Below are 72,089 nucleotides of genomic sequence, written 5' to 3' on the forward strand. Positions count from 1 at the left end.
CAGACACCACTGGGATGGTTTGCTGGCAGCCCCTTTCCCACAGAGGTTGGCCATAGAGTGTACTCTCCTTCCTAATGTGCCTGCAGAAATCACTTCTTCACTTTTCTTCAGGCAAAGCAAAGAAAAACAAAGCATTCTGCAAAGAAACTCCTAGAGGTGCTGCCTATTGGTTCTTCAGAAACAGGGAGGCTGAGGTGTTGGGTTTTTGGGGGTCAGGAGCTACTCAGCTCCAAGAATTAGGGGACAGGAAAATTTCAATGTGGGAGGACAAAAAGCAAGAATGAAAAACATAAAACCAACATTTATGTATCTACAATGTGAAAATTTAATGTTTTACTCAATTTAATCCTTAAAAAATCTACAAGGTGAATATTGTAACCCATATTTTCAAGTTGAGGAAACAGAGGCTCACTAGGGTAAATATTACATCGTGGAGGATGTGGCTTAGATTTGCAGAAACACAGGGCTTCCTAATACTGAATCTCCAAACTCAACACAGCTGGGAAATAGCTGGCCCCCAGGTGGGATGAAGCCTTGGAAGGGACACAGGAAAGAGCAGAACAAACTTTCTTTCTTTTTCTTTCTTTCTTCTTTCTTTTCTTTCTTTCTTTCTTTCTTTCTTTCTTTCTTTCTTATTTCGTTCTTTCTTTCTCTTTCTTTCTTTCTTTCTTTCGTTCTTTCTTTCTCTCTTTCTTTCTTTCTTCCTTCCTTCCTTCCTTCCTTCCTTCCTCCCTCCCTTCCTCCCTTTCTCTCTCTCTCCCTCTCTCTCTCTCCCTCCCTCCCTCCCTCTTTCTGTCTCTCCCTCCCTCTTTCTGTCTCTCTCTCTCTCTTTCTTTCTTTCTTTCTTTCTTTCTTCTCCTGGGGCAATCTGGATCCAGAGAAGCTGAGATACATACAAGTATGTCTGGTCCCTCTCCAAACTCACCAGACATACATCTGGAGTCTATGAAAGGACAAAATTGACTCTAATTGGGGGGCCCTCCACAGGGAACTAAGCACAAGAAATGGAACCCAAGCATCCCTCTTCCCTACAGTATTTTCTAGGTTTTTGTTCTCTTGGCCTGTGGGACTCTAACCAGCCTGTGGACAACCAGGGAGCTACTGTGTTTCACTGGGATGGAGATGAGCAGGCTGCCCCACAGTCCCTCTCACTTTTGGGTGGGGGGGGGGGGTTGCTCACCCAGTAATAAACACGAGTGCATTTTTCTAATCTCCCTGAGCCTGAGGGTGGGCAATGTAGATTTAGCCCCTAGAAGACTTGGAAATGATTAAGAACAGTATGGGAATCAAATTAGATGCAAAACCATGCTATACTCAAGGCTGAAAAATTTGCCCTATTTCTTGTCCCAGATTACTGTATTAAAATGTAGGTTTTATCACTACTCAGTTATGGTGAGGACAACAGGTCAGGAGACGACCCTCACTGAAAAGATGGCTTTTTACTCACAGTTCTCTAGAGAAGGGGCATGCCACATGGGGAAGCACCAGGGTGGCTGGAAGGCAGAAAAATTGAGGGGAAAGCATTTACCTTTATTGTGATTTCTGTAGGACACCATTCTGCGTGGCATGGGCCCAGCTCCCACTGGGAGATGCACAGGACCCATGCCCATGGATAGGTTCTCCTGTGGGGAATCAGGCCTGCAATGTACCTAGGCCGCTATGAGTCTTGCTTTTTGGTAGCATTCCCTCACCCTGAATTGAGGACATTTACTGCAAAATAACTTCCTAAAATCCATGCTAAACCTTCCAAGGATGAGTGTAACTGGTCCTACCTCTTTTGCCTTTTCATTTGCAAATATCCTTCTTCTGTGATGTGATTAGCAACATTGGCTCCTTTGTTTTCTGTAAAAGGTAACCACCTAAATTGAACCTGGGCATAGTAAATGAGGATCATCATATAATGTCTCCTGAAAAGAAATAAAGGCAGGTCACCCAAGGCTTTTCTCCCCTTGAGAGAAGAGACATGCTGTTCCTTTTCCTCCACTGGACTTGGTAGTCTGTGTGAATGTCTCGTTTCATCCATAATGACGTGGACACTGTGGGCCAGTGTCTGCATCAGGTTTCAGTGGAAGGAATAGACAGGTATGGAAAGCAGGCTCAGAGTTGACTAGTGTGAATGATTTTCAGGGGGCTCTGAGGTATTCTGGGGGCTCTGAGGTATACAGGCTGTCCAGAGGTGTCTGGTGCCAGGCTTAGGGCAGGTGGATAGTGGTGGGGAGTGTGAGAGCTCCATAAAGGAGGAGGTTGAGGTGAGGTCCTCTGGACTGCCTGATTTGCATTTGAAAAGCATGCCCTAGGAAGTGGATAGCTCTAGGAGAGGCAGGCCCTTCAGAGTCAGCAAAGACTGGATGTGAAAATATTAGGAACATGTGGTTAACACAATTATGCCCAGTTTGTCTGACACAGTTTGCCAGAGGTTCTGCAACAAAATTAAATGGCCAAAAATAAAGAGGAACAAAATAGATAGAATCCTAATTTTATTTTATTTTTGTAAGGGGAATCGCAAACATCTTTTATTAATCTCTGTCATGCCAATCAAGCAGGCTCCATGCATCTGTTCAGCACTAACTATGGAAGGTTAGTGCTACAGACAAATGTAACCTTGCATTCGTAGACTTGGCAGTATCCAAAAGGATGTAAAAAGAATACTCTGTAGCCCAAATTTGATTTTTTAAAATATATTTTATTGATTATGCTATTACAGTGGTCCACTTCCCCTCTTCACTCCCCTCCACCCTGCACACCCTCTCCCACCCACATTCCTCTCCCTTAGTTCATGTCCATGGGTCACACATATAAGTTCTTTAGCTTCTACATTTCCCATACTATTCTTACCCTCCCCCTGTCTATTTTCTACCTACCATCTATGCTACTTCTTCTCTGCCTTTTCCCCCTCTCTCCTCCTGCCACTCCCCTGTTGATAACCCTCCATGTGATCTCCATTTCTGTGGTTCTGTTCCTGTTCTGGTTGTTTGCTTAGTTTGTTTTTGTCTGTTTTAGGTGTGGTTGTTAATAATTTTGAGTTTGCTGTTATTTTACTGTACATGTTTTTATCTTCTTTTTCTTAGATAAGTCCCTTTAACATTTCCTGTGATAGGGGCTTGGTGATGATGAACTTCTTTAACTTGACCTTACCTGAGAAGCACTTTATCTACCCTTCCATTCTAAATGAAAGCTTTGCTGGATAGAGCAAGCTTGGATGTAGGTGCTTGCCTTTCATGATTTGGAGTACTTCTTTCCAGCCCCTTCTTGCCTGCAAGGTGTCTTTTGAGAAATCAGCTGACAGTCTTATGGGAACTCCTTTGTAGGTGACTGTCCCCTTATCTCTTGCTGCTTCTGGGATTTTCTCCTTCATTTTTACCTTGGCTAATGTAATGATGATGTGCCTTGGTGTGTTCCTCCTTGGGTCCAACTTCTTTGGGACTCAAAGAAGTCCCAAAGAAGCTTCCTGGACTTCCTGGAAGTCTATTTCCTTTGCCAGATGGGGGAAGTTCTCCTTTATTATTTGTTCAAATAACTTTCCCACTTGTTGTTCTTCCTCTTCCCCTTCTGGTACCCCTATAATTCAGATGTTGGAATGTTTCAAGGTGTCCTGGAGGTTCCTAAGCCTCTCCTCATTTTTTTGAATTCTTTTTCTCCATTGATTTCTGTTTGGTTGTTTCTTTCTTCCTTCTGGGCCACTCCATTGATTTGAGTCCCAGTTTCCTTCCCATCACTATTGGTTCCCTGTGCATTTTCCTTAATTTCACCTAGCATAGCCTTCAATTTTTCATCTAATTTGAGACCAAATTCAACCAATTCTGTGAGCATCCTGATCACCAGTGCTTTGACCTGTGCATCTGACAGGTTGGCTATCTCTTGGTGGCTTAGTTGTATTTGTTCTGAGGCTTTGATCTGTTCTTTCATTTGGGCCATTTTTTATTTATTTATTTTTTTGTCTCAGAGAGCCTGTTATGCAGGGAGGGGCAGAGCCTTAGGTGTTCACCAGGGTGGGGCAACCCAGTTGCTAGGTTGTGACACTGTGTGTGGGGGAGGGGTCTGAGAGGGAACAATGGTACTTGCTCGGCTCTGTGCCTCATTTCAGTCCCTTCTGCCACTTCCCCCTGGCAAACTGAGTCTCTCTGGTGCCAATTCCCGTGTGGATGAGCTTGTGCCCATTCTAGGACCCTGTGGGTGTCTCTAATGCACTCTCCTGTGAGGCTAGGATTCTCTCCCGGCACCTCAACCCCCACAGATGTTTTCAATTGGTGTTTTGAGGCTTTATTTCCCGGCACTGGGACCCTGGGTTGTGAGGTCTGTCTCACTCCCCGATTTTTCCTGGTTTATCTGTGCAAGAATGTGGGAGCACCCAGTCAGCCAGCCACCTTGCACACAGTTCCTCACTTCACAATCACTGCCTTGCTGGGTCTGCTCATTGCCACACCACACCCAGGGTCTGCTAGCTGCCACCTACATGCTCGGGATGCCTTGTGTGCCTGGTGCCACCACTTTTTGTGCCTCAAACCCTCTCCACCTGGCTGCCCAGCTGTGCCTTTCCTACCAGTCTGGATGAATGTGTCTATTTTAGCTGCTTGGTTGTCAGACTTCCATACAGTTCAATTTTTGTCTGTTCTGGTTATTTTGTTTCTAAATTGTTGTTGTCCTTATTTTGGTTAGGCAAGAAGGCACAGTGTGTCTACCTACACCTCCATCTTGGCTGGAAGTTCTAGTGATTCTTTTATTGGCAGTGAATACAAGAGAATTCATCCTGGTTTCATCTGTTCCACAAATATTTATTACATGCCCACTATATGGCAGGCATGATTCAAGGTACTGATGATACAGCCATGACAAAAACAACATCTCTGTCATCATGGAGCTCACATTCCAGTGGGAAAAGCAGATAAAAATGAAGCAAGCAAATATTTAATGTTCCTTATTTAATTAAGTTCCTTCCACCAAGTTGATGGAAGCTCAGTCCACTTGCTCTTGCCCTAACTCAGATTTTTGGCTGATCTTCTGATCATTAACCTGAACAACCAATGGAATCTTAGCTGATAGGAAGTTTTGAAGCCAAGGAATACAGAAGATGTTTCATACTGTCTGGTAAGGGGATTTTATAAGCTGAAGAAGAAATACCCTGTGTGTGGCACTTGCAGCAGCAGAGAAACCAGACAGAAACTGCAGCTTTGGAGTGCCCTCCTTTCTCAGAGTAGGGTGACTCAGTCTCACACAGGGGTCCCCAACCCTAATCAGGGATGACTTGGGAGGATACACAGAGTCTGGGAGACCCAGGCTACACACACACAGTGAGAAGCACATTCACAAGTGTAGCACCAACCTGGAAGTTTGCAGCTAGGAATTCAATCTCCTAAAAAAAGCAGGTTGTCACATCTGGGTCTGTCAGTGGCACCTGCAATCTGTAGCCAGCTGTGACCTTGAGAGACATTTTGCTTGTGGAGGAAGTGGTATGCATGGAGAACCAGACAGTGACTCAGTTCTATCATGTAGGTACAGCAAAGAGACTTTTTAAAAATATATTTTATTGATTATGCTATTACAGTTGTCTCATTTCCCCCTTCACTCCCCTCCACCCTGTACACCCTCTCCCACCCACTTCCCCCCACTTTACTTCATGTCCGTGTGTCATACTTATAAGTTCTTTAGCTTCTACATTTCCCGTACTATTCTTACCCTCCCCCTGTCTATTTTCTACCTACCATCTATGCTACTTATTCTCTGTACCTTTCCCCCCTCTTTCATCCTCCTAATCCCCTGTTGCTAACCCTCCATATGATCTCCACTTCTGTGGTTCTGTTCCTGTTCTAGTTGTTTGCTTAGTTTGTTTTGGTTTTGCTTTACGTGTGGTTGTTCATAATTGTGAGTTTGCTGTCCTTTTACTATCCATGTTTTTTTTTTAATCTTCTTTTCTTAGGTAAGTCCCTTTAACATTCCATATAATAAGGGTTTGGTGATGATGAACTCCTTTAACTTTATCTTATCTGAGAAGCACTTTATCTGCCCTTCCATTCTAAATGAAAGCTTTGCTGGATAAAGTAATCTGGGATATAGGTCTTTGTCTTTCATGACTTGGAATATTTCTTTCCAGCCCCTTCTCTTCTGTAAGGTCCCTTTTGAAAAATCAGCTGACAGTCTGATGGGAACTCCTTTGTAGGTTACTATGCCCTTATCTCTTGCTGCTTCTAGGATTCTCTCATTTGTTTTTACCTTGGCTAATGTAATTATGATGTGGCTTGGTGTGTTCCTCCTTGGGTCCAACTTCTTTGGGACTCTCTGAGCTTCCTGGACTTCCTGGAAGTCTATTTTCTTTGCCAGATGGGGGAAGTTCTCCTTTATTATTTGTTCAAATAACTTTCCCACTTGTTGTTCTTCCTCTTCCCCTTCTGATACACCTATAATTTGGATGTTGGAATGTTTAAAGATGTCCTGGAAGTTCCTAAGGCTGTTCTCATTTTTTTGAATTCTTATTTCTCCATTTTTTTCCTGTTTGATTGTTTCTTTCTTCCTTCTGGTCCACTCTATTGTTTTGAGTCCCAATTTCCTTCCCATCACTATTGGTTCCCTGTGCGTTTTCCTTCATTTCTTTTATGGTAACCTGCATTTGTTCATCTAATTTGCAGCCAAAATTGACCAATTCTATGAGCTTCCTGATCACCAGTGTTTTGAACTGTGCATCTGATAGGTTAGCTATTTCTTGGTTGCTCAAAAGGATGAGTTCTGGGGCACTGATTTGTTCTTCAGTTTGAGCCATCTCTCTCTCAGTCTCTTTTTTTTTTTTTTTTTTTGGTCTGGTCACTCTTGTTATGCATGAGGGGTGGAGCCTTAGATGTTCACCAGGGCTGGGCACCCCAGTCACTAGATTGTGATGTTTTATGTGAGGGCAGGGTCAAGATGGAACAATGGCTATAGCTCCGTTCTCTGTGGGACCTCAGTCCCTTCCTTGGGATCCTGGGTTGCATGCTCTGCCCTGCTCCACAATCGCCACCTCACTGGGTCTACCAGCTGTCACTTGCACACTCAGGGTCCACCCGCTGCGATCTTGCGCGCCCCAGATGCCTTAAGCACTCTCGTTTGCCTTATGTGCCCAATTCTCCCTGTTCTCCACACCACAACCCGCGCCCGACTGCTTGTCTCCACCCCTCCTACCGGTCTGGATGAACGGGTCTATTTCAACTTCTTGGCTGTCCAACCTCCATTCAGATAAATTATCTGTCAGTTCTGGGTGTTATTCTACCTCTAAATTGTTGTTGTTTCAATCTTGGTTGTGCATGGAAGTATGGTGCATCCACCTATGCCTCCATCTTGACCAGAAGTCCCTAGCCTACTAATTTCTTAGACCATGATCTCATTTCCAATAGACAGTGAGGATTGTCCTGTGTTTTTACACTGAATTTGTAGACTCCTAACCTTGCTCCAGATTCCAGGGTGAATTCCACCCGCCGATCTTAAGCTTCTGTTCCTGACCCCACTTCCAGTAGGGACTGGTTCTAGATCATTCGTGGTTTATAAAAGAATTAACTCAGAAACAGCCAAGTGGAATAGATGCATAAGAACACAAAGCTTCCACGTCCTCTCCCAGAATCTCCACGTGTTCACCAACTCCAAACCCCATCCTCCTGGGTTTTAATGGCATCTTCATTACAACTGATTAAACTCAATCTGCAACCCCCCTCTTCCCTCTCCCAGCAAAGAGACTTTTTAAAGTGGAGCTGAAATGTGGCAGGGTAAGGACCTTGCATGCAGCTGCTCTGCCAACAAAGAGACAAGATTGAAAGTTCAATTGAGGAGAGAAATCTAGCAGAATGGGAAAAGTGCTTCTCTTGGACCTATTCTGAACCTCTCTCAGCTGTGCCAATCTACACTGGATTTACAAGTTCTTTCCCACTGAGACCAGCTGGGCAGAGAGATCAGAGACTTGTGTAACACAGGGGGAGGCCAGAACAGACACCTTGTTCAATGGGTTGGGGAAGAAAACTGGTTTCCCCAGTCTCAAGTTTGCAAGAGGGCCCCTGCCCTGATCCCTGTCCCAGCACAAGCTAATCAGCTGCTGTGGATGCAACTGTGGAGAGGAACCTCCACAGAATGGGAAAATTGCTTTTTGACACATTCTGAACTTTTCTCAGCCACACCAAGCCATGCTGGATCTTCAAATCCATTCCTACTGATCCAGCAGGGCAGGGAGTTCAGAAAGCTGTGCAATTAGGAGTGTACTGGGCCCCTCCTAGTGCAGCTAGCAAGCAAGCGGGATGGGGGGAATACACAGAACAGAGAGGTCTGGACTGTGTCTCATGCAAATGTAGTGGGCTGGAATTTAGACAGGTAAGAGTTGAGCACCTGAGATTCTTTGCTGCCAGGCAGACCCCTCATGCCACCCACTGAGTATAAATCATTTCCACAAGGGAAAGAAAGAAAAACTCCAAAGGTGCTTTTCTGAACTTTTGTCAGCTAGCCTATCAAACCAAGCTGGTTCCCTGAGTCTTATTCCACTGAAACCATCTGGGCAAAGAGATCAGAATTGGTGCAACAAGGGGTATTCAGGGCCGTGCTTGGCCTCAACTCTTACACAGAGCTGTCATCAGTGCCAAGGAAGAAAGAGCTGACCCTTTTACACAGATTGGCCCTTCACATTAAATGGACAGCTAACTCATCAGAAACTATACATTACTGGAAATAATCTGGGACAGACCAAGACGTGTGGCACATGGGTGGCAGAACATACCCAACATCTTCTCTGAAGTCTGAACACAGCCTCCCCTGGGAGATCTAGGGACGTCATCCTCCGGATTACACCAGAAGCCCTCTCAGAAACGACAGTTCAGTGGAGAGGATAAGATTAACTGCAAGACTGCAAATAGAGGCAGGCAGACATAGTATCTGCAGTGCTTTCAGATGTTAGATGAGTTACCCCTGGGCCTTGTGCTGAAAAAGCCAGCAGTGCAGAGCAATGAGATCCATCCTGGATGCAGCCAAGCCTGAAGGAGACATCCATAGACTGTGGATCACTTATAGCCTCAAACAGGCTATCTAGGGCTAGATGAGCACAACATCTGACATTACTATAAATATACCCAGAAGGAGAGGCTAGCAGGCAAGCCCTAAACTCTACTGAAACCAATCCCTCCTCATTCTTTTTCATTACTTGCATATTATTTTTTTCTTTCACATAGCTTTTTAGCATTTGTCTTTTTCTTCAATTTTGTTCCTATTTTTTCACTATTTTTTATTTCAAATCTCATATCTTACTCTTCCCTTTTCTTAGTAGATTTTGGCTTTTCCCCTCACCTTCTTATTTTCATTTAAAATTTTATTTTTCCTTTTCTCTGCCTTGTTTATATTCCTTACTCTTGTTATTTCTCCTCCTTATATCCTCTCAAAATAATTTTTCTTTCCTTTAGCCATCTTATATTCTTTTTTCTTCCTTATAATATTCTTATTCTCTATTGATCTTTATTAATCTTTGACCATTTGTCCTTGATATTGTTGTTGTATTGTTTCTTTCAATTTTGTTCCAATTTTTACTATTTTCTAAAATTTCAGACCTCATATTTTGCTTTCCTACTTTCTTACTCCATTTTACCTTCTTCCTTCCCTTTCTTTTTTGCATTTTGAATTTTACTTTACAAGTTTCTTCACCCTGATACTGTTCCTAACTCTTACTGTTTCTTCTCCTTCTACCCATTCAAAATCATTTTTCTTTCCCTTAGCCATCTCATACTCTCTTTTCCTTTATTACAATATTGGTCTTCTCTTTCCACCTTTGGTGATCTTTGCTCATTTGTTGTTGATATTGCATTTCTTGTTGGGGGGTACTTTTGTTGGTATGGGTTTGTTTTTCCATGTTTCTTTGTTTTGTTCTGTCAGCACCTGTACAACAGCATACAAGATATGGTGAGAGAAAAGAGATGGCAGCAAGATAGGTAGGTGGGAGCAGAGTCCAATTCCCCCTGCTCACAAGTGGAACACTTAGCCGATCTTCTGAGGAACAACATGAACAGCAAACAGTATCCCAGAATATATGAAGGTTGGAGGCCAAAATTGTAGAGGACATTGAAAAATCAAATAGTAAGGAGATTGCTTTGGGACGATGAGGTCCCTGGGACCAGCACAGGAACCAGGATGGCTGCAGCCCCAGGCCTAGCACCTGTGGGGCCAGCAGCAGGATTCTTGGATGAGACCCAGGTCAACAGCTCCTTCCTCTGCCAAACAGGGAGGTTTGAGCAGCACAAGGATGGACCTGGATGCTTGAAGTCACTGAGAGGAATAAACACAAAAATGGCCCACACACAGGGGTGGTGTGCACCCACTGAGACTGTGGACACTAGCTGGGTCATTATCAGAGAAACTGGGGAGCTAGGTGACACCTGCAGAAGGGAGAAGTGTTGGGCCATGATGGACCCTGACCCGAATAGTCTCTGGTCTGGTTGGAAAGATAGGCTGTGTGAGAGACCAGGCACTTGTTTGGAGTGGCAGTCTTGAACAAGAGGAATTTTTTTTAAGGCTCTAAATGGCTGTTTAAGGAATTCTCCCACAGCAGAAGTCTCCCACAGCAGCTGCCCCCACTGCCCGAAGCTGCACCCCTGCAGCCTCCTCTGCAGCTCGCCCCTGACACTAGGACCCTGGTGGTGCCCTTACCTTACCCCAGCCCCAGCCCCAGCAGCAGAGAGTGCATGCCTGTGCCGCAACCCTGGGGGTGGCATGCACCAGATCCAGCTGTAGCCACAACTGTACCACCCACCCCTGCAGCAGCAGCAACAGAGGCTGCACACTCTTGCTTCCAACACCAGAAGCACATGCCTGCATCCACTGCCACAGTCATGACAACAGCCCCAACCTGTGGGACAGGACTGCCTTGCTAAGAGGAAGGCAAGGCACCCCCCGCCGAGGAGAGCAGCAGGGCTCAGGAAGTCAGCATTCCCAAGAAAAGTGGTGTGTGAGTTGCCCCTAACCGGTGCACCTCAAGGACAGCACAACAGGTAGGTGTACTGAAGGTGTAGGCCTGGTGCAGAAGGGCATTGGGGGCCCGGCAATGACCTGAGGAACTGGGCTTGAGGCTGCGTAACTGTGAAGACTGTGGCTCAGAACTGGCTCTCATCTGCACAAAACCACAGGAAGGGAGAAATGCAAAACCAATCCCCTCTCAGCCTGCTGCAGCCAGGAAGACCAGCAGATCTCACTTGGCTGATTTAAAGCCAGCAGGAGGCTTTTTTTATCTTCCTTTTTTTTTTCATTCTCTTTTTTCCCCCAACAGGGAGACAATAAAACCTAGAGCTGGGAAAGGGCCAGAGTAACACCAAAAGAGGGGTCATTCCAACAACTGAGACAGTGAGACAAATTTCACTTTGTTACTCTAGAGAACTTGCAAGTGATTGTTTATTTGTACTATTATTATTTTTACTTCTTTTTATTAGTATTTTATTATTTCTCTTCTTTCTGTTTAGTTGTCTTCATTTAATTTGTCAAAATGCATTGTTTCACTCATTTTCCTTATTCTCTCTTTCACAGTGTATTTTTAATTTTTCTTCTTTCACTTCACTTGTGTTCCAATAGCACACTACAATAGGTCGTGTACTTCCTATTCATGTTATTCAGATCACACAGATTCTGTCATATGATTGTTGCTCCATTATTATTGTAAATAATTGTTGTTCCATACAGTTGTAAATACTGCACAGCATCCCTCCTGGATCTTAGCTCATTTCACTGTCTTCCAGAATTTTATGACTGTTGTTGGATCTTTCTTTGGTGTATCCTTCCCTCCACCTGTTTAACTGAGGGTCACTCCACTCACCACATCTTGTATTCTGTTGTGCACATGCAGACAAGTTGTGTCTCAGCTGAGCCACAGCTTGAGTGAGAAAATAGAGTCTCACACACTATACCTATTTTCTATCATCTACTCTCACTATATCTCATAACTGGACCTCCCACAGGCTCACTGTTTTCTAGATCAAACTCACAATCTACCCACACCCCCAGCAAAGTCTTATCTTTTTTCTACCTTTTCTAAAAAGTCACTAGTTGGCTGAAATATCAAAGTTAACACTATACTTATCCAAAGGATCTCCTATTGCTTCTGTCCAGGTGGGTACTTTAAGTCCAATAGAATACATTCCTGCTCTCTTAATGCATTTTGCCTTCTCCCTCCAACTGATCACATAAAAGAGTAGGTGGGAGCTAGGAACACCAGTATACTCACTGGAACAGAGAACCCACCAACAAAGGAACCAACAACAGATTATAACAGAAGAAGGTTAATGAGGGAGTGGAAGCCACACCAACCTCCACCTGGGACTAATCTAGAAATACAACTAAACAGTGGAGAAATTACCCAGAACAAACAACTAAATAATATCGAGAGAGAAGTCTCAAAACCTTGGACATACAGAATAAACAACTTCAACATCCCAAAGAAGATAAATACACATACTTTTCAAATGCACATGGAACATTTTCAAAGATACAGCACATGATAGGACTCAAAACAAGCCTTGACAAATTCACAAAAATTTAAATCATATCAAGCATTTTCTTGGATCACAAGGGACTGAAGATAGAAACCAACCTCTAAGAAAAAACTCAGAAACACTCAAACTCATGGATATTGAATAGCATGCTATTAAACAATATTCGAATGAGTCAAGAAGGAGATCAAGGAAGATATCAAAAAGTTTCTGGAAACAAATGAAATGAACTCACAACTACTTAAAACTTATGGTACATAGCAAAGGTAGTCCTCAGAGATAAGTTCATATCAATACAGTCCTGCCTAAAAAAGATAAAAACATTTAATTAAACAACCTAACACTATACCTATAAGAACTCAAGGAACAATACAAAGACAGTCCAGAGCAAGTAGAAAGAAGGAAATAACCAAGATCAGAGCAGAAGTAAATGACATAGAGACTAAAAGTACAGTTCTAAAAATCAATAAATCCAGGAGCTGGTTCTTTGAAAAAATAAACAAAATCAACAAGCCTTTAAACTGACTCATCAAGAAAAAAGAGAAAGGACCCAAACAAACACAATCAGAAATGAAAGAGGAGAGACTACAATTGATCCCACAAAAATACAAGGATTATAAGAAATTACTATGAAGAACTGTATGCCAAGAAATTTGAAAACCTAGGTGAAATGGACAAATTTCTAGAAAAAATATAATCTTCCAAAACTCAATAAGAAGAAGCAGAAAGCCTGAACAAACCAAATAACAGCTGACAAATCAAAGCAGTAATCAAAAAACTCCCAACACACAAAAGCCCTGACCAGACAGTTTCACAGGACAATTCTACAAAGCAGTTAATAATGAACTAACCCCTATCCTTCAAAGACTATTCCAAAAAACTCAAGAAGATGGAAGACTCCCTAGCTCTCTTAATGAAGCCAGCATCATCCTAAACTCAAAACCAGATAAAGACATAAACCATGAAGAATACTTAGGCCAAAATGGCTAATGACACACATGCTAAAATCCTCACAAAAGATTAGCAAACTGCATCCAGAAATATGTTAAAAATATCATACAATATGACCAAGTGGGATTCTTCCCAGGGATGCCAAGGATGGTACAATATTCATAAAACAATAAATACAATACATCACATAAACAAAATGAAAGACAAAAGTCACATGATCATAGCAATAGATGCAGAAAAAGCATTTGAAAAAGTACAGCACCCATTTATGATAAAACACTCAGCAAAGTGGGAATAGAGGGAGCATTCCTCAACATAATAAAGGCCATATACAAGAGACCTGCAGCCAACATCATACTCAATGGGCAAAAACCTAGAACTTTCCCACTAAGATTAGGAGTAAGACAAGGATGTCTGCTTTCACCACTCCTATTCAACATAGTATTGGAAGTCTTAGCCACAGCAATCAGACAAGAAAAATAAATTAAAGGTATCCAAATTGAAAAGGAGGAAGCAAAATTGTCATTGTTTGCAGATGACATGATAGTGTACATAGAAAATCCTATAGGCTCCACCAAAAAACTACTTGACCTAATAAGTGAGATGCAAAGTTAACATTCAGAAATGAAAGGCATTTTTGTACACTGACACTGAAATATCAGAAACAGAAATCAGGGGGGGAAAATCCCATTTGATATAGCAAGAAGAAAAATAAAGTATCTAGGAATAAACATAACCAAGGTACTTCCTTATTAAAGTACCAATGACATATTTCACAGATACAGAACAAACATTTCAAAAATATATATGGAACCATAAACAACCCTGAATGGATGCAGCAATTTTAAGAAGAGCAAAGTAAGAAGCATCACAATACCTGATATCAAACTGTATTACAAGGCCACTGTAATCAGAAAAGCCTGGTACTGGCATAAGAACAGACACATGGACCAATGGAACAAAACACAGAGCACAGAAATAAACCCAAGTATCTATGGTCAATTTATGTTTAACAAAGGGGGGAAGAAGCATAAAATGAAATAAAAATAGCCTCTTCAACAAATGGTGTTGGGAGAGCTGGACAGCGTACATGCGAAAAAATAAAATTGGTCACCAGCTTACACCGTTCACAAAAATAAATTCAAAGTGTATAAAAGACTTAAATATGAGTCATGACACCATGAAAGTCCTAGAGGAAAACATAGGCAGGAAAATATCATACATTCCATGCAGCAATATGTCCCCTAGAGCAAGGAACATAAAGGAAACAACAAACAAATGGGACCTCATCAAATTAAAAGCTTCTGCATGGCTAAAGGAAACAGCATTAAAATAAAAAGAGAACCAACTATACGGGAAAACAGATTTGTCAATGATACACTGGACAAGAGTTTGATCTCCAAAATATATAAATAACTCACATGACTCCACTCCAGGAAAGCAAACAACACAATTAAAAAATGGGCAAAAGACTTGAGTAGACATTTCTTCAAGGAGGACATATAGAGGGCCTAGAGACATATAAAAAGATGCTCAACATTCCTAGCCATCAGAGAGATGCCAATTAAAACCACAATGAGATACCACTTCACACCAGTCTGAATGGCCATCATAAAGAAATCAACAAATAAGTGCTGGAAAGGATGTGGAGAAAAGGGGACCATAGTGCACCATCAGTGGAAATGCAGAGTGGTGCAGTCACTATGGAAAACTGTATGGAATTTCCTCAGAAAACTAAAAATGGAACTGCCTTTTGACCTGGCAATTCCACTGCTGGGATAATATCCTAAGAACCCTGAAACACCAATACAAAAGAACCTATGCACCCCAATGTTCATACCAGGACAATTTACAATAGCCAAGTGCTGGAAACAAGCTAAGTGTCCATCAGTAAATGAACAGATCAAAAATCTATGGTACATTTACATGATGGAATACTATGCAGCAGAAAGAAGAAAGGAGCTCCTACCCTTTGTGACAGCATGGATGGAACTGGAGAGCATTATGCTAAGTAAAATAAGTCAGGCAGTGAAGGACAAATACCATATGATTTCACCTTTAACTGGAACCCAATCAAGAAAACAAACAAGCCAGCAAAATATAACCAGAGACATTAAAATTAAGAACAATCTGACAGTAACCAGAGGGGAGGTCAGTGGGGATAATGAGGGGAAGGGTGGGAGTGTTTTCAGGATCAACTATAAGGGACACATGAACAAATCCAAGGGTTGTGGAAGCAAGGGTGGGGATGGCTGCCATGGCAGGGGGAGTGGTGGGCAGTAAATGCAGACAAATGTAATTGAACAATAAATTTTTTTTAAAAAAGGTATTATGGGGGCTTCAGACTCTTAGTCAGCCAGCCTGGGAGTAGAAGCCACCAATAAACGAGCCAATAACAATCAAAACCCAAATACAATAGGAGAACCCACACAAAATGCATAAAGGGCATCCCTGGAGCATCCAAGTCAAGAGATCAAGGAAAATGCACCACTTAGTCCCACAGGACTCCTATCACAACAGGTTATCCCATGAAGACAGGGAGTCAGAGAAGATCAATCTAATATGTAAAAACCAACAAATGAGTCACCTAAAATGGGAAAACAGCCTTCAATCAAGAAAAAATGGAGGAATCCTCAGAAAAAGAGCTAAGTGAAAAAAACACAAGTAATTTATTAGACATAGAGTTCAAAGTAAAAGTTATAAGGATGCTCAAGCTACTTAGTAGGATACATTATGTGTACCAAAGGAACTTAGTGGGAACTACATCAGCATGAAAAAAAACATAGAAACTATGAATAAGAACCAGATGGAAAGGAAGAATACAATATCTGAAATGAAGAGTACACTAGAAGGAATCAAAAGCAGGCTAGATGAAGCAGAGGATTGAATCAGCAAGGTGGGAGACGAGATAGAGATAAACACACAGTCAGAGCAACAAAATGAAAAAAAATTCAAAAAGAATGAGGATAGTTTAAAGCAGCTTAAGACAACATGAAATGTCACACTCACAGTGTAGGAATATCAGAAGTAGAAAAGGTGCAAGGAATAGAAAAACCTGTTTGAAAAAATAATAACATAAAACTTCTCTAACTTGGTGATGAAAAAAAGTCCTCAAGTCCAGGAAGCACAGAGGTTCCCAATCTAGATGAACCCCAAGAGGTTCACTTCAAGACATATTACAATCAAAATTGCAAAATTTAAAGACAAAGAACTGTAAAGGCAGCAAGGGAGAAACAGCTAGTAACATACAAGGGAACTCCAATAAGATATCAACTGATTTCTCGACAGAAACACTACAAACCAGAAAGAACTGGCACAAAATATTCCAACTAATTAAAAGTAAAGAACGCTAACCAAGGCTACTCTATCCAACAATGTGTTCATTTAAAATGAAAGGCTAACTAAAGAGCCTCCCAGACAAAAATAAAGGGTAAAAGAGTACATCTTCAACACTATCAGCATTGCAAGAGATGCTAAAGGGACTGTTTTAAGAAGAACAGAGAGGGGGGAGGGCAACACAGGTACAAAGAGATAAAATGGAAAAGAATAAGTACCTAGCAATAATAACCTTAAATGTAAGTTGTTTTAATGCTCCAATCAATAGACACAGAGTAGCTGGAGGATAAGAAAACACAACCTGCATATATGCTGTGTACAAGTCCCATCTCAGAACAAAAGTATACACAGACTGAAAGTGAAGGTTGGAAAAAATATTCTATGCAAATGGACATGAAGAAAATGCCAGGGTAGCAAGACTTATAACAGACAAAATATACTTCAAAAAAAAGGCCATAACAAGAGACAAAGGAGGTTACTACATAACACTTAAGGGAGTAGTCCAAAAGAGAATATAACCTTTATATGCACCCTATATAGGAGCACCTAAATATATAAAGAACATTTTGAGGGACTTTACGAAAAAGATCAATAGCAATACAGTCATTGTGGCAGATTTTAACACCTCACTGTCAATAATGGATAGATCTTCCAAACAAAAAACTCAACAGGCACATGACATTAAATGACACTCTAGATCAAATGGACTTAATAAAAGTTACAGAACATTTCACTCCAGAGAAGCAAAATATACATTCTTCTCAAATGGACATGGATCATTTTCAAAACAGACAACATGGTAGGGCACAAAACAAGCCATAACAAATTTAAGAAAATTGCAATCATGTCAAGCATCTACTAGGATCACAATGATTTGAAACTAAAACTAACCTCAAGAAAAAACTCTAAAACATTCAAATACATGAAGACTGAATAACATATTGTTAAATAATGATTGGGTTAACAATGAGATCAAGGAAGAAATCAAAAAGTATCTGGAAACAAATGAAAATGAACATACAATCCAAAACTTATGGAACACAGTCCTGAGAGGGAAATTATAGCAATATAGGCCTACATAAAGAAGATAGAAAAATCTGAAATAAACAACCTAACTCTACATCTAAGAGAACTAGAGGAACAACAACAAACAAAGCCCAGAGAAAATAGAAGGAAGGGAATAATCAAGATCAGAGCAGAATTAAATGACATAGAGACTAAACAACAATTCAAAAGATCAGTGAATTCAGGGTCTGGCTCTTTGAAAACATAAACAAAATTAAAAAAAAAAACTTTAATCAGACTCATCAAGATACCTTAATAAATAAAATCAAAAATGAAAGAGAAGTAACAACTGATACCACTGAAATACAAAGGATTGTAAGAAATTACTGTGAACAACTATATGTCAAGAAATTGGACAAACTGGGAGAAATACATAAGTTTCTAGAAACATATAATCTCCCTTAACTGAATCAGCAAGAAGCAGACACCTGAAAAGACTAATAACAACTAGAGAAATTGAAGCAGTAATCAAAAAACCCCTGGCACTCCAAAGCCCTAGACAAGATGGCTTCACAGGCAAATTTTACCAAACATTCAAAGAAGAACTAACACCTACACTTTTCAACTATTCAAAAAAATTCAAGAATAGGCAAGTGTCCCAAATTCTTCGTATGAGGCCAGTATTATTCTAATTCCAAAACCAGATAAAGACATAACAAAAAAAAGGAAATTACAGACCAATATCTCTGATGAACATAGATGCTAAAATCTTCAACATAATATTAGCAAACTGGATCCAGTAATACATTAAAAAGATTACATACCATGATCAAGTGTGATCTATTCCAGGAATCCAAGGATGGCATAATATTTGCAAATCAATAAACATAATAAATAACATAAACAAAATAAAGCACAAAAATCACATGATCATATTAATAGATGCTGAAAAAGCATTTCATAAAATCCAACACCCATGTATGATAAAAACACTCAGCAAAGTGGGCATACCTAAACATAATAAAGGCTGTATATAAAAAATCTACTGTCAACACCATACTCAGTGGGGAAAAACTAAAAGTATTTCCCTTAAGATCAGGAACATGGCAATGGTGTCCACTTTCCCCACTCTTATTCAGCTTAGTACTGGAAGATCTAGCCAGTGTTCAGACAAGAAGAAGAAATAAAAGGTATCCAAATTGGAAAGAAAGAAGTAAAACTGTCATTATTTTCAGGCACATGTTGTACACAATCTATAGTGTACAAAGAAAACCCTACAGACTCCACCAAAAAACTACTTGACATAATGAGTGAATTCACCAAAGTAACAGGATACAAAGTCAAAAATCGATGGCATTTTTTGTACACTAACAATGAACTATCAAAAAGAGAAACTAAGAAAAAATGGCATATACCATAGCAAAAACAAAATAATAAAGTAACTAGGAATAAATTTAGCCAAGGTTGCAAAAGACCTGTACTTGGAAAACTACAGAGCACTGAAGAAAGGAGTTGAGAAAGATACAAATAAAGGGAACCATGTACTGCATTCACGGATTAGAAGAATTAATATCATTAAAATGTCCATCCTACCCAAGGCAATCTATAGATGTAACATAAATCCTTTTAAAATACCAATAGCATATTTAACAGATCTAAAACAAATAACCCCCCAAAATTATGTGAAACAAAAACCCCCCAAATAGCCTCAGCAATCTTTAGAAAAAAGAACAAAGCTGGAGGGATCACAATACCTCATATAAAACTATACCACAAGGCCACTGTAATCAAAGCAGTCTGGTACTGACATAAAAACAGACATATAGATCAATTGAACAGAATACAGGGCCCAGAAATAAACCTATGTCTCTATGGTCAATTAATATTTGACAAAGGGAGTATGAGCATACCATGGAGTATAGGCAGTCTCTGCAATAAATGATGTTGGGAAAACTTGGCTGGTGCATGCAAAAAAAATAAAATGAAACTTGACCACCAATTTATACCACACACCAGAATAAACTCATAATGGATAAAAGATTAAAATATAAATCATGATACCATAAGAACCCTAGTGGAAAACATAGGCAGTAAAATTTCAGATACCTCATGTAGCAATATTTTTTCTAATATATCTCCTAGGGCAAAGGAAATAAAAGAAAAAATAAACAAAAAGGACTACATCAAGTTAAAAAGCTTCTGCAAAGATAAAAAACCATCATCAAAATGAAAAGGGTGCCAACTGTATGGGAGGACATATTTGCCAATGATACCTCTGACAAGGGCTTAATCTCCAAAATATTAAAGAACTCATATGGCTCAATACCAGGAAGACAACAAATCCAATTAAAAAATGGGTGAAGGACCTAAATAGACTTCTCTGAGAAGGACATACAGATGGCCCACTGACATATGAAAAAATGTTCAACATCACTAGCCATCAGAGAAATGCAACTTATAACCACAATGAAATATTACCTCACATCTGTCAGAATGGCCATCATTAATAAATCAACAAATAATGTATTGTCAAGGATGAAGAGAAAAGGGAACCCTAGTGCACTGTTGGTGGGAATACAGACTGGGGTAGCCACTATGCAAAACAGTACTGAACTGTGGCAGATCCTGGCCGGCAGGATCCGTGTATGTTATGGCTGCTCGTGAACAAATACACAGACAACAGAAGTCCTGTGGAGAAAAAGGGATGTCATGGCCACTCTCTGAGAGAGAGAGGGGATGAGAGGGCCAGAGGGCTCAGTCCCTGCCTGAACAAGCTTTTATTGCTTCTCTGGGTACATTACATGGAGGGTAGTCCTCATTTACAATGCACCAGTTCACTGCAGGGAATTACCTTTTATAAATAACAAAGGAAAGAATGTTGCTAACTACTTCAAAGAGAAGGATATTGCAGATCAGGGGGAAAAAAGGTTGAACTGGATATACTCCATACTTGGGAGGTTTAGCACAGACTTTAGGAAGTTGCAGTAAGTCCTTGCTGCCCCAATTCAGGGTGAGGGAATTTTAGCAAAAGCAAGTCTCATAGCAGTCTCGGTACAATGCAAGCCTGATTCCCCACAGGAAAACCTACCCATGGTGTGGTCCTGTGTGCCACTCGCTCCCCACTGGTTTTCCAACTGGAGGCTGAGCTACAATTCCATGCCATGTGAAGTGGTTCCCTACACTGAACTTCCTCAAAAAAATTAAAAATGGAACTACCTTTTTACCCAGAGATTTCATTGCTGGGAATATACTCTAAGAATCCTAAAACGCCAATTCAAAAAACTTATGCAACCCTATGTTCATAGCAGTACTATTTACAATAGCCAAGAGTTGGAAACAACCTAAGTGTCTATCTGTAGACGAGTGGATTAAAAACTGTGGTATATCTACACAGTAGAATACTACAAAGTAGAAAGAAAGAACTCCTACTTTTTGCAACAGCATGGGTGGAACTGGAGACTATTATGCTAAGTGAAATAAGTCAGTCAATGAAAGACAAATACCATATGATCTCACTTATAACAGGAAATCTAGTGAACAAAATAAACTAATCAGAAAAATAGAACCGGAGATACAGAATCATGGAATAGACTGACAGTGGCAAGAGGGGAGGGAAGAGGTGGGGACTATTTGAAAGAAGGTGAAGGTATTAGTCAAAGAACATATATGAAGGACCCATGGACATGGACAATGGTGTGGAGATTGCTTATGGAAGTGAAGCTGGATGAGGGGGACTAAGGGAGAAAAATTGGGACAACTGTAACAGCATAAACAATAATAAAAAAAGGTCTGGTGGTGATAAGAGCTAATAATACAAAACAGAGTGAGGGGGTATGAGGATGGAAAAAAGGTGCTATTTAGAAGGGTTTCTGGGAAGATCATATTGGAACAAATACTTGAATGGGTGAAGGAGTAAATCATGCTAATTTTCCTGCAATTTGATTTTTCTAATAGTTTAATTGGGAATTTTTTTGGTATATGAGAAAAGAGGTTCTGACTCTTTTTTCTTAATGTATATCTAATTATTTCAATATTGCCTTCCTTTCTCTTGATTTTCAGAAGCTTTGTTATGAGATTGAGTCTCTTTCTCAGTTCACTAATATGTTCTAACACGTATTTTTCTGACAGATTACTCTATTTTAATTGCTATTTTTGGGATCATCCTTTTAGAAAAATTCACCAGTTCTTGCTGATTCTCCTTCTTTAGCATTTCTAAACCATCTTTCTCAGTGTCAAACTGAATTCCATCTTCCTGAAGGGGCAAATTATGTCTTAACTGTCCTTGCATCTATATTTCCAGCAGAGCAGAGCCAAAATAGACTTTAATACATTTTTGTTAAATGATGAATAAGTGAATTTCAAATTCATTTAGATGTTTTTAACTCTCTTCAGGTCTGATGTTGCCTCACACTTTTAAACAGGTCACAAGTGCCAGAGGGTCACTCACCAACCCACATTTTCTCCTGTCATTCAGTTTTAAAATAAACTTCACATGAATACTTCAGTCATTTGCTATAAACCCACTATAAACATAGCAGCTTTGTTAAACAAATAAGGGAAAGAACAAGGTCCCTCAAAAAGGCACAGCCACTTTCATAAATAAGGATATCATTTGTACTTGAATTATTTTATTTCCTTTATTTTACTTGGATAGGATTGAAAATCCTGATGACTAGTCTTTAATGCAGTCAGACCATATGCTTTTCCAGTTCTGAGTTTATACTGTCTGTGTATCCACATTCCTCCCAAAAGCAAGAAGACCAGTGAAAGGGGAGCCAGCACAATCCCCCAGGAGAACGTGGCCACTGTAAAAAGAACAGAGTCATATCAGGGGTGAAACATTCTCTCACTACCAAATAGGATGGTGTAGTGCAGGTTTAGAGGGAAGAAAGCCATTGGAGTTTGTTTTTCTTAATAAATGTGCATTGATTTTCAGAATGTGTCCCTGACACCAAGATAGAGGACACTTGTTTATTGATTTATTGACACTATGAACACCAGACCATACAGGGCACTCCTCAAGAGAATGCTATTTGTGGCATTAGGGAAACAAGCAGAGTAGGACACTTCATCAAAAAGAAACAAGGCAGAGTGGAGGGCAGGTGTTGAGGGTCTAATTTTGTTTCACCCACTGAATAAATAGTGTGCAGTTAGATGTCATCTGGTTAGGTCTCAACCAGCCAACTGTGACATGGCCAGAGCACGGATGTCATGAGGTTTCAATAAAGTTACAGAAGAAAGAAAAATCAACTTTGAAAAATAAAGTTTCAGGCATCAAGATGATTGCTTGGAACCAGCTGTTTTATATTCTACTCCTTGGGCTTCCTTGTGTTGTGAAAATATAGGAAGTGACTAAGAATAAAAAGTTAACAAGTAAACACAAGAATATGAGTGTCATCAGACACATTGATGATGAGGCCGCAATTCCACATGCTGAAGCTACTGTTTATCATAGTCTGTCTAGGCATCCAGGAACCAACGCAATCTCAGATTATTTTCTCCATGTGATTCTTACCCCCTAAAATCCAACAAGGCTTTAAATGAGTGATGTTTTCATTTTCTGAGCACCTCTCCATCCTCTGCCATCAGTCATGGCCAGTTCAGCAACAAGAATAGGCTCACGTTATAGCAATATTTAAAGGTTCCCAGCATCAGGACCAGACAACCACAGGTTCCTTCAGGTTGCTAATCTAAACCACAGCAGTAGATTCTGCATTCTGTGGAATCCTCCATTTCCAAGTCTAAACTACCACCAACACTCTCACGGAAATGATCTGAAATATCAGCCTTTATGTATATGTCTGAGGATAATGGCACTCAAATTTTAATATAAAAGGGCCTGTTCAGTTGTGATTTTTGGTCTTACCCCAGGAGAATTTGACTGGGTAGCTCTGGGGTGAGCCCAGGGACCTATATTTTTAACAAGTGGCTCAAGTGAGCAAAGCTGTGGCATATAGACTTTTCTTTTTGGAGAAAAGTTATGTCATGTCATTCTCTGACTTCAGATTATCCAAATCCCCAACTTTCTAATTAGAAATGTGTCTGCAGCTGCTTCCCCAGCAAACATAGAGACTATGAAGCAATTTGTGTTTATCTGATTGCAGCAAACTGCTTGGAAGGCATGATGAGATTACAGCTGGGGATGACTTTGACTTGTTCCTTATTATCTGGGGCTGCCAACAGACAACATTACCTGTGTCTCCCTTTCCTGCTAAGTGCTAAACTAAGTAGTCAATTGGTCAGAATGATAATGTGGGTTTTTCTTTTCTTCTTTCTAAAAATATTTTCACTTTATTTCCTGTTAACTGATGACTTGAACCCTAAGCCTACCCAGAGCCTTGGATATCTCCCAGTCCCTGGCTCTTGGACGATAAAGTTTCTCAACTTCAGGATAAAAAATGTCCCACCTTTGTCAAGGGGTTGTAAGAGACAGCTAGTCCTGCTGAGAACCACAAGAGAACACAAGGTTTCTTAGAGTTTATTGCAGAACCACTTTATCTCTTTTCCAAAATTGTTTGCTATTTAAATTTTTTAAATATAATCTCCCAAAGCCAGTCTTCACCTTACAAAAAAAGCCATAAAATATTAGAGATTTGTTCTCAGTGCTCTATGGACAGGAAACATGAGGGACTTGGTAGGTGACCAGGTAGATCAGGAGATCAGGTAGCCTTGCCTGACATCCACAGAACATTCAACATGTTTTTTTCCTTCAAAGTCTCCAAAACACATACCTTCTTTGACTGTCGTATGTAGCATCTGAAAACTCAGTGTGTTACGAACAACACACTTAAAATCCATAGTCAAATCCTCTCTTATGACTGGATCAAAAATCAATGACACTTCAATGTAGTTCTCATTATTTTCTGAGTAGTCCCTGAGTGAGAAAATATTTACTTAAACATGGCATGTAAGTTCAAGCTTGTCTTTACAATGTAGACATTCAAGCATTCTCAGTGAGGAGGATCCATTGTGCTTACATTGGATTTAATATTGCTTACTTAATTGTGCTTACATTGTATATTGATTTCAAGATTAAGAATGTTAGGAGCACTTGCTATTATATTTGTTACTTATTTGGGAGAATTCAAAGCCTCTCTCTGAATGTAGGAGTGACACTGATGTCGGTTGCTGCTGTAGGACACTTGTTATAAAGAGAACTTACAGGAGCCAATTTTCTTTGAACAATGGAAACTTCATTTTTTAAAAGCCACTAATGTACAAAGAATCAGAAGTGGGAATAGAAATGTCTTATTTGGGGAAACTTGGCTGTATCACCCACAAATCATTTGCATACTGAAAGGTCCGGGAGATTCCAGGAATCTAGTTTTCAACAGTGTTCCCTCCTCTCATTTCTACTGCCAAGTCTCACTCTGGAAACTCAAGTTCAGAGTTGAGGGCTGCAGACAGTCTGGGGAGGATGACTCTAGTCAGCATAACTACCATTTGTAATGCTACAGGAATCTGAAGGTGATTAACTATCTACTAGTGTGAATTAAAATGTTGTTGCTGTGGATCCACAAGGACTTTTTTTTATCTATGGGAGAAAGATAGGCAGGCTCCTTTAGTAAATGGGTAGTGTGAGTAAGCTGAATGCTAATTATGAAATAAGAACTTGCAAGCAAACAATTGTGCTAACCAAACATAATTTTTATCCACTCAATTGCATCCAGAAAGATCTTTTTTGATAGGTCTTTCAAAAAAGTCAAAAATTTGGCAAGTCTAAGTTCAGGCTAATTCAGGGTATTGAAACTATAATTTTAAAATCTGTACTTTATGATTTGGAACATTGAATGGTCTCTTTTCCTTACACATAAATGGTTCCTATTTATAAGGTCTGACTGTGATACATTCAAAGTGAGAAAATATTTTCTAGAGATGAATGCTTATGAGAACAGAATTATTTCTTACTTTTAATATTAACCTTCCTTTGAGACTGTGGCAGCCCAGAGTTCCCTGAGAAACAGAAGGATCTCTCAGATACTGTGGCTAAGTTTCAGAATCTTTTTTAAGGGTTCATGAAAATTACACTCAAATTGCAGAGTGGGGAATGGAAATGTATTAACTTCAAAGTATTTTAATGGTAAAAATTGAGAAATAAATATTTTATTAACAAGCTGGAAAATGCAACCTCAATGCCAAGTAGCTGACTACAAGTCAACTCTTATATAGAAAGTCTGCTTCCCAAAAACAAATGGTAATTCTTACCAAAACTCAGTTTTTAAAACTCTAAAAGTCCAACAGTTTAGAATAAAAAATTATTTTGAATATGGTATGTGTGTCATATTGAGAGGTTGGATATTACATTATCTACTTTTTTTAAGTGTAAAGCATATGGAGGTCTCCCAACAGCTCTGCCCAAAAGATGCCTCTACGCTGACAAACATCTTCACCCACTTACAGACGCTGCCCCTCACTGACACGGCCGTCCTGGTAGGCACTGTCTATGTTGGTGTTGTTGGCCATCCACCACAGCATGGTGGTTGAGTGTGAGCCAGCTCCCAGAAACACCTTACATGGGATTGTCAGTCTTGACCCTGTGCACAGTAAGACATAGCACATCAAATGTCAGAACCTGGCTGGACACAAGAGTTTTCCCAGCTCCTCATCCATCAGCAGACCTGAGAAGTAGACCCTTACCCGTCTCCTCAAACACCTTTTGTCAGCCAATTCTGTTCTTGAGAGTAAACTTAGTTCCCTCAAAAAATTCCATTCACATAGATCATCAGTAACTACCAAGTGTCTCCAGTTCCTTCAACTGGCCTTCATGGAAAATAAAAACCCAGAGGCAAATGGCTTCTCCAAGGCCAATCAGCTCCTACAGGGCATTCTGAATTCAAGGGCCACCTTCTTTCACAATTTATACTGCCCATCCTACAAATCCAGATTAACATATGGATTCTTTCTCTTTGCCCATTGCTGGCTTCAGCCCTCCCATTTCCTCTGGGAACTCTCCTTCTGAGGTTATGTTCATTTAGAATTAACCCTTGAAAAGCCACTTTTAAAGTGGTATTTTATAGGAATGGTGCTTTCTACAGTTGCACAATGTAATGTGCACTGGATGCCTGAGACTCAGTCACTATAACTTACATGTTTTAAGTCACCAAAAGGAGAAGGAGGAGAAAATGAACAAATCTTTCCGACTTATTTCTTCCTTGTGGGTGCTATGCCTCCCTGTGCTGTGTCTTGTATGGCACCTCTCCCCGCCTCAAGCTCAGAATGCCAGCCTTTCTCCCTGCTTCACCACCCCAATGATCTGAAAATTTCTCAGCCAAAATCAGCCCATTAAATCTTGCTCATATGACTCTGCCACACACATCAGTGTCTTCCAAGCAAGGTGCAGGAAACTCAGCTCCCTCCACCTGGCTGAGAACACTGAGAAGTTCTCTATGGCCACCAGTTAAAATGTTAAACATAAGCCCAACACCAAACAAAAGAAATTGAGAGGGGCCAGGGGGATATGAAGGATGACAGGACTCTGCAGCTAGGGTTTAATAAATGAGCATAAACCTACAAAACCACTATATAAAAGCAAACACAGAAAAAGGTACAGGCTTCACAGACACACAGGCCTGAGTCCGAACCCCAGCCTGACCCAGGTGTAGCTTTTGACATTTTTTGTACCACTGTGATTCCCTGGACAGCTTTTCCTTCTGGAGAATGGCAGAAATAAAACATTTCTACAGCACTGATGCTGGGAATAAGGACAACACACCAAACACACTATTGCTCAGTAAGGAGGTGTATGCTGGCTCAGACTGCTTGCACCAAAATGGGGTGAAAAAAGGAAAACCCTGTCAATCACTTTCATTATCCCGCCAGCTGACCACCAATTTTGGCAATAGGAAATGGCCTCTGAGGGGCCAGCTTTGACTGGGTCAGCCTCGTTTTACAAATGCAGTCTTAGGGAAATGCTGAGCATCAGCCACATTGCAGTAAAGTGAATTATTTTAAATATACTGCAGGTACTGGCTCTGTCAGAGAATCATGCCATTCACCCTTTTCCACCATTAATCACTGCTCAAAATGTTCAGATTTTTTTACATTTAGATTTTTGTAAGTAGGGTTTTCATGGATTAAATATACCTGTTTCAAACAATGCTATTTCTAACAACGTTTGACACAGAGAAATGTTCTCTCACATTTGTCACTCCAGCCCCTCATCATGGGGTTTCAGGGTCTCTAGCCAGGCACACTGTACACAAAGGGACAGGTGTAGTCAGTAGACACAGGGGTCCCAGGGCCCCAGGCTTTGACATTGCAGGCACCCCTGGGGGCTGTACATCCTTGCAAGTCTTACCCAAAGAAGTCAGTATGGTCTGGTGGGGGGAGATAATCACAGGAATCGTCTCCTCTTCTTTTTCTGAGATAAATATACAGAAAAGAGATTCAATTAGGAAAGACTTCCTTTCAAGCTGAAATTCAGTTTCATTGTGTAGCTAATTAAGTTATTCCTGACACTATGGCCAGCCATTGTGGGATTTGACCTTTGTCTGGCAAAGGAAACAGGCTCTCTACAAAATTGAGCATCCTTGGTCAACGCCTTTCCCAGAAAAGAGATTACTAGAAGAATCTCTCTCTTACAAATACATTCCACTAACAGATGTTCTTCATTTTGTGATAAACAATTAACCATTTCCCTCCCTGTCTTCCTGAATGAATTCTTAAAAGTAATGTTCATAATGTTCACAGGATAGGTTTTACCCCATGGTCAACTTGCCCTAAAATATGCCCCTCCACCCCATCCTCACCTCCCCAAATGCCTGCCACAGAATACTGGAGAGTTACCTCAAAAAAAAAGAAACACATAGGTTTGGGGACCACATGTATGTAGTGCTAATACCATGTTGAGTGATAGATTGACTCAGGTTGGCCAATGAGACTTATTAATTGAGGAGATAATTCTTTAGGGAGGCAAAGGTGGATCTCCTAGGAATAAGAACCCAGAGCACCAAGAGGCAGGTCTCCCAGCAGCTTGAAGAAACTGAGCATCTGAATTGGAGTAAGAAGAACAGCTTGGGGGTGGAGAAAGGGCTGTCTATCTTACATCTACCTACTCCATCCACACTTCATCCACTAAGGGCATTTTGAAATCCTAACATGGGTAAACATTAGGCAGAATCACAGTAAAGTTCAAAGTGCAGGTGGCTTCCCAACTGTCACCAGGAACCTTTCCCTCCCCTCACAGTCACATGGCTGCAACTCACAGGCTTGGGTAACAGATAGGGGAGACAGAAGCTTCAGGGACTTATACACCAGTGGGTCATAGCATCACCTTGGGGATGTTCTTTGCTCCTCTAGCTCCTGTTTCTAGGTCAGTAGATCAGGGATGGGGTCTGAGATTTTGCATATTTAACCACTACCCAGGTAATGAGGCTGCTGTCCTCACTTCCAGAACTGCTAAAATAGTGTGATCATAATGCAGGATAATATGTAGGTTTACTGCCCTCTAGTGTTCCTGTGCAGTATCACATGAACAGTATACAACCCCTTCAAAGACAAAGGAGTCTCCTGTTCCCCTGTGGGGGAAGGAGTTGAGATGAATGAATGCTCACAAGACAGAAAAAGAAATATAATCTAGCAATTTGACTTCATGGGAGACATGATTTTCCCTTTAGCAAAACTGAATCTCTGGATTCAGTGAGAAAAAAAGTTAGTCTCTTCCCCTCATAGACCAAGTATTTAATCTTAATATATTTCCAACAGTCTCTGAAATGCCCTTAAAAGACTCTAATTGTGTAATTCTTTAGTATATAAAATAAATAAAAGCAGTTTATTCTCCAGGGCAGAGCTAAGGACTTAAACATTTTTTACCTTTGCCATCAAGCTTGATGTCCAGCATGTAGGAGGTATGGAGTAAATGTTAAACAAATATTAAGTACTAATCAATACTATTCACAATATTATTTTAAAGTAGAGCTCATTTAAACCAATAAGAGCACTCACTATTTGAAATCCTGCTTTCAAGAGCAATTAGATATGCTTTGGGGAACAAAACATGAGACAATTTCCACTAGATATGCCATTGCATAGCCTTCTAACTGAAAAATCCAATAAAAACCCAGTATCTTAGAGTTATACATAAAGTTATGGCAACCATGTTCTGATGGCTGGCCCAGGAGGTGCAAGCCTTCCAAAAGGATCTTCCAAGTGAACCATTGTTTGGTCCCCTCTAGTGGTGTGTTTTAGCCTCAGACTTGGAATCCAGGGATTTAGCTTTCCTCAAAATAACACCCTGCTTTCTACATTTCAAGGTGTCACACATATGTCTTATTAGTCCGATATTTTAAGATGGCTGACGTATTTGTTTTCCTTTCATACCAAAGACATTCAAGGAATTCTTTGTGAGCCATAATTTGTTCTTTGTATGCTTGTTATTCAACCAGGGTGGAGAGATACCTTGATGGCAAGCACTTACTGTTGATACGTAGTTTGATATTCCTAGTTATGTTGTATGACATGCCTTGGTGGGCAAACATCATGACACAGCTGTAATAGCCTGCGTCCTCCACAGACACGTTGTGTATGAGTAAGCGAGTAGTTCCCCTCACACTCAGAAACTTCTCGTTGTCTGGATCCAAAAGGACAGAATCCTTAGGGAAAATGTTTTTCAAAATTACACTGTATACTAATTTTTATCTCAAAAGCTATGAATAGTATCAATATTATCAATCAATGTTGAATTTGCAACCCAAGAATTGCCCTGTTATTTCTTTGCAAATGTTACACTTTGGACATAATTTTAACTCTGTTTTTAGGAGAGAGAACCTGTTGACATATAAAACAAAGTTGCTGGATTTGTTTAACCACAATGCTTAAAACACATTTGCTTAAGCACAATGGGGAAACAAAAGAAACTCTTCTTTGACAATGTAGACTTTTAAAAATACAAATATAATAATGGCCTAATAGCTGCCTATAGACTTCAGGAAACCCCCCCAGGGAAGAGTACTATTATATAGTTATGGTGACTTGGAAAACAATGTTCAAAAGTGATAATGTTGCTATAATTGCTTTAAAAATCATTTAAATTTAAGGAGTTGATAGAGATATAGACAAAGTTCTAGAAAAAAACTAAATGTGAGAAACGAGTTCACATTTTTCATATGGACAAAAGATATTGTGGGTTCTGCAGAATTCCAACACTTAGGAGCAAGGTCTCCAATAACACAGAAAAAGCTGAATGGGATTTTAAAGACATCCTAATGAGAACAGATTGTTCTCAGGAACAGTTCTTTCAAAGCCATGATGCTCAAAAGCTTGCAACGGTCAGGTGTAGCCTGAATCATTTCAGATTCTTACTCTGAATAGAAACATAGACATAACTAGAAGAGTTTGTTCACCATGTGGCTCATAAAATATTACTTTTCAATATATTTAAAATGAGAAATGTAAATGTTCCTATCACAAGTGGTCAAATATGAAAAAAGCCAAAAACGGCTAAGCACCACAGTTCTGCCAAGGCCCTCAGCCACCAGGGCTGCCCTGCTTGGCAGTGCTTGTGTGGAGCCTCCTGGGGTAGAATTTTGGCTTCACCAACTAGCTGCTGTGTGACCTTGGGCAAGTTCCTTACATTTGTGTATCTCTGTTTCCTAATCTGTAAAATACAGATATTAACAGTGTCTGCTTCACTGGGTTACATATTAGCAAGTTTAGGACAGAACTGTGTACAGTACAAGCTCAATAATGATTAGCTTTCTTAGTAAGGGAACAAATATTACAAAGTATATCATTGTGATATCCTGTCCACCCATACGTATCGAGCTCCATTTTATATGACAAGCCCTGTACTACGTGCTCCACACATAGTACTTCCACTTAGCGTTTCAAATAATTTGAGGCAGTAGGAATGACTAATTGCCACTTTGCAGAAGAAGCAGGTTCAAAGGATGAAATAACTTGGCCAATGCTACACAATTGCTGAATGAAAAAAAAGGGGTTGTAATCTCACACTGGTCAACTTCAGAACCTGTGCTCTTTTCTCCACAGGTACAACCTCTTACTTGTCCTATTTATACTCTTCCTAAACCAAAAAAGAATTAATTGCTTAATTGGACTGGCTACTTTATAGAAGCTGGCCACTTTCTTCTACTTCAAAAAAATCATTTAAAATTTTTCAGTATTCATTGATATCCTATGAAGTAATAAGACCAGTCAACTAGTTAAACCTATTCTTTTTTTCTGAAAAGGCACATTTTGAAAATTATGAAAAAATTATAGATAATGTTGATTGAGACTATACTAGAAAATTAGGTTTATATAGATTGAGTGCAGATTAAAGAATAATACATATATTTCTTAAGTAAAAGGAAGTTCCTCACTTCTCCCTTTACACTACAGAAATACCTTCAATGTTTTTGCTGATTAGCAAAGTAGTACAACTAGAAAAAAATATGTAACACTGACTTATAAAAACTAGAAAGTGAACCCTTTATCTTCAAAACATCTATTATTATTTCAGTGTATATACCTCCAGATTTTTAAATATATTAAACCATATTTTTATATAACTAGGAAATACAACATATAACCTTTAAAGCCTTTTAACTATAACAATATTGCATTTTTCTTCTATGTTAATATATATATAATAATCTCATCTTTCTAAATGCTATAGCTATGTGATATTTCATTGTTATTATGAGAGAAAATTAGTTTAATTCCTAACACTGAACATTTTTTTAAATTACCACTGAGGATATGCTTATTGATTTTAGAGAGAGGAAAGGAGATAGAGAAACATCTACAGTTGCCTCCTATATATACCCCAACTAGTGATTGAATCCACAACCTTTTGGTGTAAGGGGAGGATGCTCCAACCGAGTCACCACTAAGAGCAAACATTTTCCTGTTTCTAGCATCTTATTATAAACAATGATTCAGTAACTATGTTAGTAAATAATGTTATATATACTTGTCTCATTATTTCCATGTATGTTTTTTAAATGGACCTAATTCCTGATTAAAGGGTTAATTTCTATCAATGATTAAACAAATAACTCTACTTTCTAATATCAGTCTATTCTATATCAAGTAATTTTTTCTGTGAAGGGCCAGACAGTAAGTATTTTAAGCCTACAATCCACTTTAGGCCATTGCAATGTGAAAGCATGAAAACAAATGAGTGTTGCCATGTCCTAGTAAAACTTTATTTATGAACACTGAAATCTGAGCTTTATATCATTTCACATGTCATATAGTAGTATTCTTCTTCTAATTATTTTTAACCATTTAAAAAAGTAAAAATTAGCCTTTGCTTGCAAAACAGGTGGTGGATCAATTTGGCCCTACCTAGTCTACCTACGTGATCTGATGATAGTATTTATTCAACCAGGCAATTGAAGAAATTGTGTTTCTATTTACTCCTTTAACCCAAAAGTGATATGTGTATAAAGTTGTTAAATAAGCCAACAATTGTTTTCTAAATGTTAACAGACAAATAGAGTAAAAGTTATCTACTTCAGCTGTTATTTACTCTGGATTCATTTCATATTCTCATCTCACTATTGTTAGGATCCTTACCCAACCCACATAAGGATTAAAAGAACATATTTATCATGGCTCTTTTTTAACTAACTAGTTTAAAAAAACAAAATTATAAAAGCAAATGTTATTTTCAGAATGGACATTTTATATCATTCCTATGGGCAGTAAAATACATTTTATTAACTGCCAATTTTTAAAAATGTACCTTGTACCATTGAATCTTCATGTCAGTTTTGTTGCGGGTGAATTCACTCAGTTCAGGACAAACTAATGACCCAGAGGTTGAGAAGGTTAGAATTTGTGGATATGAGATGACAGGCAGGGAAACTTCTGTCTTCCCAAAAACCCTGAGCTCAATGGACATTTCATCACAGTAAGAAGTGTTTCTAATTTGAAAGAGAAAAGAAAAGCAATAAATGGCAAGGCAAATAAAAGTAAAACTAAATAAAATTAAAAACAATTTCCTACTCTCATTAAATTCTGCATTCTGCATTTTCTTAATTAGTACTGCAGCAATTCTGTCCATGATCCTTTTGAATGCTTAGGAGACAAAAGAAAGCACCACATCATAAATGTTATACAGAATGGTTATATCCTGTGTTTTTCCCAAAGGACCCTTTACAAGCCTGATTTCAACACCATCTGGGGCACTGAGAAATCCCCAAGGCCTAAACCCTTCCAGTTTCTGGGGCTCTTTGAGTAAATGCACCAACTTCTTGGTCCAGGGAACCATATACAAATGAAGAAATTGTTTTGTAAAAGCTACTGTCTCCATAGAAATAAAATTCCCTTTACTTCTTTGGGGAATCATTTAGTAACTGAAGTTTAATTTCAGAAAATTGATGAAAATTTTGTATAAAATCTATAAAAGATTTTTGCAATACTGCTTGGGGAAAATTAACTTGATAAGTTAGTTTAGATTTTAGCTTTGGGGTGTTGGGCTACCTATAATTTCAAAATCATATTTCTATCAAGATACTAGAAGTGGGTAAACAGTATAAGTAATGAAGGGAAGGACAAAGGAGATTAGTTAAAACTAATTTTTAAGTAGAAAACCATAAAATATATTATCTCACTAAGTTTCTAGCTATCTAAGAAGCATAGGACATCAACAGAGACAATGAGAAAGTATGTTGAGGGATGGGGAGACTAGCACTGCAAAAAGGAAAATAATCAGTGCCCAAAGAAGAAGCAAAATTTGGAACTTCTGGTCAAGGTGGAGGCATAAGTAGATACACTTGGCCTCCTCGTACAATCAAAAGAAGGATAACAACAAATTAAAAAAAAAAACACACAACTGCCAGAAAATTGAACTGTACGGAAGTCCAACAATCAAGGAGTTAAAGAAACATTCATCCAGACCAGTAGGAGGGGTGGAGACAAACAGTGGGGCAGAGAGGACCAGAAGCCAGGCAGCTGCTGGCAGACCAGGTAATCAAGGCAGCAGTTGGTGGAACAGATGGTCCCACATTCACTTGCAGATAAAAACCAGGAGCAACAACTGGGGAGTGAGTAATCCCAGCCCAAGACAGACTGTGCAACCCAGGGTTCCAGTGCTGGGGAAAATATAGCCTCATAACCTCTGGCTGTAAAAACCTGTGAGGGTTATGATGGTGGAAGAAACTGCCAGTCTCTCAGGAGAGTCTGCTGGAGGTGGCCAAAGAGTCCTAGAATGTACACAAGCCCATACACCCAGGAATTAGCACCAGGACAACACCTGGAAGGGTGCCATTCACTTGAAGGAAGCGGGGGAAGTGACTGAAAATGGAACGAGAGCAGAGCAAGCAACATTGTTCCCTCTCTGACCCCTCCACCACATCCAGCACCACAAGCAATGAAGTGTGTTGCCCTGCTCTGGCGAATACCCAAGGCTTTGCCCCTTACAATGTAACAGGTGTGCCAAGACAAAGAAATATTGTACAAGTGAAAGAGCAGATCAAAACTCAAATAAAAGAACTAAGCAATGAAGAGATAGCAACCTATCAAATGCAGACTTCAAAACACTAGTAATCAGAATGCTCACAGAAATGACTGAGTATTGTCACAAAATAAAGGAAGAAGTGAAAGCTATACAAAGTGAAATAAAGGAAAATCCACAGGAAACCAACAGTGAAGGAAAGGAAACCGTGCCTCAAATCAACCATTTGGAACAAATGGAAGAAATACACATTCAACCAGAAAAGAATAAACAAGAATTCCAAAAATGAGGAGTTGCTTAGGAACCTCTGGGACAACTTTAAACATACCAACATCTGAATCACAGGGGTGCCAGAAGGAGAAGAGGAAGAGCAACAAATTGAAAACTTATTTGAAAGTATAATGAGAGAAAACTTCCCCAATCTGAAGAAGGAAATAGATGTACAAGTCCAGGAAGATCAGAGAGTCCCAAACAAGTTGGACCCAAAGAGGAACACATCAAGACACATCATAATTAAAATACCAAAGGTTAAGATAAAGAGGGAATCTTAAAAGCAGCAATAGAAAAGGAGAGAGTTACCTTACCTACAAAGGAGTTCCCATCAGACTGTCAGCTGATTTCTCAAAAGAAACCTTGCAGGCAAGAAGGGGCTGGAAAGGAGTATTCCAAGTCATGAAAGGCAAAGACCTACATCGAAGATTGCTCTATCCAGCAAAGCTATCATTTAGAAGTGAAGGGCAGATAAAGTGCTTTCCAGATAAAGTCAAGTTAAAGGAGTTCATCATCAAACGAAGCCCTTATTATATGAAGTGTTAAAGGGACTTATCTAAGAAAAAGAAGAAAATCAAAACTATGAACAGTAAAATGACAACAAACACAACTATCAACAACTGAACCTAACAAAACACAGAAACAAAAAGAAAAAGCAAGCAAACAATTAGAACAGGAACAGAATCATAGAAATGGAGATCACGTGGAAGTTTATCAGCAGAGAGGAGGAAGGTGAAGAAGGGGGAAAAGGTACAGGGAATAAGAAGTATAATTGGTAGGTACAAAATAGACAGGGGGAAGTTAAGAATAGTATAGGAAATGGAGAAGCCAAAGAATTTATATGTACAACCCATGGACATGAACTAAGGGGGTATTGCTGGAGGGAATAGTGATACCCTATTGTCCATGGGGAAGAGGGTAACAAAGGGGAGAAAAAAGTGGGATAACTGTAATAGCATCATCAATAAAATATACTAAAAATATTTGAAAAATATCATTTGAAAGAAATATGTGATAAAATCTTACTATCTGAAAGTTAAAAGAATTCAAGTATATAAGACAATATTATATTACACTCATATTTGTTTTATAAATAGAAAAAAAGATGAACAGACATTTTATGCACAAAGAAATATAAAAAGTTAACTGTCACCTTGAAAAATGCAAGTTGGGAAAATATGAATGAAGACAAATCTATAGAACAATGTACATCTGTGAGTAATCTACCCAGCAGTTCTTCCAGGTAAGGAGGCAGGTGAGGAGCCAGTCCTGTGCTGGTGCTCTACATACTTTATTTCATTTATTCTCCAACACTATGAGTTAGGAATTATTATCATATCGTTTTTAGATGAGGAATAATAGGTATACATAAATTAAGTAATTTTCTCAGGCTTCATAGCTACTAAGATGTCAAACCAAGGTTAGAAACCCAGGATGGCCCTGAGAAAACCCTTAAATTAGGACAGTATCTCCAGAAACCAAGCTTACTAGACAGAAACAAAGAGACTAGACTCATTGAAAGTTATTCACATTATTGATCTGATAATTCCCCTTGAGGAAGATACTCCATGAAAATAACCCAATAGAGAGAGAGGTTGAGGAGTAATTTGATCTCCACTCATATTCCTCATGTAGTTTTGTATACCCTCAGCAAAAAGGTAATAGTCATTTATATTGTTCACTACATATATCCAGTTCTCCCAATCCTGAACACACAATGGGATTACATGTCCTAGCCCCACTGTGGGAGGGTGCAGTTATAAGACTTCAGTCACTGAGTCATATGTGTATCACTTCTACACCAAAGTTTTAGTAGCCAGAAGAGATTCAGAACAAGTTTTCTCTGGGTACAATGACCAACATTTGAGATTACAACATCTCCTTCAGTCTGGGTCCCTGAGTGTTGGCCAAACAATCCAGAGCTTGTTTCATGTGTGATAAATAAACTTTTGTTGTTAAAAGCCACTGAGATTTGAAGCCTGTTTTACTCAGCTGCAGCATCTTCCCCACCCTGATTCAAAGAAGGGCCACATGGGTTCTAGATCACAAGATTATAAAAATAACAGGGACAGGGTAATTCATGCTCTCTGCCTAGAAGAGAGTTTTAGATATCAGCTAGGTAAACTCTCTGCACGCTCAGGAAGTTTGTCCCAGATTCAGGAATATTTCTACTGGCCCTCAATTCCACATCTCTGTTCTTCTAGAAGAACATAAAATAAGGATATTAGGTACAATTTTTTAGTGAAGTATAGAAATAGTCTTTAAGACAAACATGATTTAGCCCATGCCTTTGTAGATTTTGCATATTGTCACTTCAGTAATCAATAAATATTGCCTTTGGGGAAAGAAAAGACATTTCTATTTATCTATTGACCACCTGCTTTGATGGTCCCATTACTAGATGCTTCACACGCTATGATTTCACAGAACCCTCGCAACAAACCTCTACAGCAAAAGTGTAGTAGTCAGAAAATAAAACTAAGGACCATAATTGTCAGTTATCAGACCAAAGTACTACCAGATAGAAAATGAGAGAGGTCAGATTCACATCCATGTCAAACCTGACTCCAAATTTTATTCTTTTTCTAATACACTTTTAAATTTTCCTAGTAGTATTCCTTCAGGGAAAAAAAATAGGATTTTTTTGGACTAGAAAGGAAAGAAAAACTATACATTTTAGCTACTGTAAAATCACACACCCATATTTCCCAAATGTAGAGGTAAGACATTGCTTGCCTGCTTTCATTGATAGAATGTGACACACACACACCCCATGTAAGAATCTGGGACTGGTGATATTGTCTGAAATTCTCACATTCACCAGTAATAACTTTGTGCTAAGAATGTCACTTTCTTTGGTTCTCTTCCTAAATGTCAGTGTGTGTGGGTATGGCTTCTCCTTAAATCAAATAGGTTTATGAAATCTGGAGAGACTCTAAAGTTGCCTGGTGGGAGGAGTGGTTACAACCTTCAGGAGGGTTACAGGCTACAGCTGGAGAGAGAAGGCCAGAAGTCCCATTTCTTAATCAGGCCAACAGTTGGCCCTAATCTTTTCAGAAGAAATAAGCCAGTAAATTTTCAAGATTTCCAACATTAAACCTATAACTTTCTCTTTCACAGAGCAGCAAGCTAGACCAAAGCCATCCAATGGTAAATGGACAGTCTTTCAACTAAAGGTGCTAGGAAAGCTAAATATCCACATGCAAAGAATGAAGTTGGACCATTCATTACCTTATACCATATACAAAATTTAATTCAAAATGGGTCAAAGACTCAGAAGAGCTAAAACTATAAAAATTCTTAGGGGAAAATCTTTATGACATTATACACAGCAGTTATTTCTTGAATGTGCCATCAAAAGCACAGGCATCCAAGTAAAAAATAGATAAATTGAACTTCATCAAAATTAAAAACTTCTGTGCATTAAAGAACATTATTAGCAGAGTAAAAAAGCAACCCATGGAATGGTAGAGAATATTTGCAAATCATATATATGGTAAGAGAGTAAAATCCAGAATATATAAAGAATTACTATAACTCAAAAACAAATAAACAACTCAATTAAAAAGAGCAAAGCTTGAACAGACATTTCTCCAAAGAAGATACACAAATTGCCAATAAAGCACATGGAAAGACATAATGCTCAACATAACTAATCAATAGGAAAATGTAAGTCAAAATCACAATGATATAACTCTTCATATCCATTAGGACAGCTATTATAACTACCTCAACCTACCCCAGAAAAAAAAAAACACAGAAGATAATAAGTGTTGGTGAGGATGTAGAGACATTGTAAACTTGTACACTGCTAGAGGGATGTAAAACAGTGCAGCCACTGTGGAAAACAGTATGGTTGTTCCTCAAAAAATTAACAAAGAATTACCATATGACCCACCCAATTCTACAGATACCTGTACACCCACATTCATTATAGCATTATTCACAACAGCCAAAAGGCAGAAGAAATATAAGTGTCCATGGACAGATAAATAGATCATCAAAATGTGGTCTATACGTATAATGAAATATTACTGTCTTAAAAAGGAATGAAATTCTGATACATTGTACAATATGAATAAACCTTGAAAACATTATGCTAAGTGAAATAAGCCAATTATCAAAAGACAACTACTGTATGGTTCCACTCATATGAGGTGCTGTGAGTAGTCAAATTCATAGAGACAGAAAGTAGAATGGTGGATGCCAGGGGCTGAGGGAGGAGAAAATGAGAAGTTGTTATTGTTTAAGCAGAACAGATTTTCAGTTTGGGAATATGAAAAGTGTTCAGGAGCTACATTGTGGTTGTGGTAACACAACAATATGAACACAACTGAATTGTACCTTTTAAAGGATTAAAATAGTAAATTTTATGTTATGCATACATTAACACAATTTTTAAAAAAGCAATAAGGCAAAGAAGGAGAGGGACTAGACTTGTGTCAGAAGCTGTGGGTTCTAATCTCAGCTCCACATCTGCAACCTGGGAGAACTTCATAAGTGAGCTTGGTTCTATCACACATGGAATAAGCAGTTGGATTAACTTATTCCTAACATCTCATCCAAGTCCCAAATTCTATTCCATGTTCTATATCTATTCCTTGTGTTCATGTGGGTTCAGCAGTGAACAAAATAGGCCAGGTTCCTGTCCTCCTGGAGTTTACATTCCGATGGAGTAGACAAACATTAACTACATACACACATATGTGTGTGTCAGATGAATAAAAATGATGATAGGCTAAGGAGAGAGTGTGACAGAAGTCCTGTTTTAGATAAAGTAGCTAAAGATATGACAAGTGAGCAAAGACTTAAATGATGGGAGAGAGGAGCCATGAGGACAGCTGGGAAAAGGCTCTTGCACAGGAGGAATTGCAAGAACAGTGAAGAGGACATAAGATGGATTCTCACCTGTGCACTGGATTTTAAAATGAAGGTTATCACTGAAGAATTGTACAAGAGTACATTCTTTAAGAGCTCCCACACCCACCCTCATTCCAGAGGGGCTTACCTGACAGTACAGATATAGGTGCCAGAGTCCCCCTGCATGGCTGGCAAAATCCAGAGAGCACCATCCTGGACCCAAATTCGTGTCTCTTCTTTCCCTGAGACCACCCTCATAGAATCATTTTTACGCCACATCAGGTTGACATGGGGACTGGCCGAGGCCCCCAGCCAATACCGCACCTGGGGGCACCTCAGGACGACAGGTTCCCCTTCCACCTTGAAGTCGGTTTTAAAATGCTTGCCACGGAATTGGCAGTTTTCTGAAATCACTGAAGAACAGAGAGACTACAGTCAGGCTTTGTGTCCTAAACCTCCCTTTGATGGGCACATCCAAAGAAGCAGCATTCCCCTAACAAAGTGGTCCATATCCTGGGTACCCCCATTAACTCCTTTTATTAGAAAGGTTTCAAAACTTCTAAATAGAAACTTTGGGCTGCCATCAATTCCAATCTACATTCTGTGGGAAAAGTTAAATCAGGTTCACATGATGCTGAAAAGTAACAATTAAAACATTTGGCCATATTTTTTACTTTCTGACTCATTATTAAAGTAGACCTTATCTGACTTCAGACTTTTTTCTAAAGAGCTTAGTCCTGACAGGATGTGTGATTAAAATCCAAAGTCATCTTTTACAAAGGGCAAAGCACAACTTGTTTGGTTTACTCCTTTGGCACGAATGGCAGATGCCCAGGGGAGCATGGAAGATGGGCTAGAGGAAGCAGTTGCCATTTACCAAGGCAAGACACCTTACTTTTTTTAATTCTTTGATTTTTATTTGCATTTCATTTCTTTATTTTTGTATTATATTTACTGAGGCAACACTGGTTAACAACATTATATAAACTTCAGGTGTACAACATTTTAATTTGATATCTGTATACTCGATTGCATGCTCACTACCCGAAGGCTAGTTTTCCACTACCATATATTTGACCTGCCTTTACCCATCTTGCCATCCCCTATATCCCTTCCCCTCTCATAATCACACCTTGTTTTTTTAAATAACAACAAAATCTCCCTACATAAAACACCTGTTTTCCCCAGAGAAGCTGCAGGCAAGCACTTTCCAGCTCAGTCACTTCTTACCCATGTGTTCCGCAGGCGGAATGGTGAAGGCAGAAACACCCATTATCAACAGGTACAAGAACATTGTTTCCGACAGCTTCCAGAGAGCACAGAAAGTGGAGACCTTAGGTCCAGCACTCAGTAGCCTAGAGAAGAACACAGACGGGTCACCAAGAAGCACCAACATCCAAAGAGAGAACCCCTTGAAGATGTTGCCAGGGGTGGATTCTGGAAGCTTCACTTAATAATAGAAACCTTTTTGCCTAGATTTGTAAACAAGAAAACTCACAATTTGGGGATTTGCTCCCCTACAGCTATAGTCACTGAACACATCTAACATCAAATCCACAGAGCACTTAAAAACAGCCTTGGCCTGGAGGTTCCATACAATAAGTGTCTGTCTCTCCTGAAGTGTGCCTTAGTACTCCCTGCCCCTCAGCCTGAGACCCTCTCCTCAGCTAAGGCCACTGCTTGGGTCCTCTTCTGTTTCAGGTCTCTCTGCTCAAATGTTACTTTCTAATCTTCCTGTATAAAATGGAACCACCCTTCTACCCCAATACTCCACATTTTCCTTTCCTGCTCTATTGCTCTCTGTGGTATTTATGATCAACTGTGACTTCTCTCTCTAGAAGTTAAGCTCTATGTGCAGAGGAATCCTACTTCATTTTAGTCATCATCCTACTTTTTGAATGACTGAATGAGTGAATGAATCACTACAAGTCAAAAGGCTCTCATTTTACTTGTCAGAGAAGTCTTCCTATAGTCTTTATAAATTAATCCTTATGGATGAAGTCTTATTTTACATATAATTCTGACAAATATTTGGGGAGTCTATATACTGCTAACTCTCTGCTATTGGGCATCACAGGGAAAAAGCAACATGAGGTCCAAAAGTGAATAATGTACACAAGTCTATGAAGCATCCCTCCTCCGCATGAATGTCCCCAAGATGTTCAGATGCCTCTGTTTCTCCCTGTAGGCCTTCCCACACTATTTTGCAATTGCCTGTTGTATCCGATAACCATTGCCACAACAATACTGCTAACAAACAACCCCAACACTGATTAGCTTAAAACCACAATCATTTATTCTTGCTCTCAGGTCTATGGGTCAGATGGAAGTTGGCTGCACTCATTTTGGCTGGGTTAGGCTTGGCTCCAAGCTTCAGATGGCATCCAAGTCAGCTCCATGTATCTCCCGTCCTCCTTGAATCAGTGTCTTTCTGGGAGATGGTATTCTCATGTAATGGGAAAATGCAATTGATGTGAGCAAAAACACTCACAGTCTTGCTAAGAACTAGCTTGCTCTTGTCTGCCTACATTCCACTGATCAAAACAAGTCACAGGGCCAAACATGCTATCAGTGGGATGGAGAAATGCCCCCACCTCTAGTGGGAGGAGCTGAAAAGTTACTCCAAGAGGGAAAAGAAATGGGAGAAGTCATGCCATCTGCCATACCTGTTTCTCATCTGGCACCCATGGGTGGGGTCAGCCATGAGGACAGAGCCCTGGTGTTATTTACAGCCTCCATGGCCTACACAAAGCCCCATCCCAGAAAGTACCAGGGAGTACTTTCTGACTGAGAGTCTACTAGAAAGTTGGGAGTGATGAGTAAGTCCAGAAAAAAAAAAAATCCCCACCACCACCCCTCCCCCATTTCCTTGAAGAAATTTGACTTGTTCTCTGTTCCTGGAACAGATTATCATTCTGAATGTCTCACAGTAAACCCAAATAGTTCTTAATTGGCCAAGACAGGGCTATTAAACTGAAGAAATGATCCTTGCACGCTAGGAACCCTCCCTCATCAGTCAGGACCATCAGAAGCACAGTCTCAGAGTTGTAGTCTAAACCCCCATTCTAGAGACCCAGAGTCAGAGGTGGGCAGTGAGATTTTCCCCTTAGCTGGATATCTGCTCCAGGACTATCTCCCCTAAGCTCTTCCTACTCCTACGTAGTCCTATCCTTCACGTGTTTCTGATACACAAATGTTTCTGTAACTTTACCTGTAATACTACCCTCCAGTTCATAAGGACACTTAGAAAAAGGTCATATCAGTAGTAACCAAGTTGCTTTGTCCCCAGTTATATTGGTCTCAGCCAGACTCACTAGTTCTCTGGTTAGGATATGAAAGAAGTAGGAGTTACATACACCAGGTATAACTAATACTGCATATCCGAGTAAATAAAGAAGTCAAAGATTCTGATGCAGGGAATATTGTAACAGTGACAGCTATTGTGCTAAACTCTGAGTATTTGTTCTTCTATTTTACCCCCATTATGTGAATATTATGCCCATTTTACAGAAGAGTATTTGTTCTTCTGTTATATCTTCTATTATAACAGAAGATATAAAGATATAAGATATAAAGATATCTTCTGTTATAATAGAAGATATAACAGAAGAGATATAAGAGCTTAAGTATCTTGGCCAATATCTTATAGCTAGTAGGCAGAGGGTGAAGTTTAAACCCAGGATTGGTGATTCCACAGCCCTTGCTCTTCAAAAATATCATTTCTGTGACAGATACTGCTAGTTTCTTCCTCCAATATCTGTCCTCCCTGTTTCCCCAATAATAGAGCTACCAGGCTCTTAACTAAATAAATCACTATCCTACACAAAGACTGTATTTCCAACCCTCCCTTGCAACTAGGAGTGGCAACATGACAAAATTTGGGTCAGTGAAATGCAAGTGGAAATGTAATATCCTCCTGGGAAGTCTACTTAAAAGTCTCCACCAGTCTTCCTTCCTGCTGGCTCTGTATGAATATGATGGCTGGGTTACAGTTGCCACCTTGGGCCACAGGAAAGGAGCATGGCTTTATGGAGTTGCCTGCCCCCATCCCAGATAGCCTTCTTTTACATGTTCAGGTTTTCTGTCATGCACAGCCAAACCTAACCCCAGTATGTTAACTTTGCAGAGTTTATGAAAAGGACCCTGGGGTAAAAAGCCCTGCCAGGTACTATCAGGTGTTATGTTCTAACTGGTCCTGTTTCTGATGTTCAACATCAGAACTGATAACTTCAGTCATCAGTCTGATTACTGCCCTTGAAAAGTACCTTTAACTCAAAGGCAAAAGGAGCTGTTCGGCCTCCTCTTGGATGAAAGCAGCCTCCCTTCCCCAAGAATCAGGTACAGGCTTAGACTTGGATTATGTGAGGGTTTATGACCATGTTTTAAATTATTTTTACACCAGAAAGTCAGGCAGCATTCTTTCAGGGGCAGTTACTAGCTGAAGCTTCACAGAGCTGCAGAGCTGGAAGAACCTTAGAGATATCTAGTGCCATCACTTTCTTTTCCAAGTGATGCAAATAAGTTGGGTGTTAACCCTCTTCTCAAAATCACATGTCTAGTCAGGGTTAGAAGTAGAGATGTTTCAACAAGGACCCTATTTCAATAAAATAAATACAGGACCCTCAATTTAGGGTCCTCTAAATTGAGGAGGACCCTAATATTGCCCTCCTCAAGTAATAGTCATGCCCCATCCCCCAACCCCCACCCAGGACCCCCACTGCCAGGAAGATTGATTTCTCTCTATGGACTTTGGCAAAATAGCTGCTTTACTATGAACTTTCCAGGAAGTGGCTTCAGACTTGAAACCACAAACACATCATAGCAATTGTTTTCATTAATCAAAACCTCTGAGAAAGGCTGGAACCCAAATTGCCATAGTGTGGGAAACAGTTAAGTTTTTGGCAGACCCAGAGGAAAAAAAATTGTTTGCAGATGTTTGTAGCAAAACATTATTCTCCTTCCTTACTTTCTTTAAATGTGTATTTAAATTACAGAAAATTCTACATTTCTGCTTGAATCTGAGTAGACCTTCTACTGGAAGAAAAAATGTTAAGGGCAGCACATACCAAATATTTGAGTTACAATTCTATCCTTATTTTGGGGGAGGGGGGCAAATAACCATGTTTTGCCATCCCCAATGTAAAAAAAAACAGAGAACTAGAACTAAAAATCAACAGAGCCAGGCATTTAAAAAATGACATAAATGTGTGAAGAGTTGAAGGAAGGAGAAAGAATATAGAAAGGTGGAAAGGACTGATGACACTGCACTGAGTCACAGAGGTGGAAATTCACCCAGAAAATTAAACTTTTCTTTATTTCTATCTTCACCTTCCTTTTGAAAGCTTTCAGGCAACTGAGTCTAAAAACTCTGAGTCAGACCATACAGTCATCCAAAACCAAGGTAACAGATCCTGAATATTTATGAAGTCAAATAGCTATCAAGCCTTAGGCATATTACTTAGTCACCTCCAGTTTGTATAATCAATCCCTAAAAACCCAAAAATGTTGTTTCAGGCATATGGTATAAACCTTCAGAAACACATGAGGAAAATAAATATTTTACATAAAAATTAAGCTTGGAAAAATTCTGTAAATGCTAAAGTAAAACAAAATAAAAAGTATTTTGAACTAAGTCTCTGGAAAACACAGAATGGTAGGAGTTTGGTGGTATGGAAGGAGCTATAGAGAAATATATGACCAGGTGAAAGACAGCTTTTGCTGAAAACTGTCCTTGCTCAAAGCAGAACCCTTAATAGGTTCTCCATAAACTAATTTTGTTCTTTAGAAAAGACAAACTAGTTCCTCCACCCACCAACCCCCAGAATTAAGGGAGTTCAGATCAGCACAGTGGGACTGTTTCTGGTTTGTATGGCTGTGTCAGAATGACAGCATCTCGATGTCCTTGACTCTGGTGGTGCCTCAGAAGACAAATGGCTTACTGGAAGCCATGGCACAGAAAGACCCATCTTTGGCAGAGTGGACTGAATTTCAAGGAGAAAAATTGAACAGGTTAAGACTTGCCTCAACCAATGGCTACACACACTCTCTTTTATTTTACTTTCTGCCAACAAGTATCTTATCCCCCTAAAACCATACCTATCAAAAGTTTTGAACTTGACCAACTTCTTCCCTAAAAATTGTTCATTGACTGAGAGTTTCAGGAAAACAACTCATTTTCCCACTCATTTAAATCCTCTGTTCATATACTTCATTCCCATTAAGGCTGACTCATTCAGAGCCCTCAGCAGGCCAGGCCATCAGCTGAAGACACTTCCTTACTTTCCTCGTTTTTACAGGCCCATTCACAGGCAAACCCTGGACAAGGTCACTCCACTAGCCCAGAACAGTTGCCTTCCTTATCAAAGTGAATGAAAGGGAAGCTCTACCCATTAGGTCCCCAACACCCACAATACAAATCCACCAAGCTTCAAATTCTCCCAGCTTGACAATTGTGTAAGAGGGACCACTGCTATGAATAACTCTAAAGGTCAGAACTCATGTGTTTGGTAGAGCAAATCATCCCTATTATAAACATGAAGCAATGGAAATACAGATACATTAAATAACTTGGGTAAATAACTTACCCAAGGCCACAGAGCTAATGGAATAACAAAGTCTGATCTAAGTCTGAGCCTATACAATCATCTGAATTGATATTCTTTCTCTGCTCTGTAGAACCATGAGAACCTGGAGTTGGTTGGGGCTCCAGAAACCATTGCGCTTAGCAGCTCAGCCAAACAGCCTTCTCAAACCCAACATTCTCTGTAGCTGGACAAGCTACCCTTCTTACAATGGACACTTCCAACTCCAAAAGAGGACTCATGATCAGAAACTCCTCTGTTATTTCTAAATACAAATTTGTTTCCCCCTAAGTTCTACTCATTGGACAGATTCCACCCTTGGGGCAGCTCAGAAGAAGTCTAGATCTTCCAGTAGTCCTGAGACTCAGGGAGTCTATACAGGGAGCACTGTGGAAAGTACATGAACTGTAGAGTCTGACAGAGGAGGGCAGGGAAATGCCTGTCTGCCTTTTTTGCCAGTTGGAGGGTTTGGTGCCAGCAGAAAGATTCTGTTGCCTCTGTGATGCTCAGTCTGCTAATCTGTGAAACAGCTGTAGCCTGACATACATCACAGGGGGGTTAGATGGCATGTGGTATATAAAGAGGTCAACACAGATTTGGCAAAGAGAATGCCCTCAACAAGTGGTTGCTCTCAAAAGTGTTATTACAGAAGCAATCCCCCAAAACTCAGGGAGGTAAGTAAGTTGCTCAAGAACACACAGCTACCAAACCTCAGTGAGAATTCAGAGCTTCCACTGTCTGTATTCTAACTCCTGCTAATAGTCCCTCACACAGCCCAAGAACTGTCTGGTATCATACTCATTAACTTAGCTAACACCAGCTACTATACTGTAAAGGTGTACAATTTTATCATGGAATCAATAAGCCTATGTGCACATCCAAATTATAGAAGGATGTTTGACATGTAAACACACAGTCATAAACACATACACATCCAAAGCCTACCACAGAATTCTGATGCTTTCATTCAGACTGATATCATTGTAAGTCTTTAAGTACACGGGAGATTGAAGCTGGATCTCACCTTCAGTCTGTTAATCAGCTATGTGTTCTTGGGCAAGCCACTTACACAATCTAGGTCACAGTTTCTAAATCACTAAAATGCAAGGGTTGGGATGCTAAGAGCTATTACACATCCAAGGTGTAAAACCCTAGGATTCTAAGTCAATCTGAATTTGAACTCAGTCTTCAGTTTTGGGCACAGCTTCCATTTCTAAAGCACTGAATCAGGGGGCTTAATCAGATAACCACCAGATTGCGTCCACTCATTTGCTTAAGTCCCTAAGAGAGCAAATGACAGAGCCAGGACTCAAGTCTCCTGCGTTGTCCTGAGTATTGGAGTTCCAGCTCATAGGGGTACTCACTGGGTAGTGTTGACTAGTAACTGACACTGTGCTGACAAGGCACAGGAGGTGTTATGAGCAGATGCACACCCTTTAAACCAAATGATGCTTTCAGTGTCTTATAATCTGAGTGTGGCAAACACTTCAAATATTTGAATCATCCATCATCCAGAAAACTTGCCCATTTAAACTATACGACAGGCCAAAGAAACAAGGACAAAAAGAATTTAAACAGTTGAAAAATAGCCAGTAGGATTCTGGCACAAAGGCATGTGTATTTTACTCTCAGGAGAAGGTGGAAGCCCTCTTTCAGAACCTCTTTCTATTTGTGTGGGCGTGGCTATAGTTTCTCAGAGTAGCTCACTGTATTTTCTAAAGATGCCACAGCAACATCTCTCATTCCACAATGTTTCTATTATATGACTGTGCCACCCCATCATCAAAAGTTGGAATCCAGGTCACCTCCCTTGAATGTGGGCCAGCTTGTGACTCAAGTCTAACAACAGAGTGATCTGGGTGAACTCAGAAGATAAGTCAGAAAAAGCCATACAGCTTCCACCTGGTTTCCTTGGGACCTTTGCTCTGAGGGAAACCAGCCACCATGTACAATCTCCTGAGACCACATTGCGAGGGATACCACATATAGAGGATCAGGGTGACAGTTCCACCTATGTATAGACTCACAGGAATCCCCTCAAAGGTGCCAGCTATTTAAAGCCATCTTAGACTCTCCAGCTGAGAACCACTGTTTGAACTCAATTGAACCTCATGAAGCAGCAGAATCACCTAGCTGAATTCTCAAATTCATGACCTATAGAATATGAATTAGAATAAAATATTTGTTTTAAGCTACTAACTTGTGGGGCAGTTGTTATGCGGCAATAAGTGACCAAAAATTCTTAATCAAAAGCAGATTTGAGGTAGCAAATTAGAAACAGGGAGAGGGCTGGTGTAAGAAAACACACAGAAACATGTGGCAGCTGATTGACCGATAACAGGGGAGACAAAAAACTATTAGGACAGATGCAAGAACCAAAGAGCACAATCAGAGGCCTTAAGAGCAGACACAGTTTCCTCCACTTCACTGTGCTCTACTGAGGATATCAGGATATCAGAGCACAAAACACTCGATGTTCATAATGAGTCCCCTGAATCATGAAGAACAGCTTAACTTTTGTTCAAAACCCACTTTTCCTAGGATGAAACAGTGTATAACATATGCAATAAGGAGAATATTATAATTATCTTCCAATGTATTACCTTTTTTACTATCTTTGATGCTTCTACCACTCTGACCCCAAGAAAATGCAAGAGCAAGGGCTTCCTCACAAAGGAGGGAAGGAAGTGAATATGACATAGAGGAATTTTCTTCCTGGTAGGAAGGGGAAGTAGTAGAAAGGCTCTGGGTCTCCAGGGTGAAAGGCAAGAAGCCACAAGAGGAAACAAACAGATTCTACTCCCTTTTCTGGGTTCAAAAACTGTGCCAACAGAGAAAAGGTAGAAGAGAGGAGGAAGCTAAAAGCAGAGGCACTTTTGCTTTGCTTTCACACTGGGTCTCTCAGGGAATTCTACTGTAGTAAAATAAGAAGCTATTGCCAAATGGTGACATTAGGGAAGGATAAAAATAATGGCATGGCGTGTTTAGGTAGAGAGATCTAATGTTAGTTCCCTGCTAGCTTCAGCTCTTCACCAATGGAGAAAACATCCAGATGTTTCTCTATGCTTCGCATGGAGAATGGGAAGTAAACTGAGATCTGGGCTGATATAGGGCCACCATGATGAAGGGCAAGGTAACCTAGAGTGGAGACTGCAGGATACTCAGTCCATGAGGAGCACTGTGGCCAAATGTGGAAATATGTGCTTATTAGTTGGTGAATAACCAGTTACTTAAGCCCTGAGCTCTGCCCACTCTGGTACCCCAACTTCCCTGGTGCTCCCTGGAGATCCTCATGGTCCAGCAATAGTACTGCAGCAACTATTCTGACTAGTTGGTGTTTGTGTCCTGCTGGTGGGTGAATATTTTGAGTATCAGTTGCACAGGTGGCCAGTCTAAGCTGGGGGAGAAATGATGACATGGCCAGGATGCAGAGGACCTGTGGAGCCAATGAGAAGTACAGTGGGACCACATCAGCCATAGCATTGGCTCTCACTCAGTTGAAATACCACACCATAAGTTTTTCCAGCCATGGAACTCAAAAGTAGTTTCAACAGGACACCCATGACAGCCAGGCGAGGGATTTCTCCCTGGAAGCCAGCAAAGGCTCATAGGCCAACAGGTGTGGACTAGCCACCATCCCTTATCATGCCTTGGAAACACAGCTTCTCCTATGCTTGGATGCTTTTCTGGCTAGAAGAAGGTGGCAAGGTGAGAAATTCTGAAAGACAGAGAATCTACCTTCAAGAGATTGAACAGTTCCAAGAGAGGCAGATTTGAGCCCACCAAGATGGGGATAACATGTAGTGATAGGTTTAATTCCTTTTTCCTGATGAAAAAGAGTCTCAGGAAATAGACAAATGAGACTCTTATTAGAAGAGCTAATAAAGATACATTTTCATGGCATTGATTTGCAATGAGTATATGTTTTGACCATGCTACATACATTTTACAAATATTTCTGTCCAAAATTGTTACATCATCAAAATAGATGGCATTTTCTTTTTATGCTAGAAGATCATCTTCACTCTTTGGAAGATGTGCCCACCTGGAGTGATTTGACCTCTAAGAGTCACAGAAGGCAGCACCTTTCCTCAGCCCTGTGTCCAGCATGGCCAGGAGAGCAAACAGAGTCATACACAAAACATACACAAAACATCAAAACCCCAGTTGGTTTTTATCTGTACTACATGGATAAATCTCTTTCTGCAAAAAAACAGTCTTTAGGCTGATGATGGCCCAGACTTACAGGTTTTTCAGAGGCCCAAAAAGTCCCACCAAGAAAACATTTACTCTACCCTGGGGCTAGGATCAGTGATGCATTCACTCACTTGTCCCTCGTGGCTTCTCTCCACTTTCTGATGCTAGCCAGTTTGTTCCCTGGTGGTAAGAACAGCTCCCTGACACTGAGCCAGCTGAAATCCTGGTGATTACCCCACCACTCCAACTGACCTACTAGATAACATTATGTGGTAGAGAGAACCATGTGCACCAATATCTTTCTATTTTGAGATACACAAAAGAGTTCATTTCTTGACTCCCTTAAAGTTAAGCATGGCCACATGACTCGTGATAGGCATGAAAAGTAAGTGGGAAAGATGTGGGCCATTTCCAGGCCTTCCCATTACTCTTCTGGTGCCCTACCCCCCACCCTCTCTTCTGTCACCATGAACCCTGAGCCCTTATTTGCTAATAGCAATCACATAGAATGGTCAGGCCATCCTGATAGGAGGCTGAGGTCTACTATCTATGGATCCACTTCCTCACTCCTGAATATCTGTTTCTTCTTCTGTTAAACAGAAGAAACACCTATTTCCCACCACAGAACTAGTATCAAAACAATCAGAATCAAATGGATGATCTCTGTAAGCTGTCTTTTTAAATATCCTCAAAAGGCTATGATGAGCCATCACAATCAGACACAGCTGGCCAATGATGATATATAGCATGAGCAAAATAAACTTGTGTTGTATTAAGTTACCAAGATGTTTGAGGTTATCATTGCAGTATAACTGGGACTGGCATGCATCAAAGAGAAGAGCTGGGATATCATGTTCATTTTCTATTGTTATGTAGCAAGTTGCCACAAAGTCAGTGATTTAAAAGAACCATTTTTTTTTTTGCTCACATTGCTGTGGGTCAGGTGTCTGGTCTCAGCTTGGTTAGACTTTCTGCTCAAGGACTCACAGACTTATATCAAAGCTAGTAGTCCTGTTCCAAGTGCAAGTGTGTTGGTAGAATTAAGTTTTGTCATTCTACAGCTGAGGTCTCTACTTTCTTGCTGGTTGCCAGTGAAGACCATTCTCAGCATCTAGAGGCCACCCACCATTCCCTGCCCCATGGCCCTCTACACAACATGACAGTTTGTTTTCTCTAGGTCAATAGAAGACTCCAGATACTATTTCACATTTCTCTGACCTCTCAGTTCTGATGTCTAGACTTTCCTTTAAAAAGCCCACCGATTGTTTCAGACACACCCAGGATGATCTTCCTTTGGATTAACTTCAAGTCAACCAATTGAGGACTTAAATTACATCTGCAAAATTCCTTCACCTTTGCCCTATAAGGGAAATGAATCATGGGAATGACATTCCATCATATTCATATATCCCATCCTCATTCAAGGGGACAGGGCTTAGACAAAGCCATGAGTCAGTGAGGGTCACCTTAGAATTCTGCCTACCTCAGACATTTAAGAAAAGGTTCTTAATATTAGCACTAGGTGAATATTAGCACTAGGAAATTTAGGATCCATTCAAAACTTTGCATTAACTTCTTTCTTGCTCCCAAACAAAAAAACCTCACCACAAATATTCTGAAACTTTGCTACTTGAAGTGTGGTTCACAGCCCAGCAGCAAGGACATGACTTGGGAGAAATGCAAAGTCTCAGGATCCACCTCAGACTAGAGAGTCAGAATTATCTGCATAGTAACAAGACTCCCAGGGGATCTGAGATGCACTGATTATTAGTATTAGATAATTCTTAAACAAAGTAGGCGCATGAAGTGAGAGCCAATGTTCAATCCTTGTGCTCTGCTCACCCCAGCCCTCTCAGAATGGCTTTTGAAATTTTGCTGTCAGAACCTCAAAAGCTGATGATGATGACAATTATGATGATATTGATAGTTAACAATTACCAAACATCCACCAAGAAGTAGGAAAAATTTGAAAATGTATTATTGTTTTAATTTTTCAAATATATATGAATTACATACTATTGTTTTCATTTTAGAGATTAAGACATTGAGGATTACAAAAGTTAACTAACTCTTCTGAGGAAACATATAGAAGTGGTGAGGCCAGGATTTGATACTCATTCCTTCAATTTAGGGTTACAAAGTCATATATTGTCACAAGTTGTCAAAGCTAACAAACTGGGAGTCACAGACCAATTCAACTTATATATATGCATCATTCAGCCAAAGTGTTGGTGTTATTTTTCATTGCCTGTCTTTTCTGAGGAACAAGCACAGTCCAGCTGACCACAAGCCCTGTCACTGACAGCCTCACAGATTTGACTTACTGCATGGATCCTGAATACACTCAGATTTGCAATCCCCAGTTAAGTACAAGTATTCTTAAATTTCCTCTTGACATTTCATGAAAAATTTGGATGGTATGAATACTGTCTAGAGATTCTTAAAAATAACAAAGAACCCTGTTCTCTAATCCATCCTTTTCTTCTGATGAATGAAACTAGCATCCAAAAACATCAAGTTATGAACTTCTGGATTACCCAGCTGTTTGTTGTCAAACAATTGGACTTTGAAGGTTGGAGTAGGAGTAGAGATGTTGAAGGGAAGACCTGTTGTCAGGGCATGAAAGAAGCTCCCAGGCCAACTGGGAACAAATGGGCAGAGACCTCCTTCTTACTTTTTGGGATAATCAAAGAGGCTAAAAAAATGAAAAATACCATTAAAATGGATAAGACTGCGATGAGATTTGAAGGAAGGGGCACTCTTTTATACCATCCTAGGAAGTGAAATCACGCAATCTGTGTTGGTGGAAAGGAATGCACTGTTCTCTTTGGAACGTAGAGTTCAGAGACATAGGACAGAAAGAGAGTGCGCTTGGTGGCAGTGGGATGGACTGCAGAGAGGAGGCCAGCAGCATGGCATCACAGACATGAGCTGCTGTGATGGACTGGGAAGTTCAAGCCCTGCAACTGCCTCAGCTTACAGAAGAGAAAACTCAGAGATGATTGGTATAGCTGCAGCCTGGAGGTAGGAGGCTCCTGATGGAGCTGGGGTTCCAAGAAGATGAAAAGCTTCCAAAGGGGCACAGAATTCAAGAGGGAGGATGTCTAATAATGAGAGCAGGCACTTCGGCAGCACCACCTTGTGCCAGGCACAATTCTAAGTGCTTTTTTTGATTCAGATTCATGTACTCTTCCCACCACCCTGGTGGTCCTCCTCCTCATTAAGATCACAGTGAATGGATGGAGAAACTGAAGCACTGAGAAGGTAAAAATAAATTCTGTAATTTGTTTCATTATAATAGAGATACAAACATATTTTTTAAGGAATCATGCCCAGTTTATTATTATTTCATGAGAATATTCAAGGTAAACATACCTCTTCCTGGCTGTTGATTACTGGTAAGCTGCTGGCCCCTGGGTGAACGACATGTACTGAAATGGCACTCCATAGTCATTAAAGTACAGAATATTTTAAAGACAGTTATATTATGAACACATCCATGGCCTCATACAGCTAGTAAGAGGCAAAGTCAAAACTTGAACCCAGACCCTTTAGCCCCAGGGCTCACACTTTTCCACCAGACTACTCGTGGCTCTTCTGAGACAAGCATGAGTGCTGGTACCCATCTGGCCTCCGGAACCAGTGTTAGAAAACCAGTGTTAGAAAATTATACTTACTTTGAAAAAGAAAACATGCCCCACTAGAAAATCCCATGATCCTCCTAAAGAAGAAAATCTCTGAGTTCAGTGTAAGTTTCACAGGCACAGCTTCCCATGGCGCGGGGACCTGTACACAGCAATTTGTTTCCTCTCATGGAATCCCACAGCACTTTGCCTGTCATTTTGACTTATCAAATGTCCTCAGAAACCATCTGATCTAGTCCCTTTGGTGACAGAGAATCTGAAGACCTAAAAAGCCAAGGTTGTCTTCACATGGGTGAAGGTCACAGAAATGAGGATGGTCACCCAGAGGAGACACATGAGGTCCAGAGATATCAGGAGAACTGCCTGAGTCTCCATCCAGAAATGGAGCTCTGGAATCCTTACTCACAGGTCTGTCTCTCCTCACCCTCCCTTCCTCTCTCAGAAGCCTCTTACCTGCAGCTCTGCATTTTTCACCTTGTTGCTTCCTGCCTGGGGAAGGCTGGCAGGCTTGACTTTTACCTCAGTGGAAGCTCAATGTTCAGGGTAGGGATATATATTCTCATCCTCCAGGGATTTCCTAATCAGGCTGTGTCACTCTCTCTGACTGGGTGATTGTGGACACACCTTTTCCCTCTTGACAGGGGAGCACCCCAGGCTATTGAGCTGGATGCAAGATCACTCAGATGGGGAAGTGACTGAGGAAACTCTGCGTAAGTTTCCCTATTTTTTTTTCTTTTGGTTTGTGACGCTAAGACTTATGTACTTCCAGCTGAGAGGTGGTTTTAAAGTGGTGTGTACTTTGACCAACTGAGGCCCTATTAGAGAGAAAAGGACTTTTAGTCTTTAATCAGTGGGATGGGATTTAAGGAAGATTAAGCTTTGAATACCCCCAAAATGAAGTTGGTTGAGCAAGGGGTAAAAGTTACACTGTATCTATGTTTATTCTTTTTCCAAGGACAGAGGGAATATTTGTGTTTGTTCCATATTACATCATGGTAAGATTAAAGAGCGAGTTATAGATTTAGGGTGAGGCCAAGTAAGTTTCAAAGGTATAAATTCACTCCAGCAGGAAAATCTCACCAGATATCATCATCCCAGGATAACGAGCATGAAAATAACTGAGCTTTCTCTACACTCTCTATGGTCACAGACATCAAGCATCCCAGTCCTAGCTGACTTGTCTTGGTTGGGATTCTAGTCACTAAATAGCACAAGGGAAGCACACAGCTTAATATAAGCAAAGAGAGGAAGTGAAATCATGCAATCTGAATTTGGCCATGCTGAAATATAACTGCTAGTCTTGTGATCCATAAAGAGGAATTAATATAACCTCAAGTCTTGCTATGGGAAAACTCCATCACAGAGCCACAAGAATTGCTTGAGAAGGGCTTTCAAGAACTCATGCCTCAGACCCAATAGTCAGCTGAAAGTCCCCAGTCTGCAGTCACACTCAGGGAATGATGGCTGCCTTTTCTATATCCCTTCATTCCCACCCAGGGCCTACAAAGTCCTGATCTTACCATCTCAGCTACATTGGCTCAATTTCTCCACCAACTGATGGGAAATAGATCAGGCACAGAATGTCCCAAAGTATCTTGAAATCCCCTGAGGTTTTAGGTGAAAGTCACTCAGGATGTTTATTGCAAGGGTTGAAGTAATGAGTCTTCACTTTTTAGACCCAGAAGGCATTTCCAGAGTCTATTCGGGTTCAGAAATCAGCAGTATCCTCCGAAAACCCTTTTGGCAAGATTCCAACCCCTTTCCTTTCTGTGATGTGGAGGCCAGAGGTTTGGAGAATGTGAGAAGGGCAGGCGAGGAGGAGGACATGTGCTGGCCTCTCTGTCATGTACTGTAATGGGGACTATTTGTCCCTGCTTTTAGGAGACAGCCTCTGTTATATTATACCCATAAATTCACTCATATGTAGCAGATCAGAGTCCTTATATTTGATTCAAGAAAATATGGTGTGGAGGAGACACCGTTCCATGACAAGACAGCTATCTGACCTGCAAGATGGCTCTGGACCAGAAAAAGGTTGCTTGTTGCAAACCTCCCTAAGAGCCTGTCTGATCATAACTGATATTCATTCTGACTTAAATCAATGCCTACTTCCCACTACATACTTGCTCCTGGTTGTCTGGCCGAGTCAAGCATGTAAAGTAATTTCCTGTACCTGGCAGCATTCACATCCTAGTACCCATCACTTTGCCCTTTCTGTCCTGGATAATTCTTTGGCACCTGCCAAGCAGCATGGGGATCCATTTCTTCTTGCAGCCACCCAAGATGCACTCCATAGATTAAGTTTCTCTTGGTAAACTCAATTAATTACTAGCAGGAGTGGCCAATCTCTTTTCCTCGGTCTTTCCCTGCTCTCCCTTAGGAGATGTATTTTCAGTCCCAGGACTTTTCCCTGGGTCTGCATGCAGAAGCATATGGTCATTAAATCCATAAGGCCAATTTGGCAGTCATCCCCCATAAAACTGAAAATTTTAAGGCCTGCTATGCTCATCTAGACAATAACAGAAAATAAGTTTGTATCCTAGAGGCAAGAGAAAAAATGTTCCCTTATATAAATAATATACAAATTAACATAGTCAAAATGGAAATACTGACTGCAGTGGCTTTGCTTTCCTCATCCATAAAAAGAGAAGGCTGAGGTGAATGAGATCTCTATTAGATCCTAGATCTGCTGTAACCAGTTACCACATATTGTAGCTTCAAACACCACCAATTAATTCTCTTCTAGTTCTAGGGGTCAGAGGTCTGATACAAGTCTCAGTGGGCTAAAATCAAGGTGTTGATCAAGGTCATTCCTTGTGAGGCTCCAGGGGAAAATTGTTTTCTTTCCCCTTCCAGCTTCTAGAAGTTGTCATCATCCCTGGGCTGTCCCCAGCACATTACTTTTTCTCCCCCTCTTCCATCATCGTGGGGTCTTCTTTTTCCTGACACTCTTATAAAGACCCTCATGATTATCCCTGACATCCTTAATTTAACCACATCTATAAAATCCCTTTTGCCATATAAAGTAACATAGTCATCAGTGCCAGGGATTAAGATGTGGCCATGTTTAAGAGACCAGTATTCAGCCTCCCACAAGCTCCACCATTCCTTCCAGTTCTCACAGTTTGTGCTTTGTGATCATAAATAGAAGCATAGAAAATGGTGCTATATAACTATGGATTGAAACACAATTTCCTTCACACCTAAGGGCTAAGGCTGTCTAGAATATATAGAAAGAGTATGGATAGAGCTTCTGAGAGCCACAGGAGAGATTTTATTTTGCTAGTCAATTCAGACAAACTCCAATGTCTTTTATGAAAAGGCCTTTTCTTTCCAGCCTTTCCTTTTGCTTCCTTCTTTTCACGCTGGTTTTTAGTGAGAGACACTGGGAAGGGGTGAGAATTCCAGGGCAACCATGACACTAACAGCCACAGTTACTCTCTGCCTCCAACCTCATATAGGACCTAGAGTGAGGAAGGGAGGAGAGCTGGAAGCTGGTCCCATTTCATGCTTACTTTCCCTCCCCAGGGCACCTGGGCTGGATCCAGGACTGAATGCCCCAGAGCTCTTTGGGTCCCTGCTCCTCCAACCACAAGCAAGCCTTCCCTCCACGTGGTTCTCAAGAGGCACAGGCAGGCCCCACCTACTCTTATTTAAGGACCACTGTCCCTAAATAAGATGTGCATAGAATGCTCCCTGAGGGGCCCTGCTTCTCTCAGCCTTGTCCTGTTACCTCCTGGGTCTGGGATCTGCCAGTGTTGGGGACCTGGTCTAGGTTGAGAAACAACCTAGACGCCAATCTCCTAGGGCACTGACAGGCTTTCATTCTGTGACCTGTGGGAGAATTGAAAAAAAAAAATTCCTGTTATTTCCTGTTAATTCCTGTTCCAGCAAAATCAGAAAAGGGAAATATTTCTCCTGATAGAGCCATGATCTCTCTCATATTATTCATTCTATTATTCTGCTGCAGAGCTCCAACTCACACGTCCCCCCAACAAAGGCAGGCAGAAGGACTTGCTTGCCAACAGTCCCAGCTTCTTTGCGATCTGATCCAAACTGAAAGAATAGACCAAATCATGATGACTTCATGCACATAGTCAAGTCCATCTAAGGTACAATGTCTTTACTATACATCAGAGCTAAGAGCTGCTGCCACCTGTGACAGCTGACATTGTGCATCTCTCACCCGTGCCAACATAGAGCCCCAGATCAAAGTATAGAGCTGAGACCTGCAGGTTGTCCTCATAGGAGGCCACCACCCACCAGCTGTTTTTGTCGGGATTCTATTGGATCCTCCTGGCTCCTGTTGGAAATAAAAAACACAAGTAGCTGAATTCTTAAATTGAATTTAGACTCATAGGAAAAGTGGTTTGAAAAAAAAAAGTGGTCCCTAACCTAGGACTCGTGTGTGTGTGTGTGTGTGTGTGTGTGTGTGTGTGTGTGTTGGGTTTTGGAGTTTTTTTCTTAATGAAGTGCTACACTGCTACACTTTACGTGCACTCCCCCAGAGCCATGCCAGTCTCCCAGTGCTACTGCTTACACAACACTTACTTTTCCCAGCTACCACTTGGCAGAGCTTCAGCAGGTAAGGAGAGAAAGACCCCAGCCACCACAAAAAAATTTGAAAAAAATTCAAAGCACACTCTCAGGGCATTAAAGATCTATGCCAAAATGGAGTCATAGGTATCAGGTTGTATTGTAAATGTTTGTTTCTAAATAAGTCCTTTAGGATTCATCCCAACCTCAGTGACTCAGTGCATAAAACTCAGAGGTAAAACTTCAAAGTCACCATCCATAGCCTTTGTGACTGTGAGTCTTGGGTCAAACAGCCTTTCTGGCCACCCTCACCCACATCCCCACCACCTCCAACCCTAATATATCCCCAGCTCCCATAGTATCTTCTAGTGGCCAGGCGGTTCTTCCCTTGAATCACGAGACCTTTCTCTGCTTTCTAATAATTTCTGAGGAACATGTAGAACATTCAGCTCAACAGACATCTGAGCCCCGTGCTTCTGGAAGCAGTGATGTGATGGGGCTTGAATTATCCTGTGAGGCCCCAAATGCACCCACTGCCTTCTCATCCATGTATTGTGTTACACAAAACAGCCTAGTTCTCCTGACATGCACCCACACTTCATGCAGAGCCTGATTTCCATTTACCATCTTCAAAGCACCCACAGCCTGCAGGGCTAGCAGTCCTGGCAGGCTCAGTGCTTAGACTCAGCAGGCTCTGGTGACTGGAAAGGGCTTTGACTGATGTTGATCATAGAGGACATGTTCCTTAACATCGTGTCATGGGCTGGCACATCAGCCTTCATGGCAAATAAAGTACATGTACTTCCCACATCACCCCACAAAAGTTATTGCCTTAGCCTGCTCAGGTCCACGGGTGGCAGTGATACACACTGCTGCAGGTGCCTCAGTCCATGAGCTATAGAATCTGACTGAGCTTAGAGGACAGGAGCAGGGGCATATCACTGTAGACTTCATGGACTAGACATTGATTTTAAGAGACTTTAAAACGGACCTGAGTGAATACTGTAGCCCAGCTCAGAGCCATCCACTCCCCATTGCTCTGCAAACCACCCTGTGTTAACTACATCTTCTATTTATCATGTCTTTATTTTTTTCCCACTTCTCTGTTGCTTTGACATCTGGAGACAGTCTGACCCCTTGAGGGACTCGTCAAGTCTTAGAGATGGGAAAAGCTTACCCACAAGCACACCTCTCAAGAACAAACCAACCCAGAACCCACACCCAAACCATCTTCAAACGTGTCCACTTCTATGTATGTAGTTCCCCATATGGGGGTCTTTTTCTCCTTCAAATAGAACATCTTTTGAGGCATTCCAATCTCGTTGGGATGAAAACACTTTTTTTTTACATCCTGGCAGGGATAGCCCAGAGCTCAGCAAAGGGCAGAGCAGTGTAGAGGGCAAAGCACATGCTTCCACATGGGAAAGGGATGAGCCAGGGCAGCAGAGGCAGGGCCACAAAACAGTGCAGCTCAAGGAGGGTTGGGTGGCCGTAGGCAGCACTTCTCAAGAGCTGTGCTCAGACCAAGGGCAGCAGCACATCCAAGGAGCTTGTCAGAAACACAGACTCTGAGCTCCCCCTCAGAAACTAAATCAGAAACTAGGAGAGGGACCAAATGGCAAGCGTTTAACAAGAAAGCCCCCTAAATGATTCTAATGTTGATGAGACTTTGAGAAGAATTATCCCAGTGATTCTCCACTATGGCTGCACATGAGAAGCTTTTAACAAACACTGATACCCAGGGCCACTCTCACACCAACTAGGCCTTGAAAAGGGTGGTCTGGGGCAGTCAATTATTTCAAAGCCTGTGGTTTTCATGCATTGCCCATCTCAGCTAAGAGCCACTGCCTGAGGACTTGAGCCACTCACATTCTCTAGGGCTGCATCTTTGGCTCCTGCAGGGAGAAAAATCAAATGAGTAAAAAAATTCCAATGCTGACTCATGGATGACATTTAAGAAGAAGGACAAGAGAAACTAAGAAAATAATTGCATTTACTATTGCAACAACAACAAAAAATAAGGTACCTAGGGATAAATTTAACCAAGGAGATAAAAGACCTATACTCAGAAAACTATAAGACACTGAAGAAAAAAATTTAGAAAATACAAATGAGTGGAAGTATATACTATGTTCATGAATTAGAAGAATTAACATCATTAAAATGCCCATGCTACCCAAAACAATCTATAGATTCAATACAATTCCATTTAAAATACCAATGGCATGTTTCACAGACCTAGAACAAATATTCCAAAAATTTTTATGGAAGCCAAAGAAGACCCCAAATAGCTTCAGCAACTTTGAGAACCAAGAACAAAATTGGAGATATCACAATACCTGATATCAAACTACACTACAAGTCCACCATAATCAAAATAGCCTGTTATTGGCATAATAATGGGCATATAGATCAATAGAACAGAACAGAGATCCCAGAAGTAAACCCATGCCTTTATGGTCAATCATTACTTAACAAAGGAGGCAAGCACATACAATGGAGTAAAGACCACCTCTTTAATAAGTGGTATTGGAAAAATTGGACAGGTACATGCAAAAAAAAATGAAACTAGACCACCATCTTACACCACAACCAGAATAAACTCAAAATGGATAAAAGATTTAGATGTAAGTCTCAAAACCATAAAAATCCTAGAAGAAAACATAGGCAGTAAAATTTCAGATATCTCGCATAGCAACATTTTTGCCAATATATCTCCTAGGGCAAGGGAAACAAAGGAAAAATAAACAAATGGGACTACATCAAACTAAAAAGCTTCTGCAAAGCCAAAGAAACCATCATCAAAATGAAAAGGCTGCCAACTGTATGGGAGAACATATTTGCCAGTGATATATCTGATAATGTTTTAGTTTCCAAAACATATAAAGAACTTACATAGCTCAACACCAGGAAGACAAACAATCCAATTAAAATATGGGCAAGGAACCTAAATAGACACCTCTCCAAAGAATATACAGATGGCCCTTAGACATATGAAAACAGTGCTCAATATCACTAATTATCAGAGGAATGTAAATGAAAACCACAATGACGTATCACCTGCCAGAATAGCTATCATCAATAAATCAAAAAACAAGTGTTGTCTAAGATGTAGAACCCTTATGCACTATTTTGGGAATGTAGACTGGGTAGCCACTGTGGAAAACAGTATGGAGTTTCCTCAAAAAAGTAAAAATGGAACTGCCTTTTGATCCAGCGATGCTACTTCTGGAAATGTATCCTAAGAATCCTGAAACACCAACTCAAGATTATATGCACCCCTATGTTCATAGCAGCATGATTTACAATAGCCAAGATCTGGAAACAGCCTAAGCGCCCATCAGTAGATGCATGGATAAAAAAGCTGTGGTACATTTACACTGCCATGATTGGATCTGGAGATTGTAATGCTAAGTGAAATAAGGCAGTCTGTGAAAGACAAATACCATATGATTTCACTTACATGTGGAATCTAATGAATAAAATAAACTGATGAACAAAATAGAAACAGAGTTATGGACACATGGAACAGACTGACGGCTGTCAGAGAACAGACTGATGGCTGTCAGAGGGGAGAAGGGAGGAAGGAACTTGATAAAAGAAGGGGAAGGAATTAACCAAAGAACATAATGCATAAACCATGGACATAAGCAACAGTGTTGTAATGGCCTGAAGAAGGAGCAAAGCAGAGGCTGGGTGGAGGTGGGAAAAGAAAGAAAAAATGGGGACAACTGTAGTAGCATGAACAATAAAGAATAAAGGGAAAAAAGAAGGAGAAAAACAGATGGAATTAAGGTTGCTGAGCTAGATCATAAGAGGCCTCACAGAAGAACAGAACTTTTAGGGTCTAATACCTGAATCCACTCAGGCCAAACACAGAGATCAGACTCCAGCTATGGGCAAAATCCCTATGCATTCATTTCACTAATATCTTTTTGGGTTCCTGCTTCAGCCCAACATTGATCTAAGCCCTAAGAACTCACATTCTAGTAGAGAAAATGACTAATAAAGATGTGAATAAATCAATGTTGATTCATAACAGCAAGGTGCCGGTTAACCAATAACCAATACTAAAGTCCTCTGCACAGGACAGTTTCTTCCACCAGGTAGAGACATTCAAATGTCAATTCTCATTGGATTTTATCTCAGCAACCAGCATTACATCTCATACCCACAGAGTCTCCAGTGCATTACCTCATTCCCCTTGGGATGTCTAAGCCTTGACTTAATTCCACTAATCCAGTGAAAGTAGGGGTGTCAATAATGCTGACACTTTTGCAACAGGACTAGAGTGAAATGTCTTCTGATTCTACCTGTATTAAAAAAAGGTTGCTAAGTAAAAACAAATAATTTATAGCAAGCACACTTGACATACTTATGAAAAATAATCACATACCATATGTAAAGTGATGATGCATTGATAACAAATCAGAATCATTTGTTTCAGGTGTCTCAGTTCAGAACACTCTGTTAACCTGGATCTATTTCCAGATTGTACTGGACAAGCTTCCAGCTGCTTTTTCAACATATACATCCCCTCACTAATTCAGGTAGATCTGCTTCTCAAAACAATGGCTGAGAATCAAATAGGAAAGTAAATGGTCTCTTATCTGAATCATGTATTTATACCTTTCTTACCTAAATCATGTATTCATGCCTTTCTTACCTGAATCATGGGTTCATGGCTTTCTTACCTGAATTACCATGCCTTCTTCTTGCTTACCCACCCAATCAATGCCTCAGGAGAGAATAACCTGATGGTCATCCTGGACACTCTATCAGTGACCAAAGTGACCAAGAAGAAAATGTTAGGGTCACATACAAGCAGACATAACCACCTTACTTGCTTTCTTGGTCTTGTACCTGGAAAAGTCAGCCCTGGGAAGGGGTGCTGAGGAACTCCATTTCCAGGTCCTGGTTGTAGTGAGGAGGAATCTGTTGGGTTCTCTAGGATTCAGGCAACCAGCTAGTAGTCCTCTGGTGATCTTAAAACCCACTGAGCTGCCCAGCCCCAAGATGTGGCTTCTCTGGACACTGAAAGACAGAAGAAGCCAGCCAAGCCCACTCCAACAAGCCCCAAAGACTTGATCAAGCTTTTTGGCCATCTTTGACCAAATACTAGTGGAACTAAGTAAAATAGTAGCTGAAGCTTACTTCGATCTTCTTGTGTTATGTTCTTACACTTAGAAATTCATAGATCCATAGACTCTCAGAGTGGGAAGAGGCTTGGGGCCACCCCAGAGCACTTTGTCCCTCTGTAGTTGAGGAAGCTACATGGTGGTGGGATTTCACCCAAGTTAAAGAGGGAGGGCTGAAACCATCCCCTATTCTCCAATGAGTATTCAAGTCTTGTTGGCTTTGATAACAATTTTTTGAAGAAGCAGGTAAAGAAAATCATTTTCCATACTAAGCTGTGTGCTTTCTGGGTACAGTTGGCTCCCTTCATCTGTACAGGCCAGGCCATACAATGCCTCACTAGAGTCTTATCCCAGAGCCATCTCTGAGTCCAGGCAGACTCAGGTTCCTAATCCAGCTTCAAATACTCAGCTGCTCTCACTCACAGAGCATTTGCTAAGTGCTTGACTCTATTCAAAGCACTTTATTCACATACTGAGTTATTCAATCATCCTAACAGCCCTATGAGGTAAACATTATGATGTATTAATGTGGGGGGGTGGGTTCCAGCTGCAGGACCCCCTGTCCATCGCATATGAGAATAAGTCTACCAAGACATGATCTGCTTGGGAAGGAAAGGTAGCCTATCTCTCAAAGGAGAAGGGCCCAGAGCCTTTTCCTCAATGGGCTTTTATTGGGCTTGTTTGCACAAGAATACAGGTAAAGTTCATTAACCATTATCAGGGAGGAAGGATCAAACAATAGATAACAAAGAACTCTGAGGGCCCATTCCAAGTCAGCGTCTGACAGCTAAAGAGCAATAAAACTTTTGAGGACCCTTATCTTTTTGCTTGGACCCTTATCATTTAATTGAGAGCATTCTATACAAAGCAGGTTTCACAGGATTTTACATATTCTTTCTTAGGCCTGATTGCCTGGGGATCCCACTGGACATGAATAACCAGGCTGAGGTATAATAATGTTAGGTGCCAAGAAAGACTGGTAGTGTGAGAAATCCACCTAGAAAAAGCTCTTTGTTTATCCAAAGGCCAAGTGGCAGCCTGCTCTGCTCCCAGCCAGTACTCTCTGCTCCACCAGTATGCACAGCCCCACCCTGGGTGCTGGAACGAGCCTACTTCAGTCAGAAAGGATTTAGGGAGCCCCAGGCTACTACTGGATCCTTTCTAGTCAACCTCACCAGGCCTCTGACATTATTCTTGACTTGGCCCTACCCCAAGTCAGGCTGGGACCTGCAGGAACTGCTTTCTGTCTATGCACAGGCATCTAGGGCCAGGTGTCTCAAATGAAGGTGGTGGGGAGAGATCAGAGGCCAAGAAACTGGTGCAGGAGCTTGGCAGGTAGTAACATCCACAGAGGCAAGGTGGGTGAAGTATAGGGTAGTTGGGTGGGGAACAGAGGGAAGTCTGAGTTGGTGAAATGGGACCCTTTTTTCCTTCTAGAGATATCCTTGGGCACCTGCTAGAGTGGTTTTTGTGGCTGGGATGGCCTGGCAAGACAGACCCCTAAGGAAGCAGGTAGTCCCCACAGTTTCCTGGTTCTGATGACTGAGCTCCTGACTTCTTCCTCATGACCAGCTCCTCCATACACCCCAGTTCCACGAAAGAAGACAAAGGGAACTGATGTTTATGAAGTCCTTTCTATCCCTTAAACACTGGATTTAATACACAACATATATCTTCCCATTTAAAGTCCCAAGCTACCATGAACTGAGCAGTGTCAGCTCACTTTACTGAGGTGATAAGAAAACTGAGGGACAGTGAGTGTAAGTCACATAGCTAAGAAGAAAGGGAGTCAGGGTCCTGTTACAGGGTGCAGACAAGAGGGGGGCCCCAAATAGGCATTTGAAATGGGGTCCAGAACTTAAGGTGTCCAGGAGATTTTGGGATGTCTCCATCTCCCCCCCCCCACCCCGCCCAGGGTGTGGCGGGGGGGGGGAAGGGACAAATGGAGCAGGGCCATTGAGAGCTGTTTAGCATAGCAACAGCCTTGCAGCTAAGCTCTGGCGTGGTCGTTTGGCATATCTATAACCTTTGACTGGTTGCATAGATATGTTAAGCAGCTGTGATCAGCTCTAAGCCAGGGGAATGGAAGTAACTTCCCCACCCAGATGTAACGGGGGGGGGGGGGGGCGCGGGTCCCCTACATTGCAGCGCCTGCATGGGAGCTCAGAGAGGATTGGCTCCAGGACATGGGGCCACACCTGCCCAGACTCATGATGGCAGCCCAGTAAAGCTGGAAGGATACGAGTTCCGGCATGTGAAGCCGAGTGTGGGAGGAGTCGGAAATGGGGCTGCAGAGGAAGATTGGCCGTGGGGATTTAAAACCCAGATTTGGCGGCCATTGAGAAGGAGAACCACGCGGACTTGATGAAGTGGAGACTCCTGCAGCCCTGAGAGAGGGGAGAGCCATGCGCAGCCCTGAGAGGAGAGGAGAGGAGAGGAGAGCCATGCGCAGCCCTGAGAAAGAGAACCATGTGCAGCCCTGAGGAGAGAACCACGCGTCTTTAGCAGAGTGGAGGCTCCCGCATCCCAGAGAGAGGGAACCACGCAGCAGCCCTGGAGGAGAGAACCATGCAGTTTTGGCAGAGTGGGGACTCTCCCTTACCGCAGCCCTGAGAGAAGGGGAACCACGCAGCTTTAGAAGGGGGAACCACCACCTGCTTTTAGCAGAGATCCCGGCGACTCAGCCGAGGGTGCCAGGAATCCAGGGAGGTCTCCCAGTCGAGAGGGATTACTAACTGAGAAGAACTAGAGGACTGCCTGAGCCATGGACTTCTATTTCCTTTCCTGATATACGGTACTCTGGACTGGGCAAAGGGGGAAGGAAGGAAGGACTGTGTCTGTTTGTGGGTGTTTTTAGGGACTTTAGGATTTTTTGATAAAGACATTAGGTCACTATTTTAAGTTTGTATAGCATTAAATAAACATTTCCTTTCCTTTTCACGAATCTCTGGCATTGAGAGACGTCTTTCCTCTGGTGGTGGACATAACGGACCCGGGGCCTTCTTTCAATAATAGTATATCATCCCAGGCCCCCTCTTGTTGTGTGTTCTGTAACAGTCCCACCCCAGGAGGGCCTCTGAACTCCAACTCTGTTCCTGCTTCCAGATTCTGAGGAAAGCATGTACCCCTTTCCTGCCAGACATGCCCTTTGGCCCGTAGCCCCACTCCCTGGTATAGATAGAATGGCAGAGACTTGCCTGGCCTCTGTCTTCTGGCTGTTTCTCAAAACTCTCCCACTTGTCAGGGGACTTCAGGACCATCTCTATGTGACATCTCTCCCTGATCTGGTCAGTCTGTATTCCTTGGAGCCCTGGTCCTCACAGTGATAAACTTTTAATACCTGTACACTCAGTTTGGGTAGATAGAGCTGAGAAGTCTGAGTAATGGGGCCCCTGGGAATTCTTGGGTTCAGAGTACCAGGTGGTAAAGGGACACTCGGTTCATTAGAAGGCTCTGACCACCTTCCTGGTAGCTCTGAGTCTCTGTTCTGAATGTGCTCAGGGATTCGGAGTAGCTTTCTTATGAACTGATAGTGCTTCTCATCTTCCCAAGAAGCTGTTGGCCACTCAAAGCCCTCTGAATTCACTCGGTCTACCAAGCCAGCACAGCAACCAGGGGCATGCCAGAACTTGGAGTCCATGGTGATCTCTTTAGTGGACAAGATCAGAACACAGCCTTGCAGATACAGGACACAGGTCCAGCCACAGGGCTTCCACTCCCCACCATCAGCCTGCTGGCTTCTTTGTCCTGTTCATTGACCATAGGCCCAGACCTTCACTGGAGGCCCTCATCTTACAGATATGCACCCCTCCCTGGCCATCACTAGGCCCCTGCTCCTCCAGGCAGGACTGTTTCCTCTCTCCCTTTCCCAAAGGGGCCCTTCCTGTCCCCTCCAAGTTAACCATGCTCAGTGTGGGGTTTACTCCCAAATGAGTCACAGTTGGCTTTTGCTTCTGTAATGCCAAAGTCATAAAATTGGAACAAGAAACCAGGACTTAAACACTGGGCCCACTGGCCTCCTCTAGATAAGCAAAGAAAGACCTCATTATGTTCTTTTAGGCCCTCCTGCTACTGTGAGAACCAATGGAAAGTAATGTCCCAACAGCTTTTTTCTTGGAGAAGACCTGGGCCAGCATGGAGACCTTCCCTACCCAGTACCCTCAAGGAAAGAGGGCAGAGTGGTACTGAAGCCCTGAGCCACCACAGCCCTCCCACAGGGTAGTGCCCAAGGCAGAAAGGGAGGAGAGGGCTCAGGAAATGAACATGAGACACAAACTTTACCTTTCAGAAGAAAATTTCCAGAGACCTTTAGATATGGTCCTCTCCATGTGAACATCTTCCTCCCAGGATGGGCCACGAGCTACTGTCTGTATTTAAGATAGGTGTATGAGTACTAAATTTGACTAGTAGGGGTGTACCAATCCCACCCCAAATCTACAACCAGCCCTTCTTTGTCTGGGCTATTTGTCTCTCCATAGTTCACACCTAGATCTTTCCAAGAGGTTGGGAGGAAGAAAGGAGGAGATACCCAAAACTGATGGGCAGTGAGTGGGCTGGCACCTATGGCACAACCAGCTCCCTATCCTACCTGACATCCACCCAAAGAAAGACATTCCAGTCTCTTCCTGTTGCCCTATGGGTGCTGCTCTTGAAGGTGGCAGGAGGGTGGTGCCAGGTGTCTAATCTACTAAGGTTCTCAGCCCAGGCCACTCCTGATCATCAGGGAAAAAAATAACACATACATGCACACACACACACATTTGGGGAATCTGGATGAATTATGTGAAAATTCATTCTACTATTCTTGTAACTTTTCTCTAAATGTAAAATCATGTCAAAGTAATTTTTAAGTTAAAAAGCTAGCACCCTATCACCATTCATACCTAGCTGATTTCCTTATCTGCTCACAGGCCTGGGTCTCCACCTCCCAGTTCCAGGCCTTCTGCACACACCTGAGGCCCCACCACTGACGGCAACCATGCATGCCTGTTTGCCAGGTACCAGAGACCCCTCAACACAGCAACTGCTTTCAGGGGGACCCAGCTGTTTGAAGCTCCCAGGTGTTTAAAGCAGCAGTCAATACCCTGGTTCTTGTGGTACTTCTTCCTGTCTCCCTGCCATCATCACTTCCTGGGAATGAGCCATTAAAATTGTCTCCAAGCCTTCCTTCCCCTTTCACCTCTTGTTTCACTTCCAGGAGTTGAGGGAATTGGGAGGAGGGCTGAGTCAGGAGCCCTCTGAGCTGGTCTACTCATTTTGTGTTGGGTTTCTACATGAATCAGAGCCATGCTTTTGTGGAGATAAATGAAGACCACTCAAATGAGAACCAACAAAGGCTATTTATTCAGAATTTACTATAACAAGGGAATCACCCACCAACACTTGGTTTGGGCAGAGACTCAAAGGCAGGCAAAATCATGGGAAAGATTAATAATTTAAAAAGGGAAGGCTCAGTTGTGCCCTGATAGGAGAAGGGCTAATTGAATGGGGGACATTCTAGGTGGTTGGTGCCAGAGTGTATTTGGCTTTCTCTGTGTGGTCCTAAGTTGGAAGCAGAAGCAAAAATTAAGAAAGCTGTCAATTATTAATCAAATCCTGTCTCTTTGGGGCTGAATATTATAGTCAGGGCTTATTGTTTTAGCTTTCTGGAGAAGTATTCAGACTTCCTACAATGCTGATGTATAGACAAAAGGCTGGTCAGAGTTCTCTTTTCATATATTTTCTACCCATTGTCCATTGGTGTATTCAGTCTCTCAATTTCTAAGACCAAAGACCTCCTGCCAGTACCCAGTGATCTCAAGTCCCAAATTCAACCCATATTGAAAGGTTTTTAAGGAGCTAGAATGACCAGTCCTCTGCCCAAAGATGTGTTTTGGTGTGTTTTTGAGTCCTCAGTTACCAAGCCAAAGTCATTACTGCATGTACACCAGGAGCCCTAGGGCATTTTCACAACATCATCATTTCTCAGCCTCCCAGAATTTCCATCCCTACAGCATCTCAGCTGAGCCAAGGTTCCAGCCCTTTTACCCATGCCTCCCAATGACATATCCTCTTAAAATACACCTTCAGTTACTGGTAGCTCACTGTTTTCATCATAGTCAACACAGCCAGCACTGCTCTCTGTTCAACATGTTGGCCCCTATCTCAGGAGTTAGGCCCAGGCTTCGATAGGAAGGTATGGCCACACCTTTACTCCTGCCATTAGCCTACACATTCCTCTTTTTCTAGTGAGGAAAGAGTGAAGATAAGGAATATAGAAGATAGAGTCACTTTAATCAAGCTCTTAAAATTATTGAACTTTCCAGTCCTGCATAAATGCCTACATATACATCATTTTGTGTGTGTCAACACCTGAACATACACCAGACTTCCAGATAATTTTCTGATTACCCCTTGAAAGACTCAGACCACCTGACACCCATTATCCAGGCCATTGAAGGTGACAAGAGCTCCTGGAGCCCATCCCCTAGACCACCTGGCACCCATCAACCAGAGACGCATGGCATCTGACTGGTAACCATCCTGGACCAATCCTAGGACTAAGAATGGAAGACTGACAATTCTCAAGAATGCACTTTTTACTATAAGAACTCTTAAATGTTCTTTCTTCTTTGGAACACTTCTGGGTTTTGGCCTAGTTGTATACCTAGTTTGCAAACTCTAAGACCCTTGAATAAATATTTATCATTTATTTCTAGCAAAGATTCCAGACTCTTTTTTGAGTACTTTCACCTGCTGCACAAATGTTCTTAGCAACATAGACTAACCTCCAAGGTCAAGCAGTGATGACATTAGTTCCATCAATCTTACATTAAACAAACTACACACTTCTTAATTTTTACACAGCAAATTAAATCTGACCCTGCCCGCCCACCCCCTTCACCACACACAGGCATACCTTAGTCAGAGCTGAAGAAAAATTCAAATTCAGTCAAGCTCAGCACCAAACAAGAATCCACAGGAAGGACCTCATCACCATTTTCTTCACTTTCTGCCCTGGAGGCACATGAAAAATTCTTCTCAGAGATGAGCCCCAAAGACACTGATTACTCTCAAGGCCATCCTCCTTTGTACCTGGTCTCCAGGGACACCTGCTGCCATCTACCCCTACAATAGACACACACAGAGTATGAAAAGATACTTTTGAGAAAGAAGTAAAATCATGACTCTCATACAAATACAGAAATAAATATGTATTAAAAGCTAGAGCCTTGGCTGGCATAGTTCAGTGGATTGAACGCGGGCTGCAACCAAAGTGTTGCAGGTTCGATTCCCAGTCAGGGCACATGCCTGGGTTGCAGACCACAGCCCCCAGCAACCGCACATCTATGTTTCTCTTTCTTTCTCCCTCCCTTCCCTCTCTAAAAATAAATAAATAAAATCTTAAAAAAAAAAGCTAGGAAGGATGCAAGCAGATTTTAAACCAGATCAAAGAAGTTAAAACAGCAGAGATTTATGTGAAGAAAACAATATTGGGATGAACTGCAAATAGAGACAAAACTGGTTTTTCCAAGGGGATCAGGAGAACCCAATTAAATCTCTTCCATACAGGACAGAATTCATGAGTTTATCAGGTTCTTACAATTTACAAAGAGTTGCAGAATAGCTCCAAAGGAATGAACATGGTTATACTCTGATAACTCAACCTTGAAGGGGATCCACTGAAATATTTAAGTTGCACTGAGTTCCAGCCTTGCTCTCCCATCCCT

At 41.1% G+C, this 72,089-nt stretch overlaps 1 protein-coding gene across 3 annotated transcripts; it reads right to left on the reverse strand.

Moving 5' to 3' along the window:
- Window positions 1–22,364: 22,364 nt before the first annotated feature.
- On the reverse strand, window positions 22,365–55,339 carry IL1R2 (interleukin 1 receptor type 2). 3 transcript variants are annotated; one of them, XM_036028359.1, is made up of 10 exons: window positions 55,160–55,339; window positions 54,740–54,783; window positions 41,515–41,639; window positions 40,433–40,697; window positions 33,442–33,622; window positions 30,169–30,343; window positions 28,051–28,113; window positions 26,152–26,287; window positions 24,485–24,627; window positions 22,365–22,558 (listed from the first exon to the last, which is right to left on the reverse strand). In XM_036028359.1, exons 2-10 carry the CDS (start codon window positions 54,754–54,756, stop codon window positions 22,377–22,379), a joined length of 1,287 nt encoding a protein of 428 aa, XP_035884252.1. In that variant the 5' UTR covers window positions 54,757–54,783; window positions 55,160–55,339; the 3' UTR covers window positions 22,365–22,376. The 3 variants fall into 3 exon arrangements, with proteins under 3 accessions (XP_035884252.1, XP_035884253.1, XP_028372418.1); XM_036028360.1 differs by lacking the exon at window positions 54,740–54,783 and having other exon boundaries at window positions 55,160–55,338; XM_028516617.2 differs by lacking the exons at window positions 54,740–54,783; window positions 55,160–55,339 and having other exon boundaries at window positions 41,515–41,695.
- Between the last annotated feature and the right edge of the window lie 16,750 nt (window positions 55,340–72,089).

This window comes from Phyllostomus discolor, chromosome 6 (genome assembly GCF_004126475.2).
Source record: "Phyllostomus discolor isolate MPI-MPIP mPhyDis1 chromosome 6, mPhyDis1.pri.v3, whole genome shotgun sequence".
NCBI lineage: Eukaryota > Metazoa > Chordata > Mammalia > Chiroptera > Phyllostomidae > Phyllostomus > Phyllostomus discolor.

Coding starts and splice junctions, on each gene's coding strand:
- IL1R2 (XM_028516617.2), bottom strand. CDS start 41,680: ATGTTGGTGCTTCTTGGTGACCCGTCTGTGTTCTTCTCTAGGCTACTG. Junction 26,288..28,050: donor GACCATACTGACTTCTTTGG/GTAAGACTTGCA, acceptor TACTGTGCACAG/GGTCAAGACTGACAATCCCA. Junction 24,628..26,151: donor GTCAGTGAGGGGCAGCGTCT/GTAAGTGGGTGA, acceptor TTTCTCACTCAG/GGACTACTCAGAAAATAATG.